At 42.5% G+C, this 72,089-nt stretch overlaps 1 protein-coding gene and 1 long non-coding RNA gene across 2 annotated transcripts; one reads left to right on the top strand and one right to left on the bottom strand.

Moving 5' to 3' along the window:
* Nucleotides 1–18,992: 18,992 nt before the first annotated feature.
* On the bottom strand, nt 18,993–38,763 carry LOC134295508 (uncharacterized). Its single transcript, XR_010002109.1, has 3 exons — nt 29,251–38,763; nt 25,806–25,939; nt 18,993–21,119 (listed from the first exon to the last, which is right to left on the bottom strand). It is a non-coding gene; the product is annotated as an uncharacterized LOC134295508 (long non-coding RNA).
* A 2,156-nt stretch (nt 38,764–40,919) lies between these two features.
* nkx2-1 (NK2 homeobox 1) lies at nt 40,920–48,652 on the top strand. The gene is made up of 2 exons (XM_008102791.3): nt 40,920–41,931; nt 47,032–48,652. Exons 1-2 carry the CDS (start codon nt 41,514–41,516, stop codon nt 47,763–47,765), a joined length of 1,152 nt encoding a protein of 383 aa, XP_008100998.2. The 5' UTR covers nt 40,920–41,513; the 3' UTR covers nt 47,766–48,652.
* The last annotated feature ends 23,437 nt before the right edge of the window (nt 48,653–72,089 follow it).

Raw genomic sequence — 72,089 nt, 5'->3', positions numbered from 1 at the left:
CAAAGGCACCCATCAATAGCCTTATTCGTCACCATGTGGACAGTAGACCAGCACACATTCTAGCTGAGCTTCTGGCCATACTCTGCCTGAAGTATGATAGTACTCTGGAGTTTCAGTGAATCTCAGGAGCATTTTCTGACTTTCCTTAATGCAGAGCTAAATTGATGCAGAAGAACCAATAATTTCAGTCCTGAAAAAAAATTCAATATTAAGAAAGAACACAATACTATTGCATGGTTTTATTATTGTTACAGATTTAATGCACTTAGTGTCAGAGATGGTCAGGAGGCAGACATAATCTACTCAGAGATCTCTGTGTGATTTATAGCATATCAGCAAAATCTCTGGCTTACAGTAGCTTACCTTTATATTTTAGAACTATAAAATATTGCATGAATCCATTCAAATATAGGTTTGTTTTGAAAAATCGGGAGACAGCTCAACATTTGCAGCTATTATTTTGTTTCTGCCTCTTAATTTTTTTGTGTCATATTTACCTTGATGCCTGCTTTTTATTATTTTACTCACTTACAATTGGTGATTTCAGATTTTCTAATTAGTTATTAGTTATCTAATTAGTGTGTTTGATGTAGATTCTTAGCTACACTGAGCTTCTTTGAGAAAGAGCAGGAGATAAATTAGATGAATAAAAACATTTTTGATACTTCCTTTGCTCATTATCATTAACCACCATCCATTTGTTTTGAAAGTGAATGTCTTAGTGGTAATGTTTGTGGTGCAGATGGTAGGCATACTCACCTGCTTCATTATACCCACTTAAGAATCCAAGGCTGGTTATAGTCTCTAGTCCGTGTAAATCCATATACAGGTAATTTGTAATAATCATATCAACTAACAAACACATAATCAAGAAGCTCTTAAAGTATATTAAAATTCAGATCTTTCCATTAATATGCCTGCTTCATTAACATATTAATAGACATTGTGCCTTTTATAATTAGATTGTTATTTTCCTTGCATCATTGAAAATAATTCCAGGAATACTTCTGAAGGGTAGTAGGAATCACTTTTTTCCATAGTGTTCAGTCCTAGGATTCCTAAGTCATTATTTTTTATAATCCATATGAAGGCTTTTCCACCAACCTTCAGTCTTCTTCACCAACTCAAAGTACTATCTAAACAATAGTCAAAACAAAAGATGCATTATCAGAATCAGAAGAAACCCATGGTGTGGTAGGATTCTCTGAGTCATGTTCCAGATATTTTCTAGATCACTCCCTTATCAACACCAGTGCCAAACTGCAGCTGAGCTACCTGTGGCAATGTCGGTTTCAACTCAGGAATTTTCATTTTGTATATTAAAAGTTTCAACATTACATTGAAAGATATTAGAAACAATAAAGAAAAAATAAAAAGGGGGGGGGGGAGAAAGAAAGGAAGGACTTAAAGACTTCCATTAATCCCTTCAGCAGTTAAACTGGGATCAGGTGTCAAACAGGAATGCATGATTGCCCAACCTTATTTTCTATCTTCATCACTATGATTCTACAGCTTGTTGATAAGAAGCTTCTCACTGGTGTGGAAATCATATATTGGATGGCAAACTCTTTAATCTCAGCAAGCTGAAAGCCAAAAGTAAACAACAGTCACTGTTATAGAACACCAATATGCTGATGATAATGTAATCTGTGCTCATTTAGAGGAAGACCTCCAAGCTACTTTTATGTTTTTATTGATATGACATTGTTTTATTGCTGACCTTGTTTTATTGTTTTATTGCTGTTATTGTATTGTTGTCGGGCATTGCCCCATGTAAGCCGCTCCGAGTCCCTTCGGGGAGATGGGGCGGGATATAAAAATAAAGTTATTATTATTATTATTATTATTATTATTATTATTATTATTATTATTATTACTACTACTTTTAAATCCTAGTAATTGCACACACAGAGAGGCAAGCTTCTAACCAATTCCAGGATCCAGAGTATCTGTGGCTTGATAGCTATGGAGTATGTGTGCATCAATGGAGTGTATAGGAATTGGCATTCTGCAGAGCCAGTTTTGCCCTGCAATATGGTTTTGTGCTACAGTGTTCTCAGGGGCTTCACTTCTGACTTTCCCCTGACTTTGCTTCTGTTAGATTACTGGGCTTAAAGTTCACTGTAGTGCACTGTTGCAATGTGTGCAATGTAGCCACTGTATTTGGAGATAGCTTGAAACTTCATTAAATGAACAGTGTAGATGGAGCTTTCTTCTCATTCACATCTCCCCCTTCGCTTCCTCCCAAGGGCTGCTGTTCTTCTTCCCTTCCACTCTTCAAAAGCATGTCTCTATCCAGCCTTCACAGAGCAAAGTGTGCAGCTGGAATTCAACAGGGAATGATCTAGCTTCCTGAGATAATCCTTAACATAGCAATGACTAACAATACTGAAAGAACAGGGACAATAACAAGAACTCATGGTCTTTTAAACTCAGGTATTAATAACTGGAGTGTGTTCTGCAAAACTGTCCCCAACTTGAATTCCATGACTGCATGGTTAACTTAAACCCAAACACCCTCTTCAAATCTAGTGTAAATTATGTGTGATAATTTAGACAACTAGGCAGATACTTCATTTTATTTATGGGAAAATGTCTTTGAAAACTCAGTTTCTAAAAAAATCTTTCAAAATCTCAAAAATATTTCTGAACTCAGCTTCTTAAATTTGTTCAAATGGTATGCATCACTACTTTGTATTACTGGGGGAGGACAATTAGGGTGGTCTCTGTTCCTTCTCCAAGTGACGTTCAAGTTCCCTAGAGAACTATATTTTAAATCAGACCATTCCAAATACACATTCCGATTTTGGTGATACCAATATTTTGTGGGGCCTGGTAACAGACAGAAACTGGACTTTATTTAAATAGACAGAAAAATGCTGAGCTGTATGTACATAGGTGGAATATACACATACATGTCTTCTCATATGGAAGCAGTTGTACGTTATCCAATGTGCAAAGTCTACATTCAGTTCAACATCATGGAAACCAGACTTGTATTGTCACATTCTCTGTCAACATTCTCTGTCAACACACATTCTCTGTCAACATGTTTCATTGGCCTATGCTGAAAGCATCCTTTTATCATCTGTTTCGTCCAAATGTGTTGGACTACAGTTCCAATAATATTTGTGTAGAATGTAATGCGAGAAACATCCCTTTTTTCAAATCTAAAATACTAAAAGATATATATTTAGCTTTTCTCAGAGCACTGGTTCTCCAAGGTTGAGTAAAAATCATTTTTTTTAATATACTGTATAATCTGAAAGATTACTCACTTAAGACAAAGTCACTGAATAAAGAACATTAGGCTTTGGTGGACTTTCCATATAAATATATAGTAGATACTTCCTGAGGGATAACATCAACCAATTAAATATCCTGATGAAAGAAATTGTTTGCATCCGCTTTAGCCTTTTACAGTGATCAATATTTGTCTTATATTTTTCATTTGGAAAGAAGTAATTATAATGTTGCCACCTGGCGGTGGTAACCATATCATGCAACATATTAAATATAATTGTAAAACCAAAAAAGTAAAGCAACATTTTCTAACCAGATACTGTGTCCAGAGGTGCCCATCTGCATGATAAATTTGTTTTGGTGTCCACTTTCTGATTGGTTGCACTTTTGCTTTGTTGATTTTCTGATATAGCCACAGGGTCCACCCCACTCCAAATCTCCCACGATTTTGTAGCACTTTATCAACTACCTCATGTTTACAAAACTCACTTAGCGCATTTTTGCTCAGTTTGTTTTTATGATTCTATTGTGTTTTAATTTATGTTTTACTAATGTTTTTGCTATTTTATTTTTTTATGTTAATGCTTAATTCTCATTTTGTGCATGGTTTCTGTTATTTGGTGTGTGTTATGTTTGTTATTGTATTTGCCTGGGCTTTTGCTCATGTAAGCCACCCCAAGACCCCTTGGGGGAGATGGAGGTGGGGTATAAGAATAAAGATTATTATTATTACCACTACAACTCCCATAATCCCAAATTCCAAGAGTTACAACCCTCTACATCTGGAAGGCACATGTTACACCAGGGGCAGTTACATGGAACAGGTATTTGGGTTACTAGTTACTTGACTGTTGTGTATATTTGATGGTAGTTTCTACAAAACCATGTGCATCAATGCACATCTTAAACTGATGCACCTCAAGGACAGAAGAAGTTACTGAATGGGTACCAGCAAGGTGACAACCCATTGATGTAAGCCATTAACCGCAATGGGAAAGATGTGAGGTGATGAATACTGAGTGTCCTTTTCCCAATATTAGTAACATGGTCATACTCTTACAAGAACAGTTTCAAAGCTCATGTCTTGATTAGGAAGTAAGTGTGAACCTCTCTTCATATGCCACATCTTTTAAAATATTTGATCGTTGCTGGGATGCAATGCAATGTTTAGTAGAAATGGATCAGCTGAAGCAGCAAAAAAAACTAGACACAATGGTTTTACACTATAAATTCCACTGTAAATTCAAGAGCAGATAATAATAAGTATTATTATGCACTATTAATTGACAGAATCCATTGTTACAGGATGTGAAAATAGCCAGTGGTTTGAATGACTCTAAAGACAGCTGGACAGACTCAATCATTTCGCTAAATAATAGCCAAGTGAAACCACAAAACCTTGCAGTCTCTGGTTACTAGACACAGTGAAAACAAACAAATCATTCTCATTGTGACCATGCCAGGTTTGTAAGATTTCTAAGATGCCCACTGTTGGATACAGAGCACAGGATTAGATGCATTTGTGAATGCGTAAAAATTAATAATAGATTACATGTGGAATAATAATTTTTATAATGTCATTATCTAATTTTTATAGCTATGTCTTTATTATTACAGCATTGAATGTTTACCACTACTTTTTGGAAACCACCCTGAGTCCCCTAGGGGAGATAAGGTGGGATTTAAATAATGATTATTATTATTATTATTATTATTATTATTATTATTATTATTATTATTATTCAACCAACTTCTTGCTGCCCCTCCCTCCACATGTGCTCCAAAATATCCTTCGAACACCACAAGTCAAATAAGGAATATGCAAGGGATTTGGGAACAAGGTAAATATATAGTGCTGGCTGATGCCATTCAATAAATAGCTGGACAGGTCTGTATTTCACCTTATTTGTATGTGCAAAGATTCTTGCTTTGGAATGAATGGGGTTGTCCATACCCAACTTCATCCACTCTGTGTATTACACTGACCTGAGGATGCGTTAAACCTGTTTGAAAACATCAGATGCTAATGTCATATTTTGAAAGCATCTATTGACAATTGTCATGTAATTTACCTCTCCAGGAAGAGTACTTCAAATGAAATATCAAGTCCATCTGCTGAGAGGCGTGTACTTTTAAGAAAGGGAAATGCCATATCAAGCCATACTTATTTATACCCTGCTTCCCCCCCCCCCCCCAAACTGGGGTTTAAAGCAGCTTGCAGTAAAATGTATTATGCTTAAAAGATACAAAAATAACATTACAATGGAATTAAATTACCAATTGACATTTTAAAACAATTAAAACCTACATTAAAATAATGATGTTTAAAAATACTTTTAAAAAAAAGTACATTCAAAATAATAGAAACAGTGCAGTATCTTTGTAAATATGAGGCAGAACACAACAGAACAGTAAAAGAGTCAAACCAGAAAATCAGAAGCTGGGGCTGGATAAAATCTCCTTGCTGCCGACTGATGCATATCAGGTCTGAAAGGCAGTGTTGTCTATGAAAGGTGATGCCACGTGACATACATATACAGGCAATGAGGGTCCTGCAACAAAGGGCCTTTTGGTAGTTTCTGGTAAGGAATGACCAACGGACTAAAATCCATTTTACTCATGTGATGCTTGCATACCTATCTGTCATCTATCAACCTATCTATACCATTTTAAAAAATCTTTTCTCTGTCTTCTTATGAAAATATGGACTCAAGCTAGTGCACAGCAAGTTTTATAACATGTACAGCCAAAAATCACAAAAGTTATAAATCAGAATCATTTTGATCAATGCATTTAAAGAGGTGGATTAAAGTATATAAAATCTTATGCTTCCAAGTTCTTTCTCTCAGTCTCAAATGTGCAAAAAGATTCCTTTGCAATCAAAATCCTGCTGGCAACACATATCTTCATATGAAGTAGCAACCCCCCTGCTATGTCAGCTCCACTGACTGCCAGTCTGCTACCAAGCACAATTCAAAGTGCTGGCTTTAGCCTATAAAGCCCTTAATGGTTTCGGCCCAGCTTACCTGTCTGAATGTATCTCTCCCTATGAATCATCTCAGAGATTAAGATCGTCTGGGGAGGCCCTACTCTTGGTCCCACCTCCTTCGCAGGTGCAACTGGTGAAAACAAGAGACAAGGCCTTCTCAGTGGTGGCTCCTCAATCAATCAATCAATCAATTTATTAATGCTTCGACCAATGGTCATATGCATTTACAGAAACAACATCAAACAAACATCTATACAAAACACTGTAAAATCCAACAATTAAGAGTAGGATGCAAGCAGAATAAAACAGTGGTGGCTCCTCGGCTATGGAACTCCCTCCCCAGTGACATTAGATCAGCTCTCTCCCTCCTAGCCTTTAGAGGAAAGGTAAAAACTTGGCTGTGGGATCAGGCTTTTAGTGAATAGAGCAGTGCAATGACAGCTTTGGAATATATGGAACCATTATAGAAAGGCTTGGACTACGACTATGGATGGCGTGATTTTTATGTATTGCAATGTTTTAAAATGTTTAATATGTCTGGTTTTAATCTAATTTAATTTTAATTTTTAAATTGTATATGTTTTAAGGCATTGAATAATTGCCTTTTTGTAAGCTGCCTTGAGTCCCCTGCAGGATAGAGAAAGGCGGGGTATAAATAGAGCAAATAAATAAATAAATAGATAAATAAATAAATAAATAAAATGGGTTCTGAGGCTATTCTCTTGTCTCTTGCCCCCTGTTCAAAACTGCTACATCTAGCTAGTGAGAAACTGTTGTGGTGGAGGGACAGGGGAAGCAGAAGGGAGATCACCAAGTTTGGAGTTTTCTTCTCTTCTCTCTGAAGTCCCTCTAACAGACAGAAAAACAAGCGGAGAGCAATATCATTACTATTTTGTCTACTTCTCTCAGGAACTGCATGTAGGAAAAGAGAAAATGCTGCTGTGCAGCCTCCTCTCCCCCTTCCTTCTGTAAGGGCCACACAAAACAGCCACAGTAGCAGCCCATGGGTCTTGGCTGCTGACTTGGAACCAGGGACAATCTCCAGGCATTCGATTTCTGATTTCAGGCATTTGATTTCTGATTTCAGTTGGAATGTTAAAACATAAACTAAAAATGCTTTAAAATGCTAAAACAAAATTGACTTGAGAGTAATTTAGAAGTACATTGGGGGAGTTTTTTAACGCAGGGCTTTACTGGCTAGTCCAAGCCTCTAATTCTGACCAGTCACAGAGAAGGGCTTGCCTCACTGGCCAGCATGGGCTGGGAACAAGGGATGATTAAGTGTCGATAAATGGGGTTCCTTTTACTGAACAGGAAAAATAACAAAGTGATTGAGGGCATCTCTGGCCCTACCCAAGAATGTCTTATGAGATGAACATGGCATGGCCCATTAATAGGGCTGGCCTGGTGATTCCAGACCCTAGAGAAACAAAAATCATATATTAATACAATCATGCAAAAATGACAGAGGATGGGTTTTGGCTGTAGAAATGCTGATTCCTTCTGATGCGAGCGATCCCGTTCATCCAGGGCGTAGGGTGGTGAAATTGGTTCTTCCCCAAGGGCAGGGAGAGGTGATTTCCCCCACCTGAATAGAAGTTTTGTGTTGTAATGTCCAGGTAAGGTCCAGAGATATAGGTGAAACTGGGAACTTGATGAGGAAGTTCCCAGCATAGTTTCTTTTCCCCAGGCTATACAATTGTGTGGGATGCAAGACATCTTTGGGTTCAGGAACAAGGTTTCCCTCAAGGGCAAGGAATGGGGATCTCAGGAGCATAAAACATTAGGTTAACACAACATATAGTCAAAATAGCAACACATAGGAAAAAACATGGAGCATTTAGGGCAAATGATATACATGAGAGACATAGTTTTCCAAAGTACCTTTAACAAGCCAGGCTTCCCAGTAAGTCATGGCCAGGTGTAATCTACTTCTTAACACCCTCCCTTTCAACATGTAACCCGTAAGCAGCCCCAAGGACCCAGGGCTGGTTTTCTCATGCAACACAGGACATCCTGACTGATGAGAATCTAGAGCAGTGGTTCTCAACCTGGAATCCCAGATGTTTTTGGCTAACAACTCCCAGAAATCCCAGCCAATTTACCAGCTGTTAGAATTTCTGGAAGTTGAAGGCCAAAAATATCTGGGGACCCCATGTTGAGAACCACTGATCTATTCCATTGATGGAGACTGGTCTCAGAAATATCCCAGGGAAGAAAATTGGCTCTCAGACCTGTCACAATTGACAGCTGTTAAAAGTATCAGCCCTACACCTGCAATCATACCAGGCCAAGCAAACATGCATAGCTCAAATATTATATTTAGCTCTATGGCTTTGCGTTACTTTGTTTTCCTTGAGAAGTGGATTCTCAATCAATTGTAAAAAAAAGTAGCTCACAATGTCTAACCCAGGTCAGTACTTGTTTGCTCAGAAATGGTCTATTCCTCTCTGATCTTTTCTTTTTAATACTTTGTGATTTAAGCTTTTTAAAAAAAATGCTATTCAGAAAATTCACATCTCATACAACTGAAAGAAAATTTAAATTTGGTAGTCCTGCCAAATCAAAAGCAGATTTGCTACACATATATACCAAATGTCACATTGCCACAAATCATAGTAGTAAGACAACAATGTTGGCCTCCTGTCTGAATAGCAACACAGAGTCAGAAAAAGTATTCACCTATTCAGTTAACAACTTTGAATAGCAGAAGTTTTTGTTGTGTGTTGCCAATTGCTATGGTGACCACTTTATTTTCATTTTCCGTTTGTGTACATAACTCTTAATGTTATCAGTAGATATTATCTGTACACATAAAACCTTTGCAAATGAAAATGCCTGCCTCATGTTCATCTGAACAACCAATGAGCAAGAGAGCCCAGAAAGGTTAGATGTCTTTGTGGAAAGCTTTATTTATTTATTGTGTTACGACTTAAGGATAGGAATACCAAATGTTGGTTGTCACTATAGTGGTTCTGGCAATGAGACAAACATCAAGCTCAGATCAGTAGCCAACATTTAGATATTTTTTATTCAAGAATTACTGATCTAATTTATTGTTGAGTATTTCCCACATAACTAACTTTCATGGAATTAAGTCCAGACAGAAGTAGGCATCAAGAGCAGACAGAAGAAAGGAAGACTACATTGGATTTGTGGGAGATTTGTGAATTTGTGTTAAGATTTGTTTCATCTCTAAAGACCAAAGAATATGTTCAGAAAGCAAAAGGAAGCACAACTATAGTCATTTTGTTTTAACAAGCTGCTTATCCATAAAACAGAAAGAGAAGTTTTCAGTACTGTTTATGATTATGTTATTATTATTTTATTCATTTTATTTCACCTCTTCCCAAAGATGGTTTACAAATGGCTAAAACCAGTACAGATTAAAAGCACATGAAAACATCAGTTTATTTATTTATTTATAGCATTTATATTCTGCCCTTCTCACTCCAAAGGGGACTCAGGACAGATCACAGAACCTGTACATAGCAAACATTTAATGCCATTGGACATCTAAGACAGACAACAGATAGAGGTATTTGTGGCATTTTCCCAACTTCGGCGTCCTGGAAGTTGTGCTCAATTCTGTCCACAGGGTGGTGCTGTTGTTTCATCCTTTATGACAATGAGCCCTTTCCTCCTTGTTCTTTGATTGCTGGCATTACTGGCATTACCTTTTTTTATGGTGCGTAAAATACCTCCCCACTTAAGCAGTGCCTAATTTCTCTACTCACAGCTACAGCTGTTTTCAAACCACTTAAGTGGACAGTGGTCTGGGCTGAAGGTCAGGTGCTCACCCTGACCTGGGCTTTGAACTGCCAATCTTTTGGTTGGTAAAATCTATTGCTGCTGGTGATTAGCCAGCTGTGCTAAAGCCCGGCCCAAGTTTGTGTGAGAACTAATTTAAAGTATCATCAGCATGTTTTATTAATGCAATTCCATCAATAAAACAGAAAACAGCATTCTCAATGACCGTCTACCAAACCATTCTATGTAGTGAGATGAAATGAGATTTTAAAAAATATCTTCCTGACCTCTTCCATCATGTGGCTTATTTTATTCAATTAGTGCTTTTAGTTTCTTCCAGCAAGAAATTCAAAGAGGCTAACAGAACAAGTACTACCATTTAATACAAAATATTAGAATGTATGATTAAAGAAGGAAAATGTGACAACTAAATCAAAGTTTCACTGGGGACATGCACCAGTGCACAAGTTGGGGAACAGGGATACTATAGCTAGGAATGGCATTTTCCTCATGTCCTCAAGTGGAGGCATTTACATTGTAGAATTAATGCAATTTGACACCCCTTACAAAACATGCAGTGAGATCTCTAGAGCAAAGTACATATGAACCTCATCAAAAAGCAGCAAGCACTATTTCCATACTATGAATATCATTTGTGTTTATCTCCTTGCAGTGTCCTAGCTGTTATCCTATCAGGAGACTATGTCAAGATGTTTTGGAACATAGCTGAGAATATTTTGTTTATGTTTAATTGAACTTGAAATCACTAGGAGCTTACAACATTTTCTAGATCTGCATGAATTGTTTTCTTCAGCACTGTCTCCATCCCATGTAGGTCTTACAGCTGCTTTCTGACTTTTCTCCTTTAACACCATCTTCCTAAACAGCTGGATCACCCTGTCCTAAATTCAATGAAATCATAGTGCTGTCATGACACTTGGAAACAAAATGGAGTTTGGTTTTGTTGACCTCACATGAAAACATATTTACTTGACACAGAAAAGGGTACCATTCTTCAAAAGTAGAGATAATAAAATGAGAATTTCCAACCAAATACATCCTATCCATCAGCATACTTGGCATAAAATGGTTTTAACACAAAGAAGAGTTTTTCCTAATGGCTTTAAACTGAAGAAGCAAGATTTTCTCTCTTCAAGCAGGCAGCCTTCTGAAGCACATTGCAATACGGCTCACTTATCCACTGACTTGATGGCTATGATTTAACTTACCCATGCTGGAAGTGTTTCTGGGCCTCTCTAGGTCTTCAAGTGCTATCCTAAGGTATGCTTCCAGATCAAGCATACTAAAAATATAAGGTTTGCTCTTATCAGTGGTTTCAGATAATGCACTAATGAGAGCAAACCCTATATTTAGACTACTCTTGGTTTGGAAGCATGATTTAGGATAGCAGTGGAGGACCTAGAGAGGTCCTCCAGTGCTATCCCCTGCAGATATGGGACGAGTAGGTTGTCCTCCAGACCTGTTTCAGCAACAACCTAACATCGCCATGGGCATGTTTACAAGATCCAACATCATCAGAAGGACCACACATTGTCCACCCTTACTATAATATTCAGTGGTAAGAAAATAAGCTCTGCATCAACTGCAGAAAATTGCAAAAACAAAAAAAAGACAGAGAGATTCCACCTAAAAATTAAGAAGAACTTCCTGGTGGTAAGAGCTCTGCTGGAATATGCTGCCTTGCAGCATGGCAGAATTTCCTTCTCTGGTGGTTTTTAGGCAGAGGCTGGATGGCCATCTGTCAGGAATGCTTGAATTGTATTTTCCTGCATGGCAAGGGATTAGACTATATGGTCCTTGTGGACTTTTCCAACTCTATGATTCTATGATTCAAATGAAAACTAGGCATGTTATTATGTTACATATGCCATGATTCACTTATGTTAAAAGGTGAGGAACAAACTGAAGTCACTGTTGCTTCCAACAAGAGAAAAAGAAAAAGAAGGTAATCATTTACTCTGTTTTTTCTGTTTGGCCTTCCACTTCACTCCAAATTGAGAAGTTAGCAGGAGAAATCTGAGCGTAATGTTAGTTCTCATTACTGCCAGCCAGATAGGTTATTTTCATGATGTCAGCAGCAACCTGTTGAACTAAGGTGCCAAGTTCTCTCTCAAGATAAGAGTCATCAAGCCATCTCCATGGTACCAGAATGGATTTATCAATACGTGACTAGTTATTTGCCCTGTGGCTAATTTTAGGGACCTCAAAATCAAAGCAAAAATAACCCACAGCTATATACTGCATAATATATAAGGCAATGGTTCTCAACCTGTGGGTCCCCAGATGTTTTGGCCTTCAACTCCCAGAAATTCTAACAGCTGGTAAACTGGCAAGGATTCCTGGGAGTAGTAGGCCAAAAACATCTAGGGACTCACAGGTTGAGAACCACTGCTATAAAGTAACCCCTTGTTGCACGAAGCTTTCTATTAGCTGCCTTCTCAAATGTAGAAAAGTACTGTATCAGTAAACTGAAACCTCCCATTTATACAATTGCTGAGACAGCCACCAAATTAAATCCAGACTTTTTGCACAATATATCATGCCAATGTATCTGTATTTGGTCATATATGTAGAAAGATAAATCACATGACATAACTCTAACTTAGCACCTTGATTTATAATTAGTCACATGGATTTCTCTTATTTGGTTCATGGAAGATTGGGAACTGTAAGTGGTTTCCTAGATATTGAAGCTGGGAGATATTTTTGGTAACTGAGGCTGGATCTACACTGCCCCATTCCCTAGGATCTGATCCCAGATCATCTGGCAGTGTAGACTCACAAAATCCAGTTCAAAGCAAATAATCTGGGATCAGATTCAGGGATATAAGGCAGTGTAGATCCAACCTAGGAGAATCTTTGGGATTGCGAAGGTCTTTCCCCTTCTAGATTTTTGCTTGAAATCTTTCTATAGGGATATATGAATCCCCATTTAGAATATATTTTATTCCCTTTCTGAGTATTCCACCTTACTTCAGTTCCAAGTTAGTTACAGCAGATATTGACAAAGAAAGCTCTTCAGTCTCTCAACATGCCAACAATTCATTCCCTCTGAGCATTCGTCCTGTGTGATATTCCTGTGACCTTGCATAACTGCTTTACAAAATCTTTTAACATTTTTGCATTGCCTTCTTTTATTTGTATTCATATTCAAACTGCTTCACATATTTTGTTTGATTTGATCCTGCTTGTTTCAGGCCTTGACTTTACCATTTTATTTAAGAAACACCAATCTACTACACCATCGCATATTATTGGACTTGAACCCAACCCCAGTTGATACAAGTGCCCACTACATTTGCTCGTGATGGCTGCTTGTTTGTTTAACACATTTATATGCCACATTTCATAGCATTCATTGTTAGGACCATTTTGCATTGGGATACATTTTGCTTTTGATAAATATGGTTGGTTACTCAATGAAATCTTATGGATTTAACAGTAAAATTGTGCTATTGTATTCATTTGTTTTTATTTTAAGTAACTATGTTATTTAATAAGATCATCCTGAGATTCTCGATGAATTGGCAGTGGTTGGTTTGGCTAACCTCTTTAGCCTTACCACAGGAAGGAAAAGGTTTTGTTATGAATACATCTTATTATATTCAGGTTTCAGCCTTCTTGTTCTTGGGAAGAGGGCATTGTAGGGTACAAAGATTGGAGTAGATTTCCCTGTCTTCCGGGAAAGAGAGATCCTTAACCAATGTCACCCTCCTTGTAGGCACAGTGGATCTCCACATCCTTGGTTACCATAACATACTGTCAAAAGAGTACTCCAGAGCTGAAGGTAGTTTATTTGTGTCCCGCTCCAGTTGTACCTCCACTTTCTCCTCTGGAAGACTGTTAGGATTTGATGGTTGTGGTTCCATGGATTCTCCCTTTCTTTCTCCTTCTTGGGATTGTTTTGCTAAGCTGTGCTCTCCCATGTTCCCAGAAAACTAAGAGGCCATCAAATGGTATATATTCTTGCTTTGGAGATGGTAGAAGCCCATCCAACCTCACATGAATCCTCCCTATAAGCCTATATACTCTTGCGGCTCCACTTTCAGATATCTCTATAGGCAAAGCAGAGAGTATGCTGGCAGTGGATGTGTGCGGTTGCAAAGTCCTCTTTTCCTGAACATTTCTATCACAGGGCGCATCTGCACTGTAAAATTAATCCAGTTTGACAACACTTGAACTGCCATGGCTCAGTGTTATGGAGTAGTAAGAGTTGTAATTCTGCAAGGTTTTAAATTTATCTAGCAAAGAATGCAGAGGCATGACACAATCAGGGTCAGCTAACACCTGCCAACAAATGATTCCCCCAGGCAGGAAGCAGCCAGACCTTGAAGCTGCAAGGCTATTCCATGCCAATCAAGGTGGCCAACTGCAACATCCACACTTGCCTCAAACAGACAATAGTTCTTTCTCCCACCCTGGACATTCCATAGATATATAAACCCGACTTGCCTAGTTTCCAACAGACCTCACAACCTCTGAGGATGCCTGCCATAGATGTGGGTGAAATGTCAGGCGAGAATGCTTCTGGAACCGCCCGAAAAACTCACAGCAACACAAAGAATTCTGATGTTTCACCAAATAACAAATCATGGGAATTGATTCTATATCTTTGAGCCATGGCAGTTCAAGTGGTGTCAAACTGTATTCATTCTAGGCGTGCAGATGCATCCTCGGTCACTTAGCCCTTTTGATTGACGGGAGAGAAAGGCTTCCTGTTTCCACGGAGTTTCCAGGCTGCAATCCCCGCGGTAGCCAGTAGAGGGTGCCATAGATCGCCCCAAACCCGAGCACTTCTGCTTAAAGGTGCCACACTCAGCCCTTGAGCATCAGAGTCAGTTTTACCGGCTCCTGAAGCACTTAAAACAGAAGAGAGAAAGCGGAAATATGCATCTTCCGACTTGAAAGCCGCCAGGATGAATGGCTTGGAGATTTCGGGTGAATTCTCTTTTCGATTAGAATGCCCTGGAGGTGGGGTTTTGGGGGGCACGACAGTCGGTTAAGTCAACAGGGGTGAACCATTCCTGTTGTAGCAGGGGGCCCCAAGCAGACTTCTTCCGGCCAAGTTTAGAGCTCTCCATCATCCCCATCATATAGCAAATTTCTATATGGAACACTTTGAAAAATAAGCCCTAGAAACAGCACCAAAAAAGCCAACTGTATGGTTCAGATATGTTGATGACACCTTCACCATTTGGAGCCATGGGGAAGAGGAACTCAGCAAGTTCCTGGACCACCTCAACAGCATCCACCCAAACATCCAATTCACCATGGAAAAAAAGAAAAGGAAGGAAAACTGCCATTTCTAGATGTTCTGGTCATCCGCAAACCCAATCAACAATTGGGCCACACAGTTTACAGAAAACCTACACACACAGATAGATACCTTCATTAAAAACTCCAACCATCACCCAAGTCAAAAAAGAAGCACAATCAAAGCCCTGACAGACCGCGCACAAAGAATCTGCAAACCTCACCTCCTCCAAGGTGAACTAAACCACCTAAACTGGGCTCTACAGGCCAATGGATACTCCACCATGGACATCAGAAGAGCTGTGAGGCCAAGAACAAACCCTGAGAATAAAGACAAAGATCCACCCAGAGAAAAGGTGTTCTTACCATACATCAAGGGAACCACCGATCACATAGGGAAGTTGATGAAGGAACACAACATCTACAGACCCACTACGAAAATCCAACAAATGCTACATTCAGCTCAGCGAAGGACAAGAGGGATCCTCTCACCTCTGCAGGAGTCTACCGTATACCATGCAGCTGTGGACAAGTCTACATAAGGACCACCAAATGCAGCATTGCCCATACACAAATCAAGGAACACGAAAGGCACTGCAGACTAACTCAACCAGAGAAATCAACCATAGTAGAGCACTTGATGAACCAACCAGGACACAGTATATTATTTGAGAACACAGAAATGCTCCACCACTCCAACAACTATCATGTCAGACTACACAGAGAAGCCATTGAAATCCACAAGCAGAAAGGAAGAAACCATGAAAATGAACAAAATCTGACTGCCAGTATTAAAAAACTCAAAAATCAGAACAGTAAATAAGAAGCAACACTCTGAAAACAAAGGAGTTCCAGACATGAATCAATCAGGGGCAGCTAATGACTCTGAACAAAGGGTGCCCCCAGGCAGGAAGAAGCCAGGAGATGAAGCTATTCAATGCTAATTAAGGTTGAGTAACCACAACATTCACACTGGCCTCCAACTGACAAGAGTTCTTCTCTCATCCTGGACTTTCCACAGATATATAAACCTTCCTTGCTTAGTTTCTCCATACTTCACAACCTCTAAGGATGCCTGCCACAGATGTGGGTGAGACATCAGGAGAGAATACTTCTGGAATATGGCCATACAGCCTGGAAAACATACAACAACCCTGTGATCCGGCCATGAAAGCCTTCGACAAGACATGATGGCCATGTATAAATATGTGAGGGGAAGTCATAGGGAGGAGGGAGCAAGCTTGTTTTCTGCTGCCCTGCAGACTAAGACATGGAACAATGGCTTTATATTACAGGAAAGGATATTCCACCTGAAAATTAGGAAGAACTTCCTCACTATGAGAGCTGTTCAGCAATGGAACTCTCTGACCCGGAGTGTGGTGGAGGCTCCTTCTTTAGAGGCTTTGAAGCAGAGGCTGGATGGCCATCTGTCAGGGTACCTTGGATGCAAGTTGCCTGCTTCTTGGCAGGGGGTTGGACTGCATGGCCCGTGAGGTCTCTTCCAACTCTATGATTCTACTCAAATGTATTAATTCACCATACAGGCACATTTCTTATTAAAGTTCAGTTATGGATAGGATGTAGCTGGGCCGTGCTGGGGCTAGTAACCAGCTGCAATAAATCACTACTGACGGAAAGGTCATGAGTTTGAAGCCTGGGTCGGGTTAAGCCCCGGCCATTAAATAGCCCCGCTTGCCATTTCCCTAAGCAGCCAGAAAGACAGTTGCATCTGTCAACTAGGAAATTTAGGTAAGCTTTATGCAGGAGGCTAATTTAACTAATTTACAACACCATAAAACTGCCAGCAGCATGCGGAAAGGAATGAGGAAGTACAGTACTCATGTCACTAGTGGAGGGTGAAGCAACAGTTCCCCTGTGGCCGGAATCGAGCATGCCCTCATGAAGCTGGAAATGTTAAATTGCCTGTGTGTGTGTCTATACTGTATGTTGTTTGTCTCATGACATTGAATGTTTGCCATATATATATTTGTGCATTGCAATCTGCCCTGAACCCCATTCAGGGTGAGAAGGGCGGAATATAAATGCTGTAAATAAATAAATAGCTTCTCTCTGTGTTGAGTTCATTCAAGGGTATCATTCTTAATCAACAGTCCATAGTCTTTAAGTATAGTTGTACTCACTAAATTCCATAAGTCATACTTCTCTACTGAAGTCCAAACAGCAACATGCATCCACCTCCACTGAGGTCTGATGCAGACTGAACAAAATGGAGTCCTGAGTCTGAACATGCTTAGTACAATCACATGCCTATAGCTCCTCCCACACCAAAGAGGTACTGTCAAACTGGCAAATCAACATACACATAGAATACGGATTAGCAAATATATGCATTAACAAACAAATAGTAAAAAGCTTGGGAGGTTGCTATTTCTAACAGGATCCAAAATTGGAGTATATAGCAGTGCAGAAAGGGCCCTAGTCAAGCAATAGCACTTACCTCCGCTTAGCCATGAGGAAACAGGAAGGGTCAGCAGAAGAGGTCTGTCCCTTCAAAAAATACAGTACAAACCCATTCTTCGTTTTTTTAAAAAAGAAAGCAGAAATTGTGATGAGGCGGGAGATATACTTTGTATGTATGTCTAATTTGGTTTTTTATATATATTTTTTCGGTGCTTATAGAATGACCTCTGTTTTTTTGACACAGAGTATCCTCCTACTCCAGGGAGGTGAGATTTAGTGTATTGAAGCTATCTGAAAGGCAGTCCCGAGATGAGACCAAGGAAGGAGGCCCGGTCTTTAGATTTTAGACCCGGATTGATGTACATGGGATTGAGATGGCACAGTGCATCTGCCCCCCTGTATGTTTTGGTCGAAGTTTGAGGGATTCGCTTCACTTTTCTAAAGCGATGCAGTGAAAACAGTGAAGAGTGACTCCTGGGAGGCTAGTGCGGTTTTGTTATGATTTACTCTGCCGTAGACTGAGCTGCAGGCGAGGACAAAAAGCTCAAGCCCTCTCTCCCCCGCCTCAAAGGAATTCTCGTCTTTCAAAAGCCATAAAACTCTACTTTGCTTTTCATCTTCCACTACTGTCGTCTTCAGCTAGTAACATTCTCCTTTTTGGAAAAAAAAAGATGCATTTCAATATACATAATGCATTGATTTCGATCCCAGCAAATGAACATGTGCACAACATTTAGGCAAACCTAAATGCGCACAGGTTTGGGATCACAATGGAAAGACTATGCGTGTGAAATACTTTCAGCAACAGAGGGCTCACCCTTTACACAACTGAAGGCAAAGCAGGGCTGTTTGTCAATGGCAGACTTCTCACTGATCCGTGTAAATAAATCCTGTAGGAAGCAATCGGAGACAAAGGCCATATTACACTGCCATATAATCCACTTTGAACCTGCGTTATATGGTCAGTGTAGGCTCAAAAACTGCATTGAACTGCATTATATGAGTCCGCACTGATGAAATCATGCTGTTTCAAAATGTATTATGTATTCCAAAGAATGAATTGTCGTATGATCCAGTTTGAAACTGCATTATATGGTCAGTGTAGGCTCGAAAACCGCATTGAACTGCATTATATGAATCTACACTAGTTCATGCAGTTTCAGAATACCTTATATATTCCAAAGAAAGAATTATCCACTATTTTTCAACCATTCTATGACTATAAAACTATTCTCTTCTTACAAAAATAGCAACATGAGAATGCCATATTCAGAGGTAGCCCTGTTGGCCATGCAGCAAAATATAACAACATCCACAAAGGAGCAATATTTTTATTGGCCCACTTCAGTGCACAAAATACACCATGCAAGCTATTTATTTACAGTATTTATATTCTGCCCTTCTCACCCCGAAGGGGACTCAGGGCGGATCACAATATACACATAATTGGCAAACATTCAATGCCATATACACATAGAACAGAGACAGACATAGAGGCAATTTAAACTTCTCCAGCTTCCAGCTTCCTGAGGGTATGCTCGATTCCAGCCACAGGGGGAGCAGCTGCTTCATCATCCACTGCAGCGGCAACTTCCTCATTCCATACACTTGTTGGAAGATTTTTTAAAGTGTCGTAAACTTCATTGGCATCTTCATCAAACAAAGGTGTTTAAAATGATAAAAGTGCTTTCCTGCATGACGGGGTTGGACTTTATGGCCTTTGTGGTCTCTTCCAACTCTATTATTCTATTACAGAGCCCAACAACAACAACTAGTCTTGGTTTTTAGGTTTGTTCCCGGGGTTATTAGGATGCTGATTCAGAAAACTATATTGTATGGACTGCAACAGCTCTAGTTTGTTGGATATGGTTATCATGGCTTTCTATGGGTGAGCACATGACTGATAGATGCCACATGTTCTGTATATCAGAAACTAGAGCTGATAAGGAACAGCTGGTGCTATTATTTGGAATCAGCAGGTAAAGTTTACCCAGAAATAGGGCTAACATTTGAAGAGCCAAAATATGTGTTAGCTAATATTTTTTTAATAGTGAAGATGTTGGAATCACAGGCCCTCAATTTGTCTTAGATGGCTTCCGTTGATGGTTAAGATGCTCAAAAGCAGTGTGTTCCAACCTTTGGTCCTCCAGGAGTTTGGGACTTCAACTCCCAGAAGCCCCAAATTCCAGGAGGACCAAAAGCTGGCAGCCGCAGATCGAGAGGGATTTCAAAGGCCACTCCCCTTCTTGGCGTTGTGAGGGGCAAGGGCAATAAAACACAGATAACAAAACATGGCAATCCAGTTCATTTTCCTTTCCCCGGAGCACTCTTTTCCCCCAGTCAGTGTTCAAGGCGTGCCCACATGTATGCCTAGTGAGTGTTGCCAAAAGCCAAAGCTGTTTATCTTCCTCTCCTGCGGCAGCATAAAGCAAGCAGCTAACATTTACGGGTCGTTGCCAGGCTCTTTCAAAAAGTTCCTCTTCGGCGAGCTTGTTCCTAGCATTTACAGAGACCTCCCTTGCTGAAAACGCTGTGCAGCCATTTCCATTTTTGCCACCTGAGTATATTTAATCGGGCATTAAGCTGCACTGTCTTCAACGGAGATGGCGCCTGGTTTGTGTTTTGTTGTTGTGGGTCCCGTTTTCCTCTCTTAATCAAGACCCAAAATTAAAATGGTACTTGTGTAATGTATGGGCGCCTTCGAGTTGCCTGCCAACTTCTAAGGATCTATGGATTTCGTAGGATTTGTGTTGTCGAAGGCTTTCATGGCCGGAATTACTGTGTTGTTGTGCGTTTCCGGCTGTATGACCGTGTTCCAGAAGCATTCTATCCTGACTTTTTGCCTGCATCTATGGTAGGCATCCTCAGAGGTTGTGGGGGGGGGGGGGTATATTGGAAATTAGGCAAGGGAGGTTTATATATCTGTGGAAGACCCAGGGTGGGAGAAAGAACTCTGTTGGAGGAAAGTGTGAATGTTGCAATTAATCACCTTGACCGCAACTTCAAGACTTGGCTGATTCCCGCCTGGGGGAGTCCTTTGTTGGGAAGTGTTAGCTGCCCCTGATTGTTTCTTGTCTGGAATTCCCCTGTTTTCAGAGTGATATTCTTTATTTACTGTCCTGATTTTAGAGTTTTTTTAAATACTGGTAGCCAGTTTTTGTTCATTTTCATGGTTTCTTCCTTTCTGTTGAAATTGTCCACATGCTTGCGGATTCCAGTGGCTTCTCTGCATAGTCTGACATGGTGGTTGTTAGAGTGGTTTCCATGTTCTCAAATCATATTCTGCGTCCAGGTTGGTTCATCAAGTGCTCTGTTATGGCTGACCTCTCTGGCTGAGTTAGTCTGCAGGGCCTTTCGTGTTCCTTGATTCGTGTTTGGGCACTGCTGCGTCTGGGGGTCTCTATGTAGACTTGTCCACAGCTGCATGGGATACGGTAGACTCCTGCGGAGGTGAAAGAATCCCTCTTGTTCTATGCTTTTCTTAGGCAAGGAATACTCAGAGATGGTTTTGATAGTTGTTTTATCTGAAATACAGCTTGCATCAACGTTCTCTTCCTTGGCTGCCCCCCATCCAAATACTAACCAGAGCTGACTTTGCTTAGCTCCCAAGATCAGATAAGATCTAGTGCTTTTTAGGGTATCCAGGCCCCTATAGCTTAACTATTATCAAAGAGGTGGCTCTAGGTTTTATTTTGCTTCTAACTTGCTGATGATACATTCAGTTTAAAAACCCTTGTGTTATTTCTTGATGTCGCTTTTCTTTGGGTTTTAAAAAAGCGTTTTAGAGGGCATTTGTATTTTACATATTCATTTTGTTATAACCACCCCCGCCCAATAATCACCCTACACCCCCCCCCCACCCACCCAAAATATCTCGCTGTTATATTGTGCCCTTAAGATTTTTGACTTACTATCAACACTTATATAAGAAAAAATAAGATCAAAGTTTGTTCAGAAGGGGTTGCCTTTGCCTTTCTGGACGGGTGAGAGACCATCCCTTCCCCAAGGTTACCCAGTGGGTTTCCATGCCCAAGTTCGGATTCAAACCCACATCTTCAGGTAGAATTAGTGCGGTTTGACTCCACTTCAATTGCAGTGGCTGAATATACTTTGAACTGCATCATATGGTCAGTGCAGACGCAAATGGTACAGTTCAAACTGCATTATATGGATCTACATTATATGGCAGCCCCAGAGGAAGACTGGGAGCTAAGAAGCAATTACCTCGGTGCATCATGGGAGAAACTGGAAGGGAGAGAGGGAAAGAGAAAGGGGATTGGAGGGAGAATTGAAGAAGAAAAGAAACTAGCTGGAAACGGCCTGTTGGGGTGGGATGACCTCGGAGGAGAAGGAGGAGGGACAAGCAGATCTTCCTCTATTACTAGATCTCCGATTAGTCAGAGGTCGGAGGGGATAAAGGGCTCCAGATGATTTGACAACATCTGCAACAAAATGATTCCTTCTGCCGCAGGTGCTGCTGGTGCTGAAACGAAAAAAGGCTTAGGAGAACACAAAGCGGATGTTTGTCATCGAAAGAATTGTGACTCTCTTTCTTCCTAGTACTTACTCAAAGTTCTATTACAACGCATGCATTTAACATGTGAGGCGAAAGGTCTCAGAACATAATGTGAAGGCACCACGACTGAACGTGGAGAAACAGGACAAGATATCGATTGGTCCGTGTTCAATGGAAAAAAAGCCCAGAGACCGGCATGAATGTCCTTGAGTTTCTTAGGGGCGGGGGGGGGGGGGGAGAGAGAGAAAGGGGAAATGAGGTGAGAGATATGATAAAGACTGAAGGAAAGGACTAGAGTCTCTCAAGACCTCTGACGGAGCTCCTGCAACAAAAGTCTTTTGAAAATCCCATCACTTCCCCCTAAGTCAGTGGTTCTCAACCTGTGTGTCCCCAAGTGTTTTGGCCTACAACTCCCAGAAGTCCCAGCCAGTTTACCAGCTGTTAGGATTTCTGGGAGTTGAAGGCCAAAACATCTGGTGACCCACAGGTTGAAAAACTGCCCTAAGTAGTCCTAGGGTGCATCTACACTACAGACGTAATGCAGTTTGACACTACTTGAAAGACAAGTGCTCAATTCTATTGAATCCTAGGATTTGTAATTTGGTGAGGCACCAGCACTTTGTGGCAGAGAAGGCTAAAAATCTTGTAAAACTACAAGTCCCAGGATTCTCTTTCATTGCGCCTTAGGTATCAAACTGCATAAAATCTACAGTGTGGATGCACCCTCTATTCTGGGGGGAATTCAACACTCTCTAAAGCAGTGGTTCTCAACCAGTGGGTCCCCAGGTGTTTTGGCCTACAACTCCCAGAAATCCCAGCCAGTTTACCAGCTGTTAGGATTTATGGGACTTGAAGGCCAAAACATCTGAGGGCCCACAGGTTGAGAACCACTGCTCTAAAGAACCAGGTACCCAGTTTAGTGGTGGCTTCAATAATCTAGCTTTGTGGCTAGAAGACCCAATAGTCCTCTGTGGCTCTGAGTAGTGGATGGCACTAGATGCCACCAGAGATTGCTTTGCCAATCTGGCCAAAGATGATCCAAAGTCAATGTGTTGTTGAAGGCTTTCGTGGCCGGAATCACTGAGTTGCTGTGAGTTTTCCTGGCTGTATGACCATGTTCCAGAAGCTTTTTTCCCTGATGTTTCGCCTACATCTAAGGCAGGCATCCTCAAAGGTAATGAGGTATGCTGGAAATTAGTCAAGTGGGATTTATATATCTGTGGAATGTTCAGGGTGGGAGAAAGAACTTTTGTCTGTTTGAGGCAGGTGTGAATTTTTCAATTGGCCACCTTAATTAGCATTGAATAGCCTTTCAGCTAATCAATGCTAATCAAGGTGGCCAATTAGACATGGTTTCTTCCCTTAGTCCTAGGGTATATCTACACTGCAGATGTAATGCAGTTTGACACCACTTGAACTAATAACAGCAGTTATGTGTTTACTGCTGTGTCCAGGATACGGCTCTAAGAACATAGGGCTGCCAGTAACTGAACAATTTGTCCACATTAAATATACATATTTAGTTATGGCAGTGACTTGTTCGTTTTGATCTTTAAAACTCAGTCCTTAATAGTTTTGGATCCTGAGGGTACACCTGTTCTGTAGAATTAATGCAGTTTGATATCATTGTAGTTTTACAAAGTCTTTAGCCTTCTCTGTCAATGACTGCTGGGGACTAACTAAATTACAACTTTTGGGATTCCATAGCATTGACCCATAGCTGTTAAAGTGGTGTCAAACTGCATTAATTCTACGGTGTAGAGGGACCTGGAGTCATCTCTTATATATGATTCCTGAGACCATCTTGGAATGGGCCCTACTCTTATGTCCTCACTAAATGGGGTCCAGAGGTAGCTCACCCAGAAAGTAGCACTGGTGATTGCACTGAGTTTGAGCCACCCCATGATTAGTGAATATCTCTATATTTTCTGAGGCTTTTAAACTTCATTTGAGATATCTTCATGTTTTTCAATGTACATTGATTTTATGAATGATGCAGCAAGCTACCAGAGAACACATCAGGGCACCTGAAAATAATACTGTATTTTTAAAATAAAAAAGAGTCAAAGGCACAAAGAAACAGTTAAACTGGCATCCTTGAGTATGTAGTCCAATACTAAATTGATTCAATGTGGTTGTGGATTTATGAGTGCAGTTAGAGTTATTTATTCAATATACTGTCCAACTAGTAAGTGGCCTGGCATGGTTTACAAAGAAAAAACACAAAGCAATGAGGATAATAGTCAAACTAAATAAAGTATCTGATTTCTGTAACAAGACCTTATAATGTTCATCCAGTTCCTCCTTTTCTGGGGGGTTTTCAGCATGTGAGTTATGACTGTACATGAATTTTTAAAAATACATAGCAAAATCTCTTTGGCGTCCAGCTAGGAAAAGGACAATTAAATTTTTTCACAAAAAAGAATAAAATTGTTTACAAACAATATTTCTGACTTGTCCTTCATCCTGAGAAGAACATCAAGGCAACAACCAATTTCAAACTTGAAATCTGTAGTTCTAGAATATTTTCTCAAGTGTAAGTAGTATTCAACAGGACTGATTTCTGAACATTTATGTATAAGGCTGTACTTTGTTTTAAAAAAAAAAAATATATAGGACAACACAGTTAAGAAACAGGAAATAAAACTATAAGAGAATGGGATGCACTGAAACTCACTGAAAAGTCATGTGTGATGGAAAAGAAGCAGTATCAACAGGAAGTCACCACATGTCAATCCAAACTTCAGTTAATATGATATTTTACAGAAAGGGATTGGGCATTTCTTTGTTTTTATTTGCTAGCACAGCTTCCCAATGCTTTCTAGTGAGGTAATCAGTTTCACAAGACCAAGACATGCAACCCTCCATCTTGAGCTACAAAATTCCAAAAAGGAAAGAGGGGGTCTGAATCCCTCAATCAGCCAGGGCCAGATGCAGCCCTCCAAAGTCATTTACCTGGTCCTGCTCTAATCATTAGACTTAGGGTTGCCCTGAAATGACTTGAAGGCACATAATAACAACAACCTTAATTAACTTGCCTATCTCATCAACCAAAAGCAGGTCCACACTTCCCAATGGGATGCTGGTAACCTTATGTGAGTTAAAATTGTTCTTCATTTTAAACATTGTATTGTGCTTTCATGGTTTTTGCACTACAAATAAGATATGTGCAGTATGCATAGGGATTCATTCATTTTTATCAAACTATAGTCCATCCACTTCCTCCAACAGACGCCTGCCCCAAATGATCATGGAAAAGTAGACCAAGACTCGGAAATGGTTAGTCTCTCTGCCATGGTAGAGATGAGTCCAGGAGCCAACCTGGTGCAGTGTTCCAAGAGCTGGACTAGAAATATAGAGATGAAAAGAGTTTTTCCTCCTTTCTCGCCATCCTCTAACCCACCCACTGCCCAATATCTAGTGAAGCTGATTGGTGAAGGACTCTGTACCAAAGAAAGTGCAGCTAGTTCTTCACAGAGTACATAGTTATAATCCCAAACTCACAGCCAGAAGGGTGGTAATGGCAACCAAGTTTGCTAGCTGTCAAAGTAGGTGGATTCAATCAAAAGACAAGGCAGATGTTATTGGACCGAAACTCCTAGCATATCTCACCTCTGATTAGGGATGCTGCCACTTGCAGTCCAACATTTGGAGGACTCATGATTCCCATCAGTGGAATCCAAGAAGGTGAGGCTACAGCCACCCAATCAGCTTGTTTTTGAATAAATGATTGATTGATTGATATCCTATGCTTTGCATAATATAGAGAGAAAGTTGGTTATAAGATGAGTACATCTATAGCCACAAAAATTGTAATATTCAATTGCAAATATGATTTGTATTGCTGAAAATCTCTCCGGTAAAAAATACATCAGGTAAATACTGTCTGTCAAGGCTGCCCTCTCTCACCTCTACTTTTTATATTAGCAGTGGAAGTTTTAGCAAGACAGTTTAGAACTAGTGACAATACAGAAAGCATAACAATAAAAAAGAAACTTACAAAATGAGACTATTTGCAGACGACATAATGATATTGAATCTTAATCCTTCAAATATTATACCAAAGGTTCTAGAAATAATTAAGGACATTTGGAAAAGTCACAGACTTATTTATAAACAGAGACAAGACAACAATTATGACATATAACATGAGCAAGAAGAATCCAGAAACTTTGTCACAAGAGGTAAAAATCAAAACAGTAAAGAAAAGAAAATATTTGGGAATTTATCTGACAGATAAGAACTTGTACTTATTTAAAACAATTATGAAAAATGTGGAAAGAGATACAAAAAGATTTACAAAGATGGAGCAAACTAGAGTTGTCTTGATTGGAAAGAATATTGACAATCAAAATGAGCATACTACCTAAAGTGTTGTATTTATTACAAACGTTGCCAATTGTGTCTAAAGAATCACTTTTTAAAGCTTGGAATAAAGAATTGACAAAATTAATTTGGAAAAATTAAAAAAAACCCTAGACTTAAAATGAAAAATTTGCAAGACTCAAGAAAAAGAGAGAAAATGGCATGACCTAATTTGGGTCTATATTTTGATGCAGCAGCCAGGATTGGGATAAAAGAATTGATTTTATATATATATACTAGCTTGGGGACCCTGCGGTGCCCACGTCATTTGAGAAAGGCACTGTTTGTCTTTGAATGTTAGGTATTCTCAGTTTAGAGTGAGTGAACTACAATTCCCAGAATCGTGGTCAATCCTTCCCAAACCTGCCAGTATTCAAAGTTGGCCATTTTGGTTCTGTGTACCAAGTGTGGTCCAGATCTGTCATTGGCTTGGGTTCAGTGCTCTTTGGATGCGGGAGAACTACAACTCCCAGATTCAAGGCCCATTCCCACAAACCCTTGCAGTATGTTCAGTTGCTCATGAGGCTTCTCTATGCAAAGTTTGGTCCCAGTCCATTGTCAGTGGGGATCACTGTTTCTCTGGATGCAGGTGAACTATAACTCCCTTTCCCCCAAACTTGTCCAATATGTTCTGTTGGTTATGGGGGCTCTGTGTGCGAAGATTGGTCCTGGTCCATCATCAGTGGGGTTCGAAGTGCTCATTCATTGCAGGTAAACTATAAATCCCAGTACCTACTATTCCCAAATGTCCAGGCCAATTCCCCTCAAAACCCACCAGTATTCAAATCTGGGCATATCGGGTATGCATGGCAAGTTTGGTCCAGACCCATCATTGTTTGGGTTCATAGTGTTCTGGGTATAGGTGAACTACAACTCCTCTAAATTCTCCAGTAGGAGTCACAGTGCTCTGACTTGATGCAGGGTGAACTACAACTTCCACCATGTGGAGTCAGTCCCCCAAACTCCTCCAGTAAGTTTAGTTGGTGCACAGTTCTGGTGTGTTTGTTATGCAGACAGATTTGAAATGGAAGGGCAGTAGGCGGGGTCATGCAAATTCCACACCAATGGAGAACCCTGGGATGCCTGCCTGTGGTGGAGGAAAATGCAAAATCTAGGATGAAATTGTCCCCAAACGAAAACATTCCTTGGGTGCTGGGCGATAGTGTTTGGGGAGGACATTGGCAGAGTTTGGGCTACATGTTCATGGCTGTAACCACAATGTCAGTGGAAGGGAGTGACTTGGTGGTTCCTCAGCACTGGGAACTGTAGCCTGTTTGTGGAGGCCAGAGGCTGTCTGTGTGAGCGGATAAGCTGTGCCACATAAAACATAAGGGTTTCCACTTTTATTATGGATATAGATATAGATATAGATATAGATATAGACATAGACATAGACATAGACATAGACATAGACATATATATATATATATATATATATATATATATATATATATATATATATAGAGAGAGAGAGAGAGAGAGAGAGAGAGAGAGAGAGAGAGATTGATATAAATATATAGGCCCAGAGGAGAAGATAAGAAAAAGATGGGGCAGTATAAGAAATAAGATCAACAAGAAAGACAAATGGAATAAAAAAGAAACAACCAATTACTTTTGTTTTTCCTAAGCAAATGATATTGTGAATGCAATTGCTATATATATATATATATATATATATATATATATATAGAGAGAGAGAGAGAGAGAGAGAGAGAGAGAGAGAGAGAGAGAGAGAGAGCGAGCAATACCCTCCCCTTCCTCATTCTTGGATATATATTAGACTTATGGATAGACCTCATTCTTGGATATATATTAGACTTACTAACAGAACTCCATAATCAACTTGTTATACTTTCCTTGGCTTTTCTCCCCACTCTTATGGCATAAAAGTGTGAAAATGAAATTTAAAAACATATGACCAATATTTTTTAAAAAGTAAATGTTGTCTGTCCTCCACATTTGTGGGTTTGACTCTTGTGGCTTTGATTATTTGAAGATTTGATTGAAATATTCTTTACCAGAAGGTGACCATAGAGTCATGCTAGAGGATCTAGAGCAGTGGTTCTCAACCTGTGAGTCTCCAGGTGTTTTGGCCTACAACTCCCAGAAATCCCAGCCAGTTTATCAGCTGTTGGGATTTCTGGGAGTTGAAGGCCAAAACCTCTGGGGACTCATGTGTTGAGAACCACTGATTTAGAGATTTCTAAAGAAAACACCTCTCTAGGTTCTGCAGTACAATTCAGGAAGTTGACCATAGGAATTGCACTTGAGACCTAGAGATTCCTAGAGAGAACATTTCAAAAGTGACCATAGAGTTCTGCTGGAGGACATAGACATTCATAGAAAGGTGTTCTTTCCACTTTCATGGTGGCCCTGTGCCCCTAATCACAGTGAATGTGAGGGACTGACCATAATGCATACCCTGCAGAAAGTGGAAATGAAGCACCTGCCCCATCAGCCAATCCATTGCCTGAATCCTCCCGGTTTTGGGAAGTGCCACTGTCTGGAAGGAACTACCAAGAATGCCCTGACAAACATGCCTTTCCAAAACATGCCAATGAAGGTGCCTAAAGAACTTAAACTGTCATGTGAGAAAACAAGGGTCTTGAGATGGCCCAGAAACATGTCCCCCCTCTTACTAATTCCTATAACTACTTATTTCTCCATATTTTAACACTCACAACTTACTTACATATGTCAGAAGGCCTGTGTTCACTTTCAATTTTCTTCAGCAAGATGTCTTCTAGATGTGGTCTCCTGCATGGAAACTGAAGTGTGCTATTCTGGCCATACCAGAAGGAAAGAGATGAAGGAAATGGGAACCAGTTGAGAGAACTAAGAAAATATTGTGATTACTACAGCAGTACATCAATTATATATTGATTAATTAGACACAACAGTGCACCCAATAGGCCAAAATCAAGCCAGCTACTTATTGGATAAAATCACACATACAAATTCAGTTGCTTTAATTGTCTACTTTATTTGGGACTTGCATTTGGATTAAGGCAAAAGTGTTCAGTGAAATTTAACTTATCATAGATTGTGTGTAGGAGTTTTCTGCACCAAACTATCTTCTTTATTCAGTAGACCTAGGTTACTATCAGTTCTCTAGGTAGGGCAAGGTATTGGTTCCTTGAAAACCTCCTGTAAGCCTCTTAGTACTTAAAAGGCTGTTGCTTAAGAACATTCTTGCTGTAGTGGGTTATTGGAATTTTTTTTAACTAACTCAGAAAGAGGAGGTTGTATTTCATTCTTTAAGAATCAACTTTCTACAAAGGTGTTATTTTTAGAATTATAAAAAAAGAAGTATCAGAAACAGAAAAGGGGGAAAATGGATCTAACTAGTAGCACCTTTAAGATTAAATGAGAGCCCTTCCACACAGCCCTATATCCCAGAATATCAAGGCAGAAAATCCCATATTATCTGAGTGTGGACTCAGATAATCCAGTTCAAACAGATATTGTGGGATTTTCTGCCTTGATATTCTGGGATATAGGGTTGTGTGGAAGGGCCCTGGACTATTTTAGTAGGAGTTCTCCTGGATTTCAATTCACCCGAATGTTTATGATGCCAGTAGCTTTAATCTACTTTTAATCGAAGTACTCCAAGAAATTTCAGTCTATTCCAGAAGTAAATTCCAATCTTCATTGGAGGCCCCTTCCACACAGCTGAATAAAATCCCACATTATCTGCTTTGAACTGGAATATATGGCAGTGTGAACTCAGATAATATCAGTTAAATCAGATATTATGGGATTTTCTACCTTGATATTCTGGGTTATGTGGCTGTGTGGAAGGGCCCTGAGCCCTTCCACACAGCAAGGCTGTGCCTTGATAGGACTTTGAGGCAGAGGCCCAGCCAATAGAATAGAGCAAGGCCGATATATGTCATGTTGAAGTCAGCCAAACAACATAACTCTGAACTCACCATAATAAGAGAGGAGGTTGATGACCACTATCCAAAGTCTAAAACTGTCTACACCACTGGCCAAGGAAACAGAGAAACGCCTTAATGCCTTCCCTTTCTGCTTACCTTGAGAAAGGCAAATCTCAAGCAGGAGAAGTGAAGGCAGAAGGCAGGTGTTTAGCCTCATTTTATTGCAAACAACCTACCGCTCATGAAAATTATCCTCAGCTCCTTCCCTCTGTGTAAGACGCAGCCCCAAACGTTTGACAATAGAATTCACAAACTGCAATTTACTCAGAACTCTCCAATTTCAGCCACTTAACTTCAGCAAATGCTTCTGAAATATATCTAACTTGGAATTCATTTGCCTACATTCAGTGGAAAACATATATCATAATATTCGAATATAACAGCCCATAAATATGGAATCTTATTCAAGTGTCTTCCCTTCAACTACTACACCAACCATTTTTATTAGTTTAGATATTTAATGTTTAAACCTAGTTCATCAATGTGAATTAACATTCTTTGTTGCTAGTCTGAAAACGTGGTTGCCTTTACCTTTGCAAAGAATGAGTCTCCCGGCGTGTTTGCTTTCACTAGAAGAAAAATCCTACTAAAGCTTATAGTTTAAAAGAATGGGGAGGGCCAGCCGTTCTCCTTTCTTTCAGCAGTTCTGGGCACAGGCTGCATGACACCTAGCAAAGCTTCATCCACTTTTCCCACCCTGGACCTTCCACCCTGGACCTTCTGATCAAAAACACTTTTTGTAGCTTCATAATAAAGTGACTTTCCTTCACCAGCTTTTTTGTAATATTTAGCCTGTCTGGTGAAGATACCTGGAAATCTCGGAGGGGGGGAGGTGCTCACAGTTTTGCGTTGATTTGGTGGGTCCTATAGCACTACGGTGTCACCAGATCTGGCTCTCAGAATGGATCAGGGATTGTAGCCCTGCTCTGTGTTAGTGCCATTAAAAGGGGCAGATGAAACAAGCTTATTTGGTCTCTGATGAAGAGTGAAATTAATTGAGTTGCTGTGAGTTTTCCAGGCTCTATGGCCATGTTCCAGAAGCATTCTCTCCTGACGTTTCGCCTGCATCTATGGCAGGTATCCTTAGAGGTTGTGAGGTATATCGGAAACTAATCAAGGGAGGTTTATATATCTGTGGAAGGTCCAGGGTGGGAGAAAGAACTCTTGTCTGGTGAAGGCAAGTGTGAACGTTTCAATTAATTGATTAGCATTGAATGGCCTTGCAGTTTCAAAATCTGGCTGCTTCCTACCTGGGGGAATCTTATGTTGGGAGGTGTTAGCTGGCCCTGATGTTTCTTGTCTGGAATTCCCCTGTTTTCTGAGTGGTGTTCTTTATACACTCTCCTGATTTTAGAGTTTTTTCAATACTGGAGGACAGATTTTGTTCATTTTCGTGGTTTTCGCCTTTCTGTTGAAATTGCCCACATGCCTGCGGATTTCAGTGGCTTCTCTGGGTTGTCTGACATGGTGGTTGTTCGAGTGGTCCAGCATTTCTGTGCTCTCAAATAATATGTTGTGTCCAGGTTGGTCCATCAAGTGCTCTGCTATGGCTGACTTCTCTGGTTGAGTTAATCTAACAACCATTATATCACAAAGAAGTCATTGAAATCTACAAGCATGTAGACAATTTCAACAGAAACGGGGAAACTATGAAAATTAACCAAATCTTGCAATAACTATTTAAAAACTCTAAAATCAGGACAGTAAATAAAGAACAACATTCAGAAAACGGGAATTCCAGACAAGAAACAATCAGGGCCAGCTAACACCTCCCAACAAAGAATTCCCCTAGGCAGGAAGCAGCCAGGCTTTGAAGCTGCCATTCCTAATCAATGTTAATCAAGGTGATTAATTGCAACATCCACACTTCTAAAAGATGAGAATTCTTTCTCCCACCTTGGACATTCCGCAGATATATAAACCCCACTTGCTTAGTTTTCAACAAGCATGCTCAACTTCTGAGCATGCCTGCCAAAGAAGCACGCGAAACGTCAGGAGAGAATGCTTCTGAAACATGGCCATACAGCCCGGAAAGCTCACAGCAACCCAGTAATTCCGGCCATGAAAGCCTTCGACAACGAAATTCACTGAGTTCACATTTTTCCGAGAGGATTTGGAGTCTAGCGTTGACCTGAAACCACCCCGTGGAGGAGCGAGAACCGCCTTGGGAAGACGCACTTGGAGGCTCCTTTGGTTTAAGGGCTGCCATTCATTAAGTCTGTGGGAGCCAAGTATCTAAGCGGGCGCTTAATTTCAGCAAGAGTTTCTCTAGTGTTCCTAATGAAGGACGCCATCTTAAGCTCTCTCCTTGGAAGCCGGTTTTATACCGAGATTTTCACGCAAAGCAGATCTCCAGACATCAAAGCGCTCACCTGAGGCCTGTTGGCTCAAGGCCGACATTATTTCCCCATTTTTGGGAAAATACACTGCCCGAAAATCTTGCACATTGATTCTGAAACGTTTTGAAAGGGACTAGATGCTAAGAATCGTTTTACACTAAGCTGAGGTTGGGCACTGCAATGGACACAAGTCTATTTAATGGACGCAGTTGAATGGAGATGGGAAACAAGTTTAGGAATTCCTCCTTCTCCTCAACCGCCCAATTCAGCCAAACCGCTCCAGTTCTGCAAAGATCTTGCAGATGTGTTTCTTCATGATCTCTTTCCACTTCGAAAGTGCTTGGAAGGAGAGGGGTTGTGGGGTGCATCGCCCTTCTCCCCTTCAGAGAACCCCTCTGGCTTTATATTTTTGGGGTGGGATTTTCCTCACCGTGGTTTTGCGCCCCATCCACAACTCCGCAAAGCAAATTGAAGTGGCCAGGAGGCAGGTTGGCCCCGTCCTCTTTGGTTTTGCCCGCGTTTGATTGACAAAGACACCCCCCTTTTTCCTCCACTCTTTGGCCTCCCCCCCCCACCACCACCACCTTTCTTCCTCCATCCTGGAGTGTGACCAACCGGATTGCGCGGGGTCAGAAGCTATTGGAGAGTCCTCCCCATGAAACTACTGGGAAGGGACTCAAAAGTACTCAACAGATGCAAAGTGGGGGGAGAGGGAAAAGAGATGGAAAGGGTGGAGAAATGGGCGACTCCCCTGAAGAGGAGAAAAGAGAAAGAATAATTAAAGCCGTTCAAACGCATTGTCTCCCCTCTTCTCTCTCCTACTCCTCCTCGCATTGCATTCACTCTCCTTGTTTTTAGCAGCTTCGCCCTCCTCTTTCTCTCCTCATAGTCCACTCAGGGCGAAGAATCTCAAGAGAATGTGCTGTCGAAGGCCTTCATGGCCGGAATCACTGGGTTGGTTTAAGTTTTCCGGGCTGTATAGCCGTGTTCCAAAAGCATTCTCTCCTGACGTTTCGCCTGCATCTATGGCAAGTATCCTCAGAGGTTGTGAAGTCCGTTGAAAACTAAGCAAGTGAAGTTTATATATCTGTGGAAGGTCCAGGGTGGAAGAAAGAACTCTTGTCCGTTGGAGGCAACTGTGCATGTTGCAATTAATCACCTTGATTAGCACTGAAAAAACTTTAAAATCAGCACAGTAAATAGAAAACAACACTCTGAAAAGAGGAGAATTCCAGACATGAAACCATCAGGACTAGCTAACACCTCCCAACAAAGGATTCCCCCAGGCAGAAATCAGTCAGGCTTTGAAGCTGCAAGGTTTTCCAGTGCTAATCAAAGTGATTAATTACAACATTCACACTTGCCTCCAACAGAAAAGAGTTCTTTCTCCCACTCTGGACCTTCCACACTCACTGACCTAGTTTCCAACAAACCTCACAACCTCAGAGAATGCCTGCCATAGATGTGGGCGAAACTTCAAGAGAGAATGCTTCTGGAACATGGCCATACAGCCCGGAAAACTCACAGCAACCCAATTCCGAGAGAATTGGAGATTGGCAGAGAAAACATTGAAAGGGAAAAAAAAGAAAGGGGGGTTGTAGTCAAGAAGGCCTTCGACACAGTATACACACGCCCATCAAAGTGAGGAAGAAGATGGCCAGTTTCAACAAGAAACTTTCTCTCCCCGGAAGAGTTTGTTCGAAATGTCACGGAGGAAGGCAGGTCCCCAATCCGGAGAGGAAGTGCTGTTGGAGGGTGAGGACCGTCCTGCGTGGGCCCCGCGCTTTGGGGCAACGAGATCCGGTTCCTGTTCGCTTGCCCTTGGTTCCAGGCTAAAAGGATAGACAGCAGAGCACTTTTAGATACTGTCGCTTCACTAGGCTTTTAAACTGCCCAATAGACCCACGGAATTGTAGGAGGATACTTTAAGCCTCCATTCGGAATGAATCCAGTCTTAAAGGCACCGGATCCTGTCTGATCTGGGAAGCTAAGCACGGTCAGCCCCCTGTGGGGTATTTGGATTTGAGACCAGTAGCTCATAGAAGGTGCTGTAGGTTGTATTTCAGAGGAAGGGGCTAGCCAAATACTCTCTTTAGTCGGTTGCTGTGATTTTTCTGGACTGTATGGCCATGTTCTAGAAGCATTGTCTCCTAACGTTTCGCCCACATCTGTGGCAGGCATCCCCAGAGGCTGTGAAGTATATTGGAAACTAGACAAGGGAGGATTTTATATCTGTGGAAGGTCCAGGGTGGGAGAAAGAACTCTTGTCTATTGAAGGCTAGCGTGAGTGTTGCAATTGATCATCTTGATTAGCATTGAAAAGCCTGCAACTTCAAGGCCTGCCTGGAGAAATCCTTTGTTGGGAGGTGTTAGCTGACCCCGATTGTTTCATGTCTGGATTTCCCCAGTTTTCTGAATGTTGTTCTTTATTTACTGTCCTGATTTTAGAGTTTTTAAATACTGGTAGCCAGATTTTGTTCATTTTCATGGTTTCCTCCTTTCTGTTGAAATTGTCCGCATGCTCGTGTATTTCAGTGGCTTCCCTGTGTAGTGTGACATGGTGGTTGTTAGAGGGGTCCAGGATTTATGTGTTCTCAAATAATATGCTATGTCCAGGTTGGTTCATCAAGTGTCTGCTATGGCTGACTAACTCAAACTCCGATTGAGTTAGTCTGCAGTGTCTTTCATGTTCCTTGATTCCTGTCTGGACAATGCTGCGTTTGGTGGTCCCTATGTAGAACAGGGGAATTCCAGAGATGAAACTGTTTTTTAACTGTTTTATTATTTTATTTTATTATGATATACTGGTAGTGATCCTGCCAGCTGTGTAAGCCGCCCTGAGTCCCCTGGGGAGAAGGGCGGGTAGAAATACCGGAAATAAATAAACAATCAGAGCCAGCTAACACCTCCCAACAAAGGATTCCCCTAGGCAAGAATCAGGCAGGCCTTGAAGCTGCAAGGCCATTCAGTGCTAATCAAGCTGCCCAATTGCAACATTCACACTTGCTTCCAACAGACAAGAGTTCTTTCTCCCAACCTGGACATTCCACAGATATATAAACCCCACTTGCCTAGTTTCCAACAGACCTTAGAAACCTCTGAGGATGCCTGCCATGGATGTGGGCGAAACGTCATGAGAGAATGCTTCTGGAACACGGCCATACAGCCCGGAAAACTCAGAGAAACCCAGTGATTCTGGCCGTGAAAGCTTTCGACAACACACTTTCCTTGACAAAGAAAACCCTTTATGAATCCCATGGAGGCACCATAGGCGACCTGAAGGCAGATACACACAGAAAGAGAGAGAGAGAGAGAGAGAGAGAGAGAGAGGGTGTCAATGCAATCGCTGAATAACCGAGGACTGACCAATGGAACCACCTGACGCTTGGGGATGCTGTGGACTGGACATCAGTGGGATTCCCCAGGCAAAATCTCGGCTCCTTAGAAAGAGGTCATTTCTGCCAAGGACATTCACTTCCCAGTAAACAGGATTGGGATTAGAGTAGAGGTAGGTTCCTAGCCTTCTCTATCTGTTTAAATCCAAGGCTTCTGTCTTAATTGGCCTGGGAATCGGGCTGTACCAGGCTGTATCAGGCAAATCCTACCCTTGAGATGCGATCTGCGCCCTTCTTAATTCTGTAGCAAAACTTCTCCTTTCTTTTCGATGCTTTACCTTGTATCTCTTAAACCCTGGAGTCAGCCCGTTGTCCTTCAGATACACGTGTTCAGCCCAACCTCAGCAGGGACAAGTGAGCGGGAGGGTATTGGTCATATTAGCAAGGACAACAAAATCAAAATAAGCGCAAACTTCAAAAGAAGAATACCTACCAGAGCTGGAGCACCCACTTTCGTTCCAAAATAACACTACAAAGGAAATTATTAGATTGGGAAATTCACCTCGGTTCTTAGAAGGTCCTGTCTCAAAATAGAAAAGAAATAAAGAGAAAGAAAACAAACGGTTTCAGCAACAGGGGCATGCTTTATTTTAAAACTGGAGCCACCTAATAACGTAAACCTGCCTAACTCAGCAATCTCTGGCTACTCTGTTTCCTCCTCAAATTGTTTTTGTTCTCAAATCTTAACCAGGAATCTCATTAAATATTAGTTGCCGCTAGGAACTGTTCCGGGCAATGATGCAAACGATAAACTATTTTATTTTCTCTTGGAAGATTTTTGAAGTCTTTTATAGGCAGGTAAGCATCTAAGAATCTTAAAAAGTAAAAGTTTAATTTGATGTTTGCACAAATTGGGTTGTTGCGAGTTTTCCGGGCTGGATAGCCCTGTTCCAGAAGAATTGCTTACAGTCAGGAAAACTCACAGCAACCCAGTGATTCCGGCCATGAAAACCTTCGACAACACATTTACTCAAATTAGATGGAAAGAGGGAATAGATATCAGTCCCTCGTGCTGAGGTTTCTCTCGATCTCCCTGAAAATATATCTCTAGCTTATCTTTTCGACATTAAAGAGTCGAAATGCGTCTTGTTCCAGCAATACTCCAAAGAGTTTAATAGAGATTTAAATTCGACTTGCAAGAGGGATCTTGCTGCAGTTCTTCCCACTCTGTATTTTGGCGTTCAATTCTTCGATCTTCCACAATCCCGTTTCGCTGTTGTTGCTTTTGCCTTTATTCTTTGATCTTCGACATTTTTAAAAAAAAACCCTCTAAGTCAAAACTCAACAATAACAGAACAGCTATGAAACCACGAACTTCTAACAACCTCCGAGTCGGGGAAATTGACATCTCATTTCCTAGACGATTAAATGATTTTATTAGTTGTTTGAGTTCTCTGAATTCATATTTTCAACAATGAGGCCAAGATTTCCTTTCGAAAGGCAGCATTTGGATCTAAAAAGAAGAGAAAACCGTTTCCAAAGGCCTTTGGTTTCCGAAGCTTTCAAGGGGCTTCTCTTTCGTCGATGAAATGGAAAGTCCCACCAAGTGGACACGAAAACGAAGGCGCTTTCCGACCCAAACGAGCTTCTAAGGGAGCAAATAAATGCTTTCCCACTTTCCCAGGAATCCACTGATCAGGCCTAGAAGTGATCCACATACACACATGCTCAATCTCATATCTCTGCGCCCGGATCTCTTATTTCATTCGGCTTCGTTGCAACGGCCTTTCCTTCCAAGCCAGAGCTGCACTGCGAGGGCAGGTTTCAAGCAGAGGAGGAGTGCAAGGCCTTGCCAAGAGAATGGAGGCTTTGGGTTTGCTTGGGAGTTTTTTGGGGGGCGGGAGAGAAAATACCCGGAGGTCTGGATGGAAAAGCTCCTCTTGCCGAGAGGGAAGGCGCCGCCCTGGCTCTTGAAGCGGGCCTCTACTTTCTCCCTCCAAGGGCTTGCTTGCTTGCCTTGCCCACTCTGGGAAGGGCGCCCTTAAGGAGCCACCGGCGCTGAGATGGAGCCAGCGGCGGCGACAAAACCACCCGGCCATTGAGGCGGCCCGCTTTAGAGCTACATCGTGCGTGACTCTCAGGCAGGAGCAGCCACAGGGCTCTGCGGTCCACGCGTGTGCGTTTGTTTGCGTGTTTCTTTGGCTTCCATTAAGGCCTAGAAAGACGGGGGGTGGGAGACTCCGCTTACATCGACCAGGGAGGATTTCATCGCAGCTCCAAAACGAATATGTAATGCTACATCACTGGACTACACGGAAAAGCCATTGAAATCCACAAGCATGTGGACAGTTTAAACAGAAAGGAGGAAACCATGAAAATGAACACAATCTTATAACAGTATTGAAAATAAAACTCTAAAATCAGGACAGTAAATAAATAACAACATTCAGAAAACGGGATTCCCAGATATGAAACAATCAGGGCCAGCTAACACCTCCCAAAAAAGGATTCTCCACAGGCAGGAATCAGGCAGGCTTTGAAGTTGCGAGGCTTTTCAATGCTAATTAAGGTTATTAATTGAAACATTCACACTTGCCTCGAACAGACAAGAGTTCTTTCTCCCACAGGCCCTTCCACAGATATATAAACCTCCCTTGCCTAGTCTCCAACAGATCTCCACAACCTCTGAGGATGCCTGCCATAGATGTAGGCGAAACGACAGGAGAGGATGCTTCTGGAACATGGCCATATGGCCCAGGAAAACCACAGCAGCCCAGTGATTCCAGCCATGAAAGCTTCGACAACACATCACCAGGTTAACTTCCCCACTTCTCAGTTGTCACCCTCCCCCACATTGTTACTTCGAATCGCTTTCTGAAATGCGGGGCCCACGCTCTTGGCCTAGTCGTGGTGGAAAAGGTGGCTGAGTCCTACTCCACACACCCACACTCTCTCGCATCTACTTTTCTCCACCTCCAAGGCAGGGGCGCGTCTTTTCGGGTCGCCCCCCCCCCCCCCCCCACTCCCCGCCTTGAAGCACATCTCTGAAATCTGAAAGCAAAGTAGACTCGGCTAGATCCTGGTTCGTTTCCAGGGTGCTAGGGAAACTGAAAAGATATCTTTTAGCCGTCGCTTGACTGGGCCCCCCTCCTGCGTCTCCTTTTGCCCCCAAATGGGTTGGCGAATCGGGACCGAAAAGGAGGAGGAGGAGGCAGAGGAGGAGGCCCCTCCGCCGCCTTCCTTCGTCACCTGGGCGCTCTTTTCCCTTTTCTCTGGACATCAACGCCTAGGCCGCAATGAGGCTGAGCGGGATATTAGGAAGTGAAAGGCCCCGTTCTTCGCCGGAGGGGTGGTGACCTCACGCCCTTTCTCCCCTCTCCGCCCCCCCCCCCCCCACATTTCCCCCGATTCAGCGGCGTTTCCAACTCATAAATAAAGCGTTCGAGGCTACTGTTGGAAGCCTCCGACGTGGCCCGGAGGAGAGAGAGGCGTAACTCTCGTTGGGAAACTCCCGAGCGAGCTCGTATTCGCTTTCAGTGTATTTATCCACCGGATAGAATGGCCCTTTCCTTACCCCCGCCTTTTCAAACAATAGTTATTATCATCATCATTATCATTATTTATTGCCTGGACTAAAACGATGGCGTGTTTGTGGCAAAAAGAGAGAAGCATTTCTGGGAGGGGGGATGCGTTTAGAGCCTGGGATAACATACGCTTCCGATAGGCTGGAGTTGCTGTGTGTTTTCCGGGCTCTATGGTCATGTTCCAGGAGCATTCTCTCCTGACGTTTCGCCCACATCTATGGCAATCATCCTCGGAGGTTGTTGAGGTATAATGGAAACTAGGCAAGGGAAGTTTATATATCTATGACATGTCCAGGCTGGGAGAAAGAACTCTTGTCTGCTGGAGAAAAGTGTGTATGTTGCAATGAATTACCTTGATTAGCATTGAAGGGCCTTGCAGCTTCAAGGCCTGGGTGATTCCTGAATGGGGGAATCTTTTGTTGGGAGGTGTTAGTTGGCCCTGGTTGTTTCATGTCTGGAATTCCCCTGTTTTCAGAGTGTTGTTCTTTATTTTCTGTCCTGATTTTAGATTTTTTAAAAAAATATTGGTAGCTAGATTGTGTTCATTTTCATGCTTTCCTCCTTTCTGTTGATACTGTACACATGCTTGTGGGTGTCAATGGTTTCTCTGCAGCCTATAGAATGCATGCGTATAGTAGGAGCCCTCTCAGCCGCCCTGCCAGGACACAGGGACTTTGCTCAAGACGCTACATCCTTCTTTGCCTCTCTCTCTCATTCTCTCTCTCTCTCTCTCTCTCTCTTCTCCCCCCCCCCCTCTCTCTCTCTGTCTGATCCCTCCAATGTCTAGCGAAAGGCGGCATGGCTGCCAACTTAGCTTCTGCTTGAACCCTCCATCCTGGGTCTCTCTCTCGCGGGGAGAGGGTTCTTTCTCTTCCTCTCAGGCTTCCTAAAAGGGGGGGAGGGGAAAGGAGGAAGGCGGAGGGAAAGGGAGAGCGGGGGAGGGAGGGAGGGAGGGAGGGGGAGAGGGCGCCCCCCCACTACTACCACCAATCCATTTCTTCATTCCTGACCTTCCTCGTTCAGACTGAGGTAGGAGGAGGAGGACGGGCGGTGGGCGGATGAGTGTGTGTTGTGTGTGTTCGTGTGTGGAGCAGAGGGGGGTGCATGTATATGGGGGGGGATTGGAATAGGCCCCTCTCCTTCGAACCTTCACTGGGGTGTGGGGGGGGGGGAGACGGCAAAGAAAAAAAGAGAAATAATTCCCTTCCCAACTTTCTTTGCACCTCTTTTTTGCCTTTCCCAAATCCCAACCTTAACAAGAGACATACAAAATGGACTCATCGAGGGTGGGATGGAGAGAACATTTCTAATTCGGGATAGAAGGAGGCGCGGGGGGGGGGGGGGTAGGAAGAAAGAAGAGTAACTTTAAAATTTGGAAGGGGGGGAAACCCCCAACAAGCCGGAGAAGGTGTTTACCTTGCCATCCTCCTCCTCATCAGCATGTAGGCTAATGATCGGGGGCCAGATGCGGGCTTCTATTGTCTTGTTGCTTTAGCGCCGACGCCCCGCCTCTGGTGGCCGCCTAAAACCTGGCGCCGGGCTAAAACAAACCCAAGGCAGCGCCGAGCCGCCACTCCACCCAATTAAGGCGGACTTGGGCCACTCGCTTACGTCTCGGCGTTGGAGGCAACCCACCAGAATATTTGGCACCCAAAAAAAAAACCAGGAGAGAGAGAGAGAGTGGGGAGAGAGAGAGAGAGAGTTTTGCCTCCCCTTTCCCTTTTTCTCCCTCCTCTTTCCCCCCAGCCGCCGCATCATGTCGATGAGCCCCAAACATACGACTCCTTTCTCAGTGTCTGACATCCTGAGCCCCTTGGAGGAGAGCTACAAGAAGGTGGCCATGGAGGGCAGCAACCTGGGGGCGTACCGGCCCTCGCAGGTGGGCCAGCCGGGCATGCAGCAGCACCCCATGGGGGGCCACAACGGGACCTCCTCCGTCTCCGCCGCCGCCGCCGCCGCTGCCGCCTACCACATGACGGCCGCCGCCGCCGCCGGGGTGCCCCAGCTGCCCCACTCCGCCGCCGCCGCCGCAGCCGCCGCCGCCGCCATGGGGGGCTACTGCAACGGGAACATGGGCGAGCTGCCGCCCTACCAGGACTCCATGCGCAACGGCGCCGCCGCCGCCGCCGGGCCCGGATGGTACGGGGCCAACCCCGACCCCCGCTTCTCCACCAGTAAGTCCCTTCAGGGGTCCTTGGGGGGGGGGGGTAGGACCTCCTTGGCCATGCCTTGCCCCCTCTGGGCCCGGTTGGAGCGGGGAAGGGCCACCATCAGGAGGGGATCTGGACCTTCTCCCCCTCTTTTCTTCCCTGTTAATGTCACTTCTTTCCAAGGAGCGCTTCTTTGGCCAAAGGATGGTGTTGGCAGCCTTACGAAGCCACAAAAAAGTATAGGCTTCCAACAAAAAATACAAGACCTCAACTCGTGAGTAAGGAGCCCCCCTGGTGCAATGGGTTACATCCTTGTGCCAGCAGGACTGCTGACCCACAGGTGTGTGTGTGTGGGGGGGTGTCAAAAAGGGGAGAACAGGGTGAGCTCCCTCTATCAGCTCCAGCTCCCCATGCGGGGACATGAGAGAAGTCTCCCACAAGGGTGGTAAAACATCAAACATTCCCTGGGCACCGTCCTTGCAGACGGCCAATTCTCTCCCAGCAGAAGCGACTTGCAGTTTCTCAAGTCGCTCCTGACACGAGCCACAAAAAGTATAGGCGTCCAATAAAAAAAGACAAGACCTCAACTCTTGAGTATGCTAAAACCAACAAATGTGTTTCTCAATCGGGCAGCCAGGAGGTTGCTTGAAGTTGATCTGTTTTTCCCTCCCCTCCCTCCTTTTTCCCTTCTCCTCCTCTTCTTTCTTTAGTGTTATTTTCACTCTTTCCAAAAAGAAGTCCCTGCCCTTCTTCTAGTGGACACTTGGGCTCAGTCCTGGCTTTGGCCAAAGGAGAGAAGGGCAGCCCCGATTGTCCATCAGGCAACCAGGAAAGTGCACGAAGTTGACCCCCCCCACTCACCCCCCCCCCCATTCTCCTTTCTCTACTCCCTTTTCCTTTGGTGTGATTTTCATCCCTTTCCAAGAAACCGTGGTTGAGTCTTCTGCTTTGTTCTGACTCTGGCCAAAAGGTCGAATTTATTTTATTTATTGTGTTAGAACTGAACCGAGGGTACTGCTCCTGCTCAGTCGTTTAGTCGTCTCCGTACAGTTGTAATATATTTTAAAACACAAAGTTAAAAACTTTGCATAAATTAAATGTCCTTTGACCAGAAGCTGGCCACTTGGAGTGCCTCTGGCATTGCTATAAGAAGGTCTTCCATTGTGCATGCGGCAGGGCTCAGGCTGCATTGTAATCGGTGGTGTGTGTTGTGCTCTTCTCCACACTCACTTTGGCCAAAGGACAAGATGGGCAGCCCTGATTATCCATCAGGCAAGCAGGAGGATGCAGGAAATTGACTTGCAGCCTGCAACTTGTGTATACTAGAACTCTCAAATATTATTATCAACCCGGCAGCCAGGAAGTTGCTTGAAGTTAATCTGTTTCTCTCCCTAACAACCCCCCCCCCCCCCGCGCGCTTTCCCCCTTCTCCTCTTCTTTCTTAGTGTTATTTTCACTCTTTCCAAAAAGTTGCTGCCCTTTTTGGACACTTCAGCTCAGCTCAGTCCTGGCTTTGGAGCCCCCGTGGCTCAATGGGTTAAACCTTTGTGTCGACAGGACTGCTGACCAATAGGTCAGTGGTTCCAATGGGGAGAGCGGGCGAGCTCCTTCTGCCAGCTCCAGCTCTCCATGCGGGGACATGAGAGAAGCCTCTGGGTACCCCATAGGGAAGGTCCTTGTAGACTGCCAATTCTCCCACACCAGAAACGACTTGCAAGTCGTTTCTGACACAGCCCCCCCCCAAAAAAAAACAACTCCTGAGTATACTGAAACTATCAAATATGGTTATCAATTGGGGATCCAGGAGGTTGCTTGAAATGGATCTGTTTCTCTTCCCTCCTTTTTCCTTTAGTGTTATTTTCACTCTTTCCAAAAAGTTCCTGCCCTTCTTCTAGTGGACACTTGGGCTCAGTCCTGGCTTTGGCCAAAGGACAAGATGGGCAGCCTTGGTTTTGGCCAGATGGACGAGATTGTCCATCAGGCAACCAGGACTGTGCACGAAGTTGATCAGGGGTTCCCACCCTAACCTCATTCACACACACACCATTTTCCTTTCTCTTTTCCTTTTTCCTTTGGTGTTATTTTCATCCCTTTCCAAGAAGCCGTTGTTGAGTCTTCTGCTTTGTTCTGGCTCTGGCCAAAGGGAAGAATGGTCAATAGGACCACCAGGAGGTTGCATGAAGTTGAGGTGAATTACACACACATTTCCTCGCGGAGCCCTCTGCGGCGATTTAATCCGAGGAGCAGTGTGAGCTCCCGTCTGTCAGCTCCAGCGCCTGATGCCGGGACATGAGAGAAGCCCCCCACAGGATGGTGAAACATCCGGGTGTCCCCTTGGTAACGTCCTTGCAGACGGCCAATTCTCTCACAAGGAAGCGACTTGCAGTTCCTCAAGTCAAGTTGCTCCTGACACACAAAAAATTCCTCCTTCTCCTTTTTCGCGTTCCCAACCCCGGTTCCATCTTTGTTTTGGCCAAAGGACGGGACGGGCTGCTCTGGTGGTCAATAGAACAACAAGGGGGTACATGAAGTTGATCTAGACACTTTTTCCGTGTCTTTTTTCCCTTTCCCGTTTTTTCCTTTGGTGTTATTTTCATTCCATTCCAAGAAGCAGTCTTGGCTTCTGCCAAAGGACAGGATGGGTCTCCCCAATGGCCAATAGGGCAACCACATTCCGGGGATCGTGGGAGAAGAAGAACTGAGAAGATTTGTTTCTTCTTCGTGGTCTCTATGAAATGCGGGCATATGGTAGCTGATGCACCTGTGCAGCGACTACCATATGTGCGAAGTTGTGAGACACGGACATGTATACATTTCCCCCCAAAATGCTGGGACTGCAAAGACATTGTTCCAAAAGCACTCGGAGTAGGGAGGCCTAAAAAGTATTGTTCTCAGAGTTTAGTTTTTGATTCTTAAATGCTCCCACATGTATGGATGTGTGTACATAAATAGGGAAGGATGCAATACATGGCGTATTTAATTCAGCAAAATGGTTTTCTTTTTTAATTCGGACTTTCCTCGTCGCTAGTTTTCATTTTTACTTTGGTTTTTACTGGAAATTTTGTTGGAGGCCCTGGGAATAGCGGAGAGGTCTGCCGAATTCCAACCTACGGATCCGAACTTCCCTAAACAACCTCCCATTTTTGAAATCTGGTTTAGAGAGGGTGCAAGATTTTCCCTAATTTTTCGAGGGTTTTTTTTGTGAGGGGTAGAGGTGACTCTGGTGAGACTAAAGGAAGTATTTTTATTCGATCTGAGCGGTCTTAGTGTTTGTGAAAAAAAAGCGGGGAGAAAGTGGCGGGAAGAGGACTGATGCCTTGTTCCCTCATGTTCCCCCTTCAAATAAGGATCCAGCAATCTGGATTCCAGCTCGGAGTCCTGGGGGCAGGATCCGATCCTGGAAAGAGTTGGGTCTTCTGGCCATAACCCTCACTGTTTCCAAAACCCTCACTATAACACTCATATGAATCTAATGTTACCCTAACCTTAATTTTACCTAACTCTAACCCTAATCTTACTTTAATGGTACTCTAATTCTAACCCTGCCTCTAACCCTAATGTTAGGCTATGTCGAACCCTAACTCTAACTCTAAAGGAAATGAGATCAATCCCCTCCCTCCTGACCTTCAGGAAGAAAGTTAAATCCTGGTTGTGGGACCAAGCGTATGCACAGTGGTTCCCAGTGCAACAATTGATATGTCAGTGCAATAATAAACACTACAGGTGACAAATGGAACGGCTCCTGGCATATGTTTTCAGACTGTATGATTTTAAGTAATTGTTTTAACCGGTGTGTTTTAATTATGTGATTTTAAAATATATGTTGTTTTATATTGATATGTGTTCAAGGCATCGGCTAGTGCCTTTGTTTTGAGCCACCCTGAGTCTCCTTCGGGATGAGAAGGGCAGGATAGAAATAAATATAATAATAATAATAATAATGGAGGTATTTATTGTAATACAAATAATTATGCCTAAAAAGTTATACCTAACTCTAACCCTAGAGGAAGTATAATAAAATTGTTTATACCTAAAAAGAGTTATGCATGCCCAGCATATTCATGATTTACAGGTTGTTGAGGTTGGTTTTTGGTACAGGATGTTTTTATACACTCCTATTTTTAATTGTTTTAATTAGATTGCTTATGTTATATTATTTATTATGTTTTCAATTGTGCCTTAGCTGGTAAATTGTGTTGTATACTGGGCAGGGCTGTAGCCAAGAGGCTGTAGCCCCCCCCCCCCCCCGAAAAATTTCTGTTTTTTAAAAAACTGGTTTACTCGTGAATTTTAACTGGTTAACCAAATCCTCGTGAGTGTCCACTGAAGTTTATCTTTCTTGAGTGTCCAATGAAGTTTATCAATGGAGCCTAATTTCTAAATTATTTTGCGTTATGGAACTACTCTTCATGATTCACAAAAAAAAAAGTTTCCACCCCTCCCCCTCCCCGCCCGATTTTTTTTTTCTGTCTATGGCCCTGATGCTGTGCTTGGTCCCCATGTAAGCTGGGAGATGGCGGCGAGATATAAACATAAAGAAGTTGTTGTTGTTATTATTATTATTATTACAGTAGAGTCCCACTTATCCAACACTTGCTTATCCAACTTTCTAGATTATCCAACGCATTTTTGTAGTCGATGTTTTCAATAAATCGTGATATTTTGGTGCTAAATTCGTAAATAAACAGTAATTACTACATAGCATTATTTCGTATTGAACTACTTTTTCTGTCAAATTTGTTGTATAACATGATGTTTGGGTGCTTAATTTGTAAAATCATAACCTAATTTGATGTTTAATTGGCTTTTCCTTAATCCCTATTATCCAACATATTTGCTTATCCAACGTTCTGCCTGCCCGTTTATGTTGGATAAGTGAGACTCTACTGTATTATTTTTATTATACCTAACTTTAACACTAACACCGATCTTACTCTAATCTTACCCTGGCCCTAATTTTACCCGAACTCTGACCCTAACTCTTGATCCAACCCCAACCCTTACTCTACCCCTAATCTTATACTAACTCCAACCCGAGAGGAAATATTTGTTTACAGTTACTGACTGTCTCTCAGTATCTGTGGATGCCTAACCCCTGTCTTTCCGGGCTGTTGTGTCTTGCAGTCTCCCGCTTCATGGGCCCCTCGTCGGGGATGAACATGGGCGGCATGGGCGGCCTGGGCTCGCTGGGCGAGATGGGCAAGAGCATGGGGGCCCCTCTCCAGAGCACCCCCCGCCGCAAGCGCCGCGTCCTCTTCTCGCAGGCCCAGGTCTACGAGCTGGAGCGGCGCTTCAAGCAGCAGAAGTACCTCTCGGCGCCGGAGCGGGAGCACCTGGCCAGCATGATCCACCTGACGCCCACCCAGGTCAAGATCTGGTTCCAGAACCACCGCTACAAGATGAAGCGGCAGGCCAAGGACAAGGCGGCCCAGCAGCAGATGCAGCAGCAGGAGGCCGCCGCCTGCCAGCAGCAGGGCCAGCAGCAGCAGTCGCCTCGCCGGGTGGCCGTGCCGGTGCTGGTGAAGGACGGCAAGCCCTGCCAGGCCGGCTCCAACGCGCCCTCCAACGCGGGGCTCCAGGCCCACCAGCACCACCACCAGCACCCCCAGCACCCGCAGCAGCAGCAGCAGCAGGCGGCCACCGCCATCACCGTGGCCTCCAACGGCTCCGGCCTGGGACAGCATCAGAGCCACCAAGCCAGCAGCGCGGGGCAGTCGCCCGACTTGGGGCAACACGCGGGGAGCAGCCCGTCCTCCCTCCAGAGCCAGGTCTCGGCCCTCTCCCACCTGAACTCCTCCGGCTCGGACTACGGGACGGCCATGTCCTGCTCCACCTTGCTATATGGCAGGACCTGGTGAGGAGCCGCAAGCAGGACCCGGACCCACGCCCCTTTCTCTCCCCTGATAAACACACACGCAAACAAACACACATCCTCCGCGGGGAGACCCTCCTTTTGCTCTCCCCGGCTTTGACATGTATATTCTTTGTTTGTTTTGGCGTGGGGAGGGCAGAGACAAATAAAGAGACTTCTCACCTGGAGAAGAACCCTCGGCCTCACTGTCGGGAGAGAAGCCCACCCGAGGCTCCGTGAAGGACCCACGCGCGGCGTGGAACCCCGCTGGACGCTTGTATGTACAGATTTTCAAACAAAAAAGGCCCCACGTTGGGGCGAAGGGGTGGGTGTTTGTTCCCCTACCCCACGCGTTAGCATCCTCCCCTTCGACCCACACACGCACACGAAGAACACCCCCCTAAAAAAACTCCCAAAACACTGGATGGAGAGACACTGAGACTCCCACGGCAGAGCATTCCCCCCTTTTTTCTCTTCCCACCCCCAAATTTATGTTCAATGTGAAGCTGTAGCTGTATAAATGCTGTCAAAACAAAAAGGTTGGACTAAACTCATAGTTTTTAGTATTCCTGAATATTTTGTTGATTAAATACATATGATATAAATCTATATCAAGCGACGAACTACCAAACCAATCAAAACCTTTTTTAAAAAAAAAAGAGAGAGAGAGAGAAAGCAAGAAAACAAAACAAAAAAAATATTCCACTTTTTAAATGGATGTCCACAGATCCGTGAAATTCCTTGCCAGTTTGGTCTTTCTTGGCGCACCTCTCCTTTTCTTTCTTTCTTTCCTTCCTTCTTTCTATTTCTTTCTCTTCCTTGTTACTTATGTAGATATATTTGGCTTTAAATATACTTCCTAAAAAGCTTCTCTAATAAATTATAAAGATCACAGGTATTTCTTCTTGCTTTTTTTGGTCATTCCACCGGCACCCCTCCTCCCCACGCAAAACCCACGCGGGATTCGACGTGGGGGAGTCATTCCGCGCTCATTTTAGGGGAAATTATCGCGAAAGGAACCATTCAGGGAGGGCTCGTAGATTTCCCGGTTAATCCGACTGACGCCCGAGATAGTAAAGAGACAAGGTAATCCAATCGGCGTCTTTCATCCAAGGAAAAGCAATATTTGCAAACCCCTTCGTTGAAATACCGAAAGGGAGCGTTTAAAGACCCTGTTAATGGAGAGGTGGGGATGGGGAAACCAAAAAGAGACAGACTAACATGGGCTACCCTTCCATGTCATGCAGTTTGAACAACATTATGTGCTCAGTGTAGAGCTATATAATGCAGTTCAATGTTGTTCAGATTGTACTATACGGGTCCCATCTACAATGACATTCTAACGTAGATTGAACTGCATTATATATGATCAGTGTAAACACATATAATGCAGTTTGGATTGTATAAGTCTATACTGCAGGTACTCCACTATATGAAAGTGTAGATCCAGCCTCCGTGAAAAGGGGAGGGGGCAAATTCTCGTAAAGAATGCGTTGCTGTGAGTTTTCCGGGCTGTATGGCCAGGTTCCCGAAGCATTCTCTCCTGACATTTCGCCCACATCTATGGCAGGCATCCTCAGAGGTTGTGAGGTTAGTTAGAAACTAGGCAAGTGAGGTTTATATATCTGTGGAAGGTCCAGGGTGGGAGAAAGAACTCTTGTCTGCTGGAGGAAAGTTTGAATGTTGCAATTAATCACTTAGCACTGGAAGACCTTGCAGCTTGAGAGCCTGGCTGATTCCTGCCTTAGGGAATCCTTTGTTGGGAGGTGTTAACTGGCCCTGATTGTTTCATGTCTGTTTCCAGAGTGTTATTTTTTTATTTACTGTCCTGATTTTAGAGTTTTTTTAAAAACAATTTTCTTTCTCCCACCTTGGGCATTCCAGGGATATATCAACTTCCCTTGCATAGCTTCGAACAGACCTCACAACCTCTTAGGATGCCTGCCTTGGATGTAGGCGAAACGTCAGGAAATAATGCTTCTGTAACATGGCCATACAGCCCGGAAAACTTACAGTGATTCTGGTCATGAAAGCCTTCGACAACACTCTTGTAAAGAATGTCCAGCTTTATTAACTTTATTAACCCTAAAAACCCCATAATTTCTACAATGGTTTCCTATGTGATTGTATTTTAAGGGAATTCCAGTAATCTTATTTACAACCAAAATCAAACGATAGTTGATTGTGAGCGAAGTATGCCGTGTAGTTTGCATGAACTACAGAAGTCTGTTGGTTTCAATGCGGTCCGCTCTCCTTTCTTCCTTCCCTCCCTCGACCTTTGTTGGATCTCTTGAAAAATTCACTGGTGGTTCAGGGAGAAATCTCTGCCTATTTTGAATCTTTTGGTCGCTTTTTCTTGATTTAAAGAACTATTATATGGGACGCCAACAAAGCAAGCAAGGAGTTAAAATGTTTTCTAAAAGATCAGCACAATCTGGATTTAAGGTCAACTAAAAACCACGCTGTTTAGAGGAGGAAGAAAAATAAAAAATAAAAAGTTATTTTCTCTCAGCAGGACAGAAAAGACTGAAGGCCGCCTTGCTCCACTGAAATATTGCTATACTCTTCCAAATTTCTAATTTTGCAGAGAGTGGGAGGCTCAAAATGGTTTGCCTCTAGAATAGAATTTGCTATGTTTGCCTTTTTCTTTGAATGCAGAATTTGTGTTTCTATACGCTAAATTTTCAATGACTGCAATGCTAGAAATATGGAGACTGTAGGGAAATTTCATAGGGGTAAAATTCTTATTTGGAGGGGTAACTGTCCCTGGAAAGGTAACTGCTCCTTCCCCTTATGTATCCTTAGCCGTGGGTTGCTGTTGTTGTTTTTCGTGTCAGAACCCTAACTGGAGAAACTGCAAGTGGCTTCTGGTGTGATGGCACTATAATGTGCATGTGCAGCGAAAGCATTTTTAAGTTGTTTGTATTTAAACATCTTAAGAAGTCTGGCTGAGCCTGTTGGATAATCTTAAACTCCACTAACCATTTCCGATTTTGGCCTTTTCCTATGAAGTTTGCTCACTTCAGCTCCCGAAATCAAGGCGACAGAGGGCCCATCTGCACTGAGCAATGCGGAAGGAAATCGGAAGCCAATAGAAGTTGCACCTGGGACCATGCGGAGGCCTGGGCAGGGCTTAAACACAGTGGAGGTAGGCACCAACCCAATATGCATCTACACTGTGAAATTGACGCAGTTTGACACCACTTTAACAGCCATGACTCAATGCTACAGAATCACAGGAGTTGCAGTGAGGCACCAGCACATGCTGGCAAAGAAGGCTAATGGCCTTGTCGAACTACAACTCCCGCGATTCCATAGCCTCGAATAATATAATTTAACCTTGGTGTCAAACTGTATTAACTCCACAGTGTAGATGCACCCTCAGTTCCAGGACCAGGCCCTATTCTGCTGTATCCCCCCATGTTGCTTATCCTTATGGAAGGCCTCCAATCAGAATAAGCAAAGTTCAAGAGTGGGTCAACACTTCGAAATGTCTTCAATCCATATGAAATGGTCAATGTAGATGTGCCCAGGGTGGGCTGGAAAGACAGTGTCGGGCTGCAAGAAGAAAGAGCCTCAGATTACAGGATAGTTGTTCTTGTTGTTATTGTTGTTGTTGTTGTTGTTGTTGTTGTTTTTATCATCATCCTAGTCGTCCTCATAATCATTATTATACAACCGTAGTTGGCGGGAGTCAGGAAGCCGGGAAAGAAGGAAGAAATGTGAACGATGATGATGATGATGATGATGATGATGATAATAATATAAATAAGAATGTGTTGTCGAAGGCTTTCGTGGCCGGAATCATTGGTGTGAGTTTGCTGTGAGTTTTTCGGGCTATATGGCCATGTTCCAGAAGCATTTTCTCCTGACGTTTGGCCTGCATCTATGGCAGGCATCCTCAGAGGGTGTGAAGTCTGTTGGAAACTAGGCATGGGATGTTTATATATCTGTGAAAAGTCCAGTGTGGGAGAAAGAACTCTTGTCTGTGTGAGGCAAGTGTAAATGTAGCAATTGATTAGCACTGAATAATAATAATTATTAATAATAGCCTTTAGTTTTTCAATGAGAAGTTGCCATATGTTTCAGCAGAGGCCATATAATGCAGGTTGCATTGCCTTGAACTGCATGATCAGGGTCTAGTGTCCTGTGATCATGTAATGTAGTTCAAACTGGATTATATGGCAGTGTAGATCCAGCCAGAGATGCAAGAGATGTTGCAGAAATGCGCAAAATCTATGCGTCCTGTTCCCAGAAGGAGAGGAGAGAAAGTGAAAAAGCTTCGGTCAAGAGAGAAGGAAACGTTTCCAGCTGTTCCTTTTCGCTGGGTCTATTTTTTCCCCTCTCTTTTATAACTCACTGCTAAAATTAGCACCCGCAGAGCCCAAAACGGAGCACTCGAGGCTGTCATTTCAAATGCCGATGTGTCTTTTTTGTGTGTGGTGCTTTCCAACCCTCCCTCTTCTCCAAGTGTGTGTGGGTTTTTTTTTTTTTGGAAGAGCCGCCATAATGGCGTGGAAATAACGTCCTGGCAAAAAGAGATCAGGGTAAAGGGAGGAAGTATAGTAGCCTCCCTCCAGCAAACATATCTTTGAAAGCTCAGATCTCTCTATTTGGCCTGGAGACTGAGAGTGGACTACAACTTTCTTGCTTGAATAGACTGTGAGCACCACGGATAAACTTCATTGGTTTTACACACACACATATTGTTGACATCAGAGGGCTGTTTTATAAAACCTTCCTGCAGAGTTATGACTTTTTTCCTTCTCTGCTCCCCCTGCCTAGGCATTGAAATAAGGCCTTAGAAAAAATTACCTGGAAGCGGCCCCTATTTGCCCCAAATAGCCTTGGGGGAAGTAAATGGATATAGTATATCTAGGCCAGCTCGTAAACACATATTTGGTGGTGGGAGTAATGGCTGTAATGGATGATTATGTACACTGAACTTATCTTTCTGCAACTAGATTTAGTTTCGATTAAATAAACTGGCTTCCACTTTGTCTGATGTCGGCTTAGTTTAAAGTCTGTTTGCTTATTCCACAGAGAGGTGAGCTCGTCTCTTTTATAGACCTCTAGAGCCCAGGCAAACACAATTCAAACTGTATTTACCGATCAGTCAGAGGAAATGCAAACAAAACCGCTGGAACAAAATCGCGTTTCTTTCCTCCCCACTTTTGGGGAAAAAAAGGGGGGTGGGGAAATGATATCATTGCTTTTTAATACAACTTTCTTTCTAATGTTCTGCGCTGTGTGAATTGAAACTTGTCCGTTGCTTTTGTTGTTTGTTGAAGGGGGCATTTCAAATCGAAATTGCTTTCTAAAGACGGGATATTTTAACTTTAAAAATAATAATAATAATCATAATCATGTCCCGAATGCCTTGGATTTGGCGATGACTCCCAGTGATTTGAATGGATTTCCTTTTAAGATGACTTTTTTGGGGAGCTGATAAATTAAACTGAAGTAGAGTAAAACATGCACACGTGCAAACTCATACACACATATATACACCTATCTATCTCTGTGGATATAGATATGGATATGTTGTGTGTGCATGTGTGTGTGTATGTGTGTATATGAATGTATATGTGTGTGTGTCTTAGAATATGTATGTGTGTATATATATATATATATATATATATATATATATATATATATATCCATATCCATATCTATAGCCATATGAAGAAATACACATGAATGCATAAATGTGTGTGTTAGAATATGTATGTGTGTATATATAAATCCATATCCATATCCATATATGTATGAAGAAATGTATATGAATTTTTATATGTGTGTCTTAAAATATGTATGTGTGTACAGTATATATCCATATCGATATCCATATATATATAGTATATATGTATGAAGAATTGTATATGAATGTATATATGTGTGTGTCTTAGAATATATGTGTGTGCATATATCCATATCCATACCTATATCCATATATATATATATATATATATATATATATATATATATATGAAGAAATATATATGAATGTATATATGTGTGTGTCTCAGAGTATGTATGTGTATGTATATGTGTGTGTGTATACATACATATCTATATCTATATCTATATCTATACCTATATATATATATATATATATATGAAAAAATGTAAATGTATATATGTGTGTATCTTAGAATGTGTATATGTATATATATCCTAGAAAACTCAAGTAGGCAGGGCATGTGTACTTCTCCCCCATATGAATTTTGTAGGGCATATAGTGCAGATTATATATATATATATACACACACACACACACACACAAAATTCACTCTGCCACATCGCCTTTATTCCTTCATTTCAATTTATTTTGCCAGCTCCCGGGGAAAAAATTATGCACCATAAAAATATCTGGGTGCCTAGTAAAATTTGGAGGAGAAAAGGGAAGGGGAAAGGAAGGGAGCCAAGGAAAGAGAAGAAGGGCAGGGAGGATAGGCATCCTCCTGAGAAAGAACAGGGACAACGAACAGGCAAGAACAGTGCATGGTCCAGGCAAGTGGTTTTCCTTTCTGCTTCTTCTTGGAGAAATGGAGATGCGCGGCTGCAATTCCAGATGACAATGAAGTCGGGCAAAGTCTGGACGGGCAAAAGCAATTTTTCTCCGCTCTCCGACTAGGCCTTCTTTTCTGTCACCAGCTCCCTCTCCCCTCCTCCTTGTTGAAGGAGAAGATGTCCACCCACCTCTCCAGCGCAGGAGACAGACTCACACACACACACACACACGCGCGCGCACACACGGAGGTGAAGGGGTCTCGGGGTTAGTAAGGGTGGCCCGGCATTAAGGGTCTCCTCAAGGGGCGACGTGGCGAGGGAGTGTGTTTTTTTAGGGCATCCACCATCCAGGACGCCCAGACGACGGCAGGATGCATCTCACTTAACACATTGGTCCGAAACAAGGTCCGCTGAAGGAGACAAGAGCAGCGAGGGGCCAAGGCGACAAGGGAATGACGTGGCTCTGGCCTGACCCCTGAAAGCTTTCTGGGTCCTCGGAGATGAACCCTCGGAGACGGTCAGTGTAGCAAAGTTGGCTTCTGATCCTCCCGGTTGTTGGCTGGATTTGGGGGTGGGGAGAACGTGGGAACAGAGAGGGAAAGTCACCCTAAATGGGTAGCCTTGGGCCCCATCCACACAGTGGAATAAAATCCCACATTATCTGCTTTGAACTGGAATATATGGCAGTGTGGACTCGGATAGCCCAGTTCAAAGCAGATATTGTGGGATTTTCTGCCTTGAGATTCTGGGTTATATGACTGTGTGGAAGTGCCACCATGAAAGCGCAAAGATATGCTTGGGTTTCTTTCCACAGGAGGAGGCAAGGTCTACCTTTCCTGTCCTTGCTCTCTCCTCCGCTTAGTGAAATCCGTGGCTTCTGATACAGATCAAGAAGGAGCGAGTAGGGGGTAAGGAGAACGTACCTGCTCCAGATTTCAATCCTGTGATCAGAAGCTCGCCCAAAGGAGATCTTCTAAACTTGGTCGGAAGTCGAAGGAGAATTTTTTCTTGGGAGCCGAGTGTTTGGGGAGAGTGGAAGAGAAGGCCAAAGGCCTGGTTGTGGGGGGAGGAGGAGGAGGTGTTGGGGGAGATCTCGGAGCCTTTGGCAGCTGCAAAGAAGCCTTCCCTTGCCCTTGATGTGGAGGCAGCGAGGGCGGCCTGGCGAGGGAGGGGGCGAGGAGCTATTTCCCACCCCAGGAATGATTGCGGGTGGCGGTGGGTGCCTCCCTCCTTGGCACGTTTGATCTTAATGGGCAGAAATTAGGCCTCATCAGCTTCAAGGGCCAGGAGTAACTTTTCTACTCTCATAAGAATGGCATCCTTGTCTTGTATCTGGTTTCCCTCGAATGAGATTGCCCTTGTTTCTGGAATACTTTCTTGTTCCTTGAGAGGCCTGTTTCCACGACTTGGTTCTGAAGCCTTTCTATTTTTGCTGGACGTTGCTGGCTCTGTCTTAGACTGACCCCTCCCCACTTCCCCCTTTAATCTAACCCGCTTGTTTGATGAACTGGTTTTTCATCCGGAGGCTTGGTGGATGAGAACCCTGAAGTTTCTTTCCATGTAACTTTTGCGCTGGGTGCAAATGGAAGTTTGTGTGTTTGCCGTTCCGCGAGAGGATCAGAAATGCGTGGTCTTTCCATTTCTAAAATCCTTCGAAGGGAATGGTGTTTGGTTAGGACTGCTGTTTCTAGCCCAAAATGGGATTTCGGAAAAATAATTTCTCTTCGTAATCGTTGGTATTGTAGGAGTTGGAGCAGGTTGGGCCTGGAACACATGGAAGAAGTCAGTCTAGTTTTGTTCGTAACCTAATCGAGATAAGGCTAGATTCAAGACCCACTCCTCACGTTTCGTTCCCAGATCCTTTTGGGTCGGATTCCCCGTTATTTGATCCCTGACTTTCCGTTTAAATCATAGTCTTTTGATCAAGGGCATATTTTTGTCATTATAATGATGCTTAAGAGCCACTCCCAAACCCACCATCCCCAAGCACTATCAAGACTGCGGATGGACTTTTCTCTGGCTGTATCTACACTGCCATATTGTATACTTCAAAGGGCATTATATGACAGTATAGATCCAGCCCTGGTTTTTTTCGTGTTTCAGTTTTTTTCCTGAAAATAAAGGGTGATCATTTCTTGTTTTGCACAGGAAAGAGAGAAACGTTTTGGAAACCTTTTTCTAAAGGGAAAGACTCAGCGCTAATTAATCTAAAATCCTGTATTTATTTTCCTGAGATCAAGTCCCACAGAACTCAGTAGGACTTGCTTCAGAGGAAAGACTTTTAGAGGAAGCGTCCTTCCTTCCAGGTTCGAAAATCTTTCCTTTGCAATGCGGACCTGGATCTGAAATAAATCAGACAAATAAATAGATTTTCCTTCCCAGTATAGGATGGGCCCTTAAAAAACACCCCTCCTGTCCTGAACTTGTTCTGAATTAGTACCAAAACGTTCGTATTTGGAAGTTGTTTTAAGTTGGGAAGGGGGATTTCCTTTCCAACCTTACTCTTCTAGCCTCATAGATTTTAAAATGTTAATTTCCAATCTGTTGCCGAAGGCTATCAAGGCCGGAATCACTGGGTTGCTGTGAGCTTTCCGGGCTGTATGGCCATGTTCCAGAAGCATTCTCTTCTGACATTTCGCCCACATCTATGGCAGACATCCTTAGAGGTTATGAAGTCTGTTGGAAACTAAGTCAGTGAGTGTGGAAGGTCTCCCACAAAGAGTGGGAGAAAGAACTCTTTGTCTGTTTGATGCAGGTGTGAATGTTGCATTTGGCCACCTTGATGAGAATTGAATAGCCTTGCAGATTCAAAGCCTGGCTGATTCCTGCCTGGGGGAATCCTTTGTTGGGAGGTGTTAGCTGGCTCTGATTGTTTCATGTCTGGAATTCCCCAGTTTTCTGAGTGTTGTTCTTTATTTACTGTCTTGATTTTAGAGTTTTTAAAAATACTGGTAGCCAGATTTTGTTCATTTTCATAGTTTCCTCCTTTCTGTTGAAATTGTCCACATGCTGGTGGATTTCAATGGCTTCTCTGTGTAGCCTGACATGGTGGTTGTTAGAGTGGTCCAGCATTTCTGTGTTCTCAAATAATATGCTGTGTCCAGGTTGGTTCATCAAGTGCTCTCCTAACAACTTCTGAGGATGCCTGCCATAGATGTGGGCGAAATGTTAGAAGAAAATGCTTCTGGAACATAGCCAGACAGCTCGGAAAACTCATAGCAACCCTGTTGATTTCCAGTTTAGAAACTCAGGAGGCCTCTTCCCCTGCCCTTCCTAAAAACAAGAGGGACACTTTTGGGGAGGGAGGGGGATTGGTCTTTTGAAAGATATACTATCGGTTCTGTTGATCAAGCATGTCTACAATTTATCTCTGATTTTTAAAAAAAGAAAGAAGTATAACAACCGCACAATATTTATTACCCGCCTCTCCTTGTGGCTGTAAAGAAAAATGTTAAAATGCCTTCTGCCAAAATCTCCTGGCACTTTGAAAGTTTGATCTTTGGCAGAGAAAACGAAGGCCTATTTTCTGCCTTCAGCCAAACTCTCCTTTAAAAGAACCCAAAGTTTCTAACTTTGGATTTTGAAACAAACCCTAATCCTTCACCTCCAGATCAAGAGTTTGAAATATTGGTCCTTTACAAGTTATGCTTCTTCAGGGCTCGTTTGGAAAGGGCTGAGTCAGCAGAACTGGCACATGTCCTGTTAAATGTCAGTGCTGACATAATCTAATCCACATTCTGATCATTTATGTGACAACTACACGGATATAATACCGTTATTAAACGAGCGCTCTTTAATAATTCACTTTCAGCCAAAATGAAACACTTTGGAGGCTATTATTCTACGCAGAATAACTTCGGAGCAAGTTCATTTTGAATCCCGCCACTTGTAATATCTTTCCTCTCAATGTGCTTTGAAAAAGATTAATCAACTGGAATGAATTTCTCTTGCAGTTCGGATGAAAACATTGTATTAATATGCGTATTGTATTATGAGAGAAGAACAAACAGTTCCTGGATAAAATACACATTTACCATTTCTATACTGTATACACACTCATACACACACAAACAGAATACAGATGTACTGTACCTTAATTGACTCTCCTGGATTAATATAAATAGCTTGGCTGAATTTCTGAAAACAGATTGGCTGAAAAAGTGAAAGGACAGAAAAGGAATTATTGTAAGCGGTGGAAAACTCCGCAATTACAGTAGGGCTTCGAGTGGAATTAATTGGAGAATTTTTCTACCACAACTTTAATGTAAACTCAAGGATAAACTTTCCCTTTCCCTCTTTTCAACGATATAAATACATTTTGCTTCTGAAAGGATTACCGTAACTGAAACTGAAATGAATTCCGGACTCAGGTGAGAACATTTGCTGCTTTAGCTGCACAATTTCTAGTAATTATAATAATGAATATTACCGATTCTGTTAATAAAAAGGCATTTTCTTGAAGTAGGCGCCTAAATAATATAATGAAGAATAAATGCGGCCACATACTGGTTAGTATTTGGGTAAGAGGTTAATGGAGAACTAGGAGGCCAACTGCTATTGCTGCTCCAGTTTGCTGCTTTCAGTCCAGTTCTAGCACATTTCTACAGCAGCAGTAACAACAACAACAACAACAACAACAACAACAACAACACAGACGTGTGAGCGCCTCCGTATTTAATCTTGCCCTTTTCAGAACCCGTTAGTTTTTACCCACATAGGAATAAGACAATGATATCTCATCATTTCGATTCCATAGGTAGCTGATGAAATAAATTCATCTGCATTGTGTATATATAACCTTGGATTCTTTCAAATGTTATCTTTATATGCCCTCAAGTCAGCTTTGATTTCTAAATGAGAGACTTCCCAGAACTCCTGCTGTTAGTAGCCCTGTTCAAGTCTTGCAAACTCAATCCCCTTTCACACAGCTAAATAAAATCTCACATTTTCTGCTTTGAACTGGAATATATGGCAGTGTGGACTCAGATAACCCAGTTCAAAGTAGATATTGTGGAATTTTCTGCCTTGATATTCTGACTTATATGGCTGTGTGGAAAGGCACCCAGGGCCAACGAGTTTCACTCTAGACATTCAGCTCACCTGTGAATGGGATGTATAGTTTCATTAGACACATGTTCTTCAATTGCCATCTCCCATTAATGTGAACACATTCGCCAGATACCATGACCTAAAAATCTTTAAATAAGTCCTTCTTGGGAGCACCTACGCTGTGGAATTAAAGCAACTTGAAACCACTTTAACTGCCATGGCCCAATACGAGGGAATTGTGGGAAATGTAGTTTTACAAGCTCTTTAGCCTTCTCTGTCAAATAGTGCTGGTGCCTCACTAAACTACAGTCCTCATGATTGCATAGCAATGAGCTATGGCAGTTAAAGTGGCCTCGAACTACATTAATTCTGCAGTGTAGATGTACCCCTTTTTACTACAATCCTGATCAATCCTGTTGGTGAATAGAAGCAGTAGCCCAACCTTACTGGAAATAAACATCCATTGTTCCCTGGGGTTTCCTCCCAGAAAAGTATGCCATCTCAGTTGAACTCAATGGGAACTTATTGATGGATGGGATTGTGCTGTAAATTTGCATTTATTCTACTATTTCGGTCTAAATATAGACAGACTTATTATTGGAAATAAGTGCACCCAGTCTCAGGGCACATATCCCTTTGGAAATAAATGTCAATCATATCCTTATTGAAAAGGAAAAATGATGTCATATACATTCGGCAAATGTGAACATGTGGAGACCACCTTTTGAAAACCACTAGTCAAGGAAAGCATGAACTTGTTAGAAGTCAACCCTTTGAACAAGTGATATTCATAAGCATTCATATAAGGGCACACAGGTAACTCAGCTGTTAAACTGAAGAACCATGTCTTTGAACTGCCAAGGACAAAAGCATGCCACTACAAAAATATATTTGTTTAGCATAGGATGGTTGTTTCTTTGAAGTTGAAATTGCAGTTGCAGTTTTAATTGCCCAAAAGATATGTACTCCCTTGAAACCTCTTAGTTTAAAAACATGCACTCAGAGATTTAAAAAAAGTCTTATTTGAAAAATAGCATACTTTGTTTACTCACAAATATCTTGTATTAATTCACCATACAGTCACATTTCTTATTTAAAGTACAGTTATAGATAGGATGTGGAATCTCTCTGTGTTGAGTACACAGGGTATAATTCTTAATCAGTAGTCCATCGTCTTTAGGTATAGTTGTACTCATAAGTCACACTTCTCTACTTAAGTCCAAAACAGCATCCACTTCCACTGACGTCTGATACAAACTCAACACACTGAAGTCCATAATCACACATATCCACCTCCACTGAGGTGTGAAGCAAACTGCATATAAAATAGAGTCCTGAGTCTGAACATGCTCAGTACAATCACACGTCTATAACCCCTCCCACACCAAAGAGGTACAAACAGGCAAATCAACATACACATAGAATACAGGTTAGCAAATAATATATACATTGACAAATCAATAGTGAAAGGCTTGGGAGGTTGCTACTTCCAACACTTACTGGTCAGTGGCCACCTACAACCTGGTGTGTTTGTCTTCATACATAGAGCTATTAATAAACGTGGAATTAATCTGATCTTCTAGAGTATGGGTTGTCATTTTACTTGTTCTATTGGTTGTTTATTCCTATTTGACCAGCAGTGGGTGTCGCTGACTCATCGAAGATCATTTAATTACGTAATCGTGCTTGCATAAATTAAGTGTGGGTACCCTGTGTACTTTATAATGCACATCTAATCAATATTAGTTGTCTCAGGAATGCGCGACGTGAGGGCGGAGTAATATTTGTCATCTTCTGGACACGAACCTGCTTCCAAATATTTTCACCGTTAGTCACCGGTTGGCGGAAAGAGGAGGAAAACACGCACACCGCCCTGGTGGAAATCTTCATTAACATTCATAAGCTGGCCAAGGGATCATTTATGCCTCTCAGCCGTACTTGGGTGTCTGTCCATCCTGAAGCGCAAGAGCGGTGTCAGCCAATCAGAAGGCCAGAGAGAGAAAGCTGGACCTGAGAGTGAGGGAGGAGGAAGAGGAGGAGGAGGGAGGCTGGCTGGCTGGCTGGCTGGCTAAAAGAGAGGAGGGAAGGCAGGTTGGGCAAAACCAGGCACAGACTCGGTGGTGGAGAGCTCCTGGGTTGCATTACTTGTCAAAGAGGCTGCTGTCTGCTCTGAGCCAGCAGCCTTCCCAAGTAACAGGACGAAGGCCACCGCAGACCGGAAATGGATGGGATTCGTGGATCTTTGGTGGGAGCCTCAGAGAGGTGGCAGCCTCAGACCTGTAGCGCAATTGTGTATGTGAGAGAGAGCGAGCGAGAGAGAGACATAGCGCCCATCTACAGCGTAGAATTAATACAGTTTGATCCCCACCTCCCACTTTAAGGGCTACATTCTATGCTATGGGATAATGGGATTTGTAGTTTTTGTTGGGGAATCTGAGCTGTTAGGCTCAAAATAACCCTCAGTTGGGGTGACCTCACCATAAATATAGCAGAGTACCAGAAGTTAACATTTATTTATTTATCACAAGGGTCCCCAAACTTTTAAAACGGGGCCAATTCACGATCCTTCAGGCCGTTGGAGGGCCGGACTATAGTTGGCCACCAAGTAATAATAATTATTAATAATAATTAATAAATAATAATAATAATAATAAATAACAACAACAACAACAACAATATCAAAGAGGGTTGGAAGAGACCCTTTGGGCCATTGAGTCCAACCCCCTTCTGCCTCTGTGCACCAAAAGCACAAGCAAAGCATCCCTGACAGATGGCCACCCAGCCTCAATGTTATTATTATTATTATTATTATTATTATTATTATTATTATTATTATTAAGAGGGTTGGAAGAGACCCCTTGGGCCATTTAGCCCAACCCCCTCCTGCCTCTGGGCACCAAAAGCACAAGCAAAGCATCCCTGACAGATGGCCACCCAGCCTCAATGTTGTTAATAATAATAATAATAATAATAATAATAATAATAATAATAATAATAATAATAATAATAATGGTTGGAAGAGAAGAAGAGACCCCTTGGGTCAGTTAGCCCAACCTGCTTCTGCCCTTGTGCCGTGGGGGCGTGGGGGCTGGATAAATAGCTTCGATGGGCCGCATCCGGCCTCCCGGGCCTTAGTTTGGGGACCCCTGATTTATCATATCAGAAGTGAAACCGAGGGTATAGTTGTAATGTATTTAAAAACACAAACAAAGTTAAAGTTGGCCTTATACTCAATGTCCTTTGACCAGTAACTGGCCACTTAGAGTGTCTCTGGTGTTGCTATAAGAAGGCCCTCCATTATGCATGTGGCAGGGCTCAGGCTGCATTGCAATAGGTGGTCTGTGGTTTGCTTTTCTCCACACTCCCATGTGGTGGACTTCATAACCAGCAGAAACTTAGGTGTGGTGAGCTAGGATAGGCTTCTGTTCCTCTGGATGGTTTAGGATTGCAGAGTCAGAATTTTAGGTTCAAAAATATTTATTGTAGTAAAAAAATACATTCTTGATAGAAAAGGTCTTGGAGGTAACTACAAGCTTACTAAATCTCATCTTCTAAAGAGATAAAAGGGTAAAAAGACCATGTAGTTACATTTTTGCCTAGAGGGATGCAAAATGTGCATCCTCATAGATCAGTGGATCTCAACCTTGGGTCCCCAAATGCTTTTGGCATACAACTCCCAGAAATCCCAGACAGTTTACCAGCTGTTAGGATTTCTGGGAGTTGAAGGCCAAAAACATCTGGGGACCCCAGGCTGAAAATATAGAAAGAAAAGCAGAAGAGTGAAAAATGTTGAATGGCCACATGGCCAGCCGAGGGCAATAAAACTTCACAAGGAAGTTCCCTCACAGAATTCCATTGTTGCATCATAAAAGGGAGGGGGGGAGAGGAGACAATGGCTAGCAGGAAGAGAAAGACAAAACCCTTTTGGCAAACATGCATAGAAATGTGGGGAAAGGAATCCCCCAGCTTAGCCCTGTCTCTAGCCTAGCTACTCATTGAGGACTGGAGACTTGATGACACAAGAGATTTGTGCAGTTCAGAGATGAAACCCAACAGTTTTACCAGGTCTTGAGTCTCCTCTGACAAAGAGTGCTGGTGCCTCACCAAACTACCACTCCCAGGATTCCATAACATTGAACCATGGCAGTCTATGGCTGCATCCATTCATTCTAAGATGCACCCATAGAATGGCATAGGACACAGTTGTTCCCCCAAAGGACAGTGCAGGAAGTTCCTCCTCTTTGAAATGCTCCTTCCCATGGGGAATTAGTGTTTCTCAGGTTGTTAGTCTTTTTTGGGGAAAGTGTGAAAGATAAAAAGATTTGGAATAAGCCTTCCTTTAGCAAAGCTGACAAAGCTTGCCTCAGTTCCCTTGTATTGCTTTCTTGAGTTTCCTTGCTGGCTTCAAAAACAAACAAGGCAGGCTGTTGTAGGTTGCAAACTTAAATTTTTACTTTATTTATTTACTATATTTATTTATTTACATGTGGTCAAAATGAGTGTTCACTTTGAATCTTCAGCTGATGGCATAGACTCACTGTTTGAAAGCTGAAGATCCAAACCATAATTCTAGTACTGTGCCATTAATTCTTAGGATAACCTCACCCCATACCACAAAATCCAGGGGCATTGTTCACCCTGTTCTAGACTTAAGGTGCTAAATCCAAATGTTAGTCCCAATTCCAATGAGACCTATTGAAACAATGGGATTTGCGAAAGTGTTGGACCAATAAGGCCTCTAAATTCTACAGGTTCGCTTTACATAGGCCCCAAGCTCAGAAGTTTGCTGTTGTTTCCTTTTCAGGTATGTCGAAGGTCACCACATGATTTTCCATGACTGAACCTTGGTCTCCGAAATCACATTGCTGGCTGTCCTGATAAAATGTATTACAATCAGCCCTCCACATTTGCTGAGCGTAGGTGCACAGGACTTACATGAAAGTGAAAACTCATGAATAAAGGCATTACTATAGTTTTCACTTGACAGAACACCTTTCTAGGAATGTCTAGATCTTCAAGCATGACATTATGATCAACTTCCCCTGAAAGCCTACCACAAAATTGTATTGGAAGGCCTTGGTATGCCTAAAGAGGTGTTTTTTAATAGCAATCTCTTGGTCCTCCAGCATGACTAGAAGAAATTGACCATAAGGCCACACCAGTGGACCCAGAGATTCCTAGAGAGAACATTTCAATCAAAACTGAAAAAAAAGTCAAAATGTGAAGGGAGAGCGATATTTCAAAAGGCCGTAGACTGCCAATCCTGCTGTTTAGGGACCCATATTTTCAATCTACTTAATCTTGGACTTCTGCCCCAAGTCCTTCCTTACTAGTCTAAAAAGTGGGTGATCTCATCACCTCCCAACTTGCCTGTAACAAGCACACCTCATATTTGTCTCTGACTTTCCGTCCATCAGTTGAACTTTAGGGCTGAGAAGAGCAGTACTTTCCAAAGGCTTTTGTAAGATTGGCTGAGATCATGGAGGTGAAACACTCTGGATCCTCCAAAGTGTGGAATCTAATTATGATCACTCTCCAAGAGGCTCATCTAAGTGTGTTCTGATGTGCCTTTGCCTCACCTCATCTGCTCTTTCCCAGTCAACTCTCCTCTTCCTACCCCCTGTAAGGCAGGTACATTTTCAGGGCAGAAAGCACTGTAAAATACATCAGCCTGTTGGTTAATTGATGCACTCTGTTTAACATCTGAGAAAGACATTATATTCTGGATGTGATAGGACTTGCCTATATACACAAGTCTTCCCATGTGTGTAATGTCCTGGTGGCTTGAGCACTGGGCTACAACTCTAGAGATCAGGGTTTTGGTTGCCATTCTGTCATGGAATTTCACTGGGTAAACTTAGGCAAGTGACATACTCTCAGCCCAAGAAAACCTCTACTATAGCTTCTCCTTGAGATCATCATAAATTGCAAAAAACTTAAAGGCACACAATAACAATACATACCACATGTGTTTATGTGTATAGGAATAGCACCTCATTTTGGAAAGGTTACTATTGGAAATAACTGCCCACTCTCTGAGCAGATATCCCTTTGGAAATAAATGGCAATCATAACCTTACTGGTTAGCAGAGGTTTAAAGATGTTTATTTGAAGTTGCAATTGCACTTGTAGTTGCTGTTGCAGTTGCCCAAAAGATATATACTCTCTTAAAACCTCTTAAAATATGTACTCAGAGATTAAAAAAAACCCCAAAGTATTTTCTGAAAATTTTTGTTTGCTCACAAACGTCTTGTATTAATTCACCATATAGGCACATTTCCTATTAAAGTTCAGTTATAGATAGGATGTGGAATCTCTCTGTGTTGAGTACACAGGGCATCATCCTTAATCAATAGTCCATAGTCTTTAGGTATATGTAGTGGTACTCACTAAAGTCCATAAGTCATGCTTCTCTATTAAACTTCAAACAGCAACATACATCCACCTTCACTGTGGTGTGATGCAGACACACCTCCACCTCCACTGAGGTGTTCGTAGATACTGAATACAAAATGGAGTCCTGAGCCTGAACATGCTCAGTACAATTGCATGTCTATAACCCCTCCCACACTAAAGAGGCACAGTCAAACTGGCAAATCAACATACACATAGAATATAGGCCCGCTCGGAGCCTATGTTTGTCTTGTCTTTGTTCTATGTTAAAAGGCATTGAATGCTTGCCTATATGTGTAATGTGATCCGCCCTGAGTCCCCTTCGGGGTGAGAAGGGTGGAATATAAATGCTGTAAATAAATAAATAATAAATAAATAGCAGATATATACATTAACAAACCAATAGTGAAAGGGTTGGGAGGTTGCTATATCCAACAGTTACCTGAGGGGAGTGCAGGAAATCATAATTTAAAAAATACTGTTTCTAAGCTCTTAGTGTGGGTGTGTACCTATATGTGTGTATACTTAAAGCATCTCAATTTGGGAAAAGTTACCTTTAGGATCATATTGATTGGAAGGGCTGGAAGTACTTCTCCAAAAAGTATATTTCCCAGATTGAGTGTGGGCTTGCATATACAGAATATGTATATGTACATACATACATGTATAGATAGAGCATCTCAGTTTGGAAAACTTTACCTTTGGGGCCATACTGATTGGAGGTGTTGGAAGGCCTAATCCAAAAAGTAGCTTTCCCAAGCTCTTAGTGTGTGTCTGTGCATATATCCATATGCCTCTGCCTATATATTTATATTCACATGGCTATTGCTTTCTTGTGCATTCAAGCTAGTAGTGGCAGGTGTGTATGTGTGTGTGCTGGGAGGGGGGGGGTGTCTGTGTGGCGTTGGGCCTCCCCCCTTCAAAGCCAGCGTAATTATCCTGCTGAAATATTCTCCAGTGGCCAAAAGTTGCAAAATAAATCGACCTCTCCGAGCTTGGTTCCAGAGGTCTGGAGCCATCATCCTTTTTTCAATACATTTTAAACAAGAGGCTCCCACGAACAACTCCGATTCAATACACATAATCAGTTTGGAAGTCTTATTTCCATTTGAAAACAGGCCTATTTGCAATCATGAGAGCCGGACACGCTGAAAGATACAGAATAACGTGCCCCGGAGAGGGGAAGGGGGTGGGCAGGTTGGGAGAGATGGGAAAATCCCCAGAGAAGCATTCAAGATATTCTGCCCCTTATTCCAACCCCCCTCTTTTAAAAAAGGCAGTTAGGTTTATTTTAAAATAGGCCGGACCAATCCTGATCTGTCTTTGAAAAAAAAAATCTCACATTCATTAAAATACACACATACACACACATATTAAAAAACCCTTGTGGTTTTGTGTGATCCATAGCCTGAGCTCTCTGGGGTGGGAGGAGAATGGGCGACGAGTTGCTGAAAGACTGATGATTGGCAAAGCAGGTTGATTGTCCCCTTCGCCTCTTAGGGTTAACAGTCATTTAATCAAGATTAAGTACCCCACGGGCAAATGGTTTGGCACCAAATGCTAACTTGGTTTGCATGCTCGGGTTCTTGTTTGTGTGCTTTTTTGCGTATGTAATGTGTGTGTTTTAATGCTGAGATTCAGCACACATTTGCAAGACGTGATCAAGGATTCAGGCGGCAAAGAGAGAATATATATTTGTGTGTTGTCAAAGGCTTTCATGGATGGAATCACTGGGTTGCTGTGAGTTTTCCGAGCTGTATGGCCATGTTCCAGAAGCATTCTCACCTGACGTGTCTCCCACATCTATGGCAGGCATCCTTAGAGGTGTGAGGTTTGTTGGAAACAAAGCAAGTGAGGTTTATATATCTGTGGAAGGTCCAAGGTGGGAGAAAGAACTCTTGTCTGTTGGAGGCAAGTGTGTATTAGGAATATATTCATAACCTGATAGAATTATGATACCAATATGGTTAGATATTGGTGCAGAGTAACAAAAAACACAGAAGTCTAGGCGTTTATATTAGGAATATATTCATAACCTGTTAGGATTATGATACCAATATGGTTAGATATTGGTGCAGAGTAGCAAAAAACACAGAAGACTAGGGGTTTATGTGAGCAGAGGTGAGAAAAAGCAAAATAGCCAGCCCCCCTTTCCCTTTAAAGAGTCATTTGCATAAAATAAGCATCAGAGACATCAAAAGTAAAATAGTAAAAATATGTTACTCACAATCTTGTATGATGATGGTCATACAGGTAAAAACATCTTAGTTGCAAAAGAATATAGTTCAGGATACTACATATCTCTTAACAAATAAGTAACTTCAGCATGGCATGGCAGGATCAAGAAACAGGAAGAGGCAAAAGAGCCAAAGAGAGCCAAAGAGATACAACAACAAAAAAGTCTATCCTTTTATGCCCCAAATTCTAAAAGCATATGTCACTTCCTGTAAGTCTCCAGGAAGTATACTTTCATTTCCCACATCACATGGAAAACCCCAAAATGGTGCCATCAACTCTGGAATGCAGCTTTGGCTTCAGGTATCTAAGCAACAAACAAAACTAACCAAATAAACCATCCCACATTGAAAATGCATGCATGATTGCTAGATAACCCAACAGCCCTCCTCAGTCTGTCATGCATTTTAAACAATTAGTCCCATCTTGACAAAGAGGTCTTGGAAACCATCTTTAGGTAACAGTTTAGTCAAAATGTCTGCCACCATATCTTTTGTTGGACAGTATGTCAGTTAAATCATTCCATCTTGAGAAAGTTTGCATACAGTATGATACCTTATTCCAATATACTTTGTACGCATCATCATCTTCTCAGACTTGGCAAACTTGATACAACTTTGGTTGCCCTCAAATACTTGAATAGGTTTCTGCTCATCAATTCCAAAGTCAGTCAGAAGTTGATGAAGCCATAAAAGTTCATCTGATGCTAGGGAAACGGCTATGTATTCTGCCTCTGTAGTAGATTTAGCCACTAATTCTTGCTTCCGGCTGCCCCAAGCAATAGGGGCACACAAACAGGTATCCGCTAGTTGATTGACAATCCGAAGAATCACTAGCCCAGTCAGCATCTGAGTAACAAATCAAACTTGGTTTGTCACTTGCTGGTAACTTCAATTGTAAGTCCATTGTTCCTTACAGGTATCTTACAACTCTCTTGACAGCTATCCAATCTCTCTGAGTAGGTGCACTGACCTTTCTGCTTAGAATTCCAACAGCAGACGATATATCTGGTCTTGTATTGGTAGCTAAGTATAGGCGCTTTCCTATAGCAGTTCTATACTGGTTGTTGTTTGGCAAAAGTTCACTTTCTTCATTGTTTCTCAAGAAATCTGTAGTCATTGGTGTAGCTACTGTTTTTGCATCTTGAAGTCCAGTAATTTCCAGCAAATCTATAATCTTTTGCTTCTGATTCAAGAGAAAAGATCCATCTTCCTCTCTCTTGATTTGTATTCCAAAATAGTACGTAGCATCTCCAAGTTCCTTCAATTCAACTTTTTTGCTCAAATGTTGTACAACCTCGGTGTAATCTTCATCTGATTCAGTTGCTACAATAAGATCATCTACATAGGTCAGAATAAAAGTACAATGTCCATTTTTGGTTCTAGTGTACAAACACTGATCTGCTTCTCCTTGCTTGAATCCCAACTGCTTCAGCATTTCATCTAATTTCTCATTCCAGGCTTTTGCTGATTGACAAAGTCCATATAGACCCTTGTGAAGTTTACAAAAAAGGTGAGGTCTTCTCTTGTCCTCAAAACCAAGTAGTTGTCTCATAAATAGACTTTCCGTAATCTTTCCATGCAGGAATGCTGTCTTAACATCTAGATCTCATACAGTTATCTTCTTTGAAGCTACAATACTTAGAAGTAGTCTTATGGCGCTGTGTTTCACAACAGGTACAAAAGTTTCATCATAATCAACTCCATACTTCTGAGAAAATCCCTGAGCAACTAGTCTCGCTTTGTAGTGCTCAATTCTTCCTTCTGCATCTCTCTTTAATGTGAATACCCATCTGCATCCAATTGGCTTCTTACCAGGTGGAAGTTCAGTTAGTGTCCAAGTTCCATTCTTGTGTAGATCATCAATCTCTTCTTGTGCTGCTTTCCTCCACTGTTCAGCTTCTGTGGCAGGTAGCATTTCAATTTCCTCTATTGTAGACGATTCACTGGATAAGGTGAACTTCTATGCTGGTCATCACAGAAGTCTCTGAACCTCGCAACGGCCAAATTAAAAGTTATATCTGGATTAGATTCAATGGCAGACATATATGGCTCGAAGGTCCTTCCTAAAGATCCTATCAAAAGTCCAACCTTATGAAAATTTTCAATGATAAAACCAGACATCTTTAACTTATCAAGCATTTCTGTAAAATTCTCTAAATGTTTATCACACTCTTTCTTATCATTAAGTTCTGTTTTCATAAGTCTCTTCAACAATCCAATTGCAGCCAGCTTAGAAATATGACCAAACGTGCATTTGAGTGCTTCAAGCATATCTTTAGTAGTCTCACAATCTCTTACATACATCATTTGCTTAGTTTGCAGAGTTTTCAAATGCCTGCATGACTGCTAGATAACCCAACAGTGTGAATGTTGCAATTCAGGCATGTAGCCGGGGGGGGGGGGAGGGCTTAAGGGGCTTCAGCCCCTGTTGTAGTTGGGTTAGGGGGCAATAATACTACTACTAGTAGAACTGCTAGTAGGAGGAAAAGAGCTAATGGTGAGCAGGTGTTTGATGAGGAATAGCAAATAAAGCGGGTCTGGGAAATACTTATGGCTCCTTCTGAGGAAGAAATGTTTGAAGGGTTCTTTAGCGATGAGGAGTCAATGCTGGAAGAAGATGGGTTGATAGAGAGTAGAGGAACTGAAAGGACAACTTGGGAGCAAGAGTCAGATGAGGAAAGGGAAAGGAAGAAGACCCGGGATTTACTCACTGCTCCCACAGAAGATGAAACATTTGAGGGTTTTTCTGGGAATGATGGGCCTGGGAGTGAGATGGAAAGTGTTGCAGATTGGACTCAAGCAAATGTGTGCGCAGAGCCAGTTTCTGGGGGTGCATCAGGGGATTGGCAAACTGCTGATACACCAAGGACATGGGGAGATCTAAGTCTTGAACAAAGATGGAGGGACTGGAGGGTTGATGGGTGAGGTTCACATATGGGATCAAGATCAGCTGTGGATAATGATGACAGGGCGGAGGCCTCATCATTGTCGGATAACGATGCATACGTTAAAAGTGGATTTGGAAGTAAAGACTCTTTGCAGAAGGCAAGATGTCGTTTTGGACATTAGGTTGTCACTGCCTGTTCTTCTGTTGGGCTTGGGTCCTGGCTGTAAGCTTTGTGTTCCTGAATTCAGTTTGGCTCTTGACGACAGCATCGCTCGTTCCTGGTTTGGCATTTCCTGGCTTCCCCTTGGTTCCTGAATTCGGCTTGGCTCCTGACAATGGCATCGCTTCTCCTGGTTGGTTTTCCTTGGTTCCTGAATTCGGCTTGGCTCCTGACGATGGCATTGCTTCTCCTGGTTGGTTTTCCTTTGGTCATGGATTTGGCTTGGCTTTTGACGGCGGCATTGCTACTCCCGGTTGGCTTTCCTTCGGTTCCTGAATTCGGCTTGGCTTTTGGACAACGGCATCGTCTGCTCTCGCTATGGGTGTGTGTTTCGCTCTTTCTGGGCTTTCCGTACTGTAGTTGGGCGTGACCATAATTTCAGTAACTCTTGGCTGGAGTTAAACCAGATTATCAAACAGGATAATCCGGATTATTTTCTGTTCCTGCATTTTTGCCTTTCTTGAAGCAAAAGACATTTACTTTTACCAGGAACACTGAAGTTAAGTGTTCCTAGGTTCAGAATATCATTTAATAAACGTTTGTTGTCCTTACTTCTTCTGTGTGGCTCTTTCAAAGGGGTCTGTGTCCTGACAGCCCCCCCCCCCCGAAATTCTCATGGTGGTCTGTGAGAAGGCCTTAAATTTATTATTTAAACTGTTATGTTTATTCATATCATGATCTGATCACCATGCTCAATATATCCCATATGCATGGGGGTATTCGGATAATGATACAAAAGGTTTGCCAAAATCCCGACCCCCCCCCCCCCCCCGCCAATCAAAATCCTGGCTACGGGCCTGTTGCAATTAATCACCTTTATCATTGAAAAGCTTTGCAGATTCAAAGCTTTGCAGATTCAAAGCCTGATTGATTCCTGCCTGGGGGAATCCTTTGTTGGGAGATATTTACTGGTCCTATTTGTTGCTCGTCAGGAATTTCCCGGTCTTCTAAGTGTTGTTCTTTCTTTACTGTCCTGATTTTAGAGTTTTAAAAGAGTTTTCTTTCTCCCACTTTGGACCTTCCACGGATACA

Source organism: Anolis carolinensis, chromosome 1 (assembly GCF_035594765.1).
Source record: "Anolis carolinensis isolate JA03-04 chromosome 1, rAnoCar3.1.pri, whole genome shotgun sequence".
Taxonomy (NCBI): domain Eukaryota; kingdom Metazoa; phylum Chordata; class Lepidosauria; order Squamata; family Dactyloidae; genus Anolis; species Anolis carolinensis.
This window is presented reverse-complemented; position numbering and strand designations above follow the sequence as displayed.

Coding starts and splice junctions, on each gene's coding strand:
- nkx2-1 (XM_008102791.3), top strand. CDS start 41,514: ATGTCGATGAGCCCCAAACATACGACTCCTTTCTCAGTGTCTGACATC. Junction 41,932..47,031: donor CGACCCCCGCTTCTCCACCA/GTAAGTCCCTTC, acceptor TGTGTCTTGCAG/TCTCCCGCTTCATGGGCCCC.